The 72,089-nt window shown below is 36.8% G+C and overlaps 3 protein-coding genes across 6 annotated transcripts; all 3 read right to left on the bottom strand.

The window, feature by feature from the left end:
• Positions 1-29,501: 29,501 nt before the first annotated feature.
• On the bottom strand, positions 29,502-30,536 carry LOC110934572 (F-box/kelch-repeat protein SKIP11). Its single transcript, XM_022177524.1, has one exon. The coding sequence runs from the start codon at positions 30,534-30,536 to the stop codon at positions 29,502-29,504; it is 1,035 nt and encodes a 344-aa protein (XP_022033216.1).
• Positions 30,537-36,370: 5,834 nt separating this feature from the next.
• Positions 36,371-46,778, bottom strand: LOC110936216. Of its 3 annotated transcripts, none has more exons than XM_022178562.2 (5): positions 46,549-46,778; positions 46,326-46,485; positions 37,200-37,443; positions 36,787-37,113; positions 36,371-36,714 (listed from the first exon to the last, which is right to left on the bottom strand). In XM_022178562.2, exons 3-5 carry the CDS (start codon positions 37,281-37,283, stop codon positions 36,499-36,501), a joined length of 627 nt encoding a protein of 208 aa, XP_022034254.1. In that variant the 5' UTR covers positions 37,284-37,443; positions 46,326-46,485; positions 46,549-46,778; the 3' UTR covers positions 36,371-36,498. The 3 variants fall into 3 exon arrangements, with proteins under 3 accessions (XP_022034254.1, XP_022034253.1, XP_022034255.1); XM_022178561.2 differs by having other exon boundaries at positions 46,326-46,476; XM_022178563.2 differs by lacking the exons at positions 46,326-46,485; positions 46,549-46,778 and adding an exon at positions 37,529-37,603.
• Positions 46,779-56,042: 9,264 nt separating this feature from the next.
• On the bottom strand, positions 56,043-59,320 carry LOC110936215 (mediator of RNA polymerase II transcription subunit 18). 2 transcript variants are annotated; one of them, XM_022178559.2, is made up of 5 exons: positions 59,167-59,320; positions 58,604-58,680; positions 57,754-57,911; positions 57,281-57,646; positions 56,043-56,440 (listed from the first exon to the last, which is right to left on the bottom strand). In XM_022178559.2, exons 2-5 carry the CDS (start codon positions 58,637-58,639, stop codon positions 56,338-56,340), a joined length of 663 nt encoding a protein of 220 aa, XP_022034251.1. In that variant the 5' UTR covers positions 58,640-58,680; positions 59,167-59,320; the 3' UTR covers positions 56,043-56,337. The 2 variants fall into 2 exon arrangements, with proteins under 2 accessions (XP_022034251.1, XP_022034252.1); XM_022178560.2 differs by having other exon boundaries at positions 59,102-59,241.
• Positions 59,321-72,089: the final 12,769 nt, after the last annotated feature.

Genomic DNA, 72,089 nt, shown 5'->3' with positions numbered 1-72,089 from the left:
ATTTTTATTTACTCCCCCTAAAATCAACAAACTAAGATAAATTTAAAAGACACAAAGATATTTACAAAAAGGATTTCCCGATGCTGGTTAACTCATGTTTTACCTCAATGCCATTTACCAAAATTAATTTTAATCAGAAATGATTTATCAAATTTTGGAAAAATGAGTTAGCACGTCAATAATCGGTGCGGACCGTGACAACATTGACGAGTTTCATATTAAAACAATCACGTGTGAGGTGATATTCGAGATCAACGTGTCTGAAAAACGAGTGTTGCACGAGAGGATAATAATTCATAAAGCAGCTTAAATATCGACAAGTATCGGAGAGATTAGAAATTCAAAACCGTATCCTGCAACTTCTTCGTCCATTGCAAGGAATCTGAGTGCTCTCCCAAACTGGATATCCACCCGTTGTGGATTTCAAAGTCGATTTTTAGCTACTTCAATTTTCAGAAAAAATCTCTTCACAACAACAAGATTATAGACCTCTGGGTCCGGCTGGTCTTCCACATAGCACCAGCGAAGGTCTTTGTCTTTCTCTTTGAGAAGTAGTGTGCGGTTGTTCAATCCAAGCCGAGGCATCCGCACACCAGGTTGGTTTGTTCAACAAACACATTTTCTTCAATCATACCGCGAAGAAATGTACACTTCACGTTCATCTTGTTGATTTTGAACATCAGACATGCTGCAGGTGCGTACATTTTGGTTGAATCTATCCTGGGGACACGATTAAAGCCTTTAACAATCAAACTTTGAAATGATTTTCATTTTGTCGAAGGTTTTCAATTTATTTCGACAGACAATTCTGTCTTCTTTTCTTTTTCTCTCCATCAAAGGCAACAATTTCTTTATCGCCGATCTTGTGCATAGACACTCCACTATTAACAATCCGATGACTATCGATAGTTCCTCCTGGAACATCCTGCACACTCACTCAGAGATTAGTTTGAGAGGGGGACCCAAGCCTTCATAGACTCGGGTTGCCCCTGAGAATCAAGAAATGTAATTTCAATTTCTTGAAGGTCCTTAAATTGCAAGCCTCCCCCTGAATCCTCACCTGTCTTCGGTATCCAAGCCTGTTTCCTTTTACCAGTTTGTGTATTATTTACACTTTCTGGTTTTAATGGTTGTGACAAACTAGGTTTCCTACTAACAGATTTTACTTCCGTTTTTACAGCCTTTTCGATCACCTTCACATTTTTACGTCGTTGTTTTGTTTCTTGTTCTGTAACAGCGCGTTTGTCAGTTTTTGGTGACACAGGACGACGTTGTTGGTGACCTTGTTCAGAAGGGGCTCTTTCTACAAAATTTGGTTTCGGAGAGTTTGTGCATTTTCTGATAATGTGGCCAAACTCCCTGCATTTAAAGCATTATCTCCTTTCAACAAAATTAGGAGATTCTGTTTGAGGACCTGACGTTGAATTTGTAGACCCCGAGGTACTAGCTTCACACCTGTTTGTTTGTTGGGTGTAATTGTTATCCCTATTACGTTTCAAAATTTTGACCTTTTGAACAAAGTCAGTATTGGATTTATTTTCAAAAGTCTCAACTTTATCTGTACCCATGGTGGCCACAAATTTAATGTCTTTGTTTTTCTTCTTGTAACGAGCTTCTTTTGTTTCAGCCTTTAGCCTTTGGGTGTAAAGCCCTAGGCTTTTGAGCTCGTTGTTGTTGTTTACCCTTAAAGGCGACAGGTTGTTGCTTAGTTGGTAATTTCTGATTTCCATGTTGTTATCTAATTTCAGCTTTTGGAATAGGATCACATTGAGTTACAGAAACTCTCAGGATCGCTTTACCCAAAAACTTAGTTGTATTATCTTCAAACACTTTATCAATCAAGGATTGATTGACGTTTTTGATTGGAAAATATTTGTCTGGATAAATTTTACTATCACCGACCAAAGTATACAACACGTTGTCACTTTTAATGGTAGACACTGTCTCAATGATAGGATATATCTCTTGTTTAGCACCAGTTGATTGCACAGCAGGAGTAGGAGGATCACACAGAATGTGATTCTCAAAAGGCACTTCTACTCCTTTTCTATCGTCAAGAGATTTATCCTCGTTACTCACATCTGATTCATCATCCGAAGAATCATAGTCTTCAATGGTTGGAGGACTTTAATTTGAAGCACATGATGACTTTTCCTTGCTATTAGATGAGCCCTCCGATGAATTGTCCATTTTGAACCCTAAGCCAGTTGTAACTTCCTCATAATCAAGAGGTACAGTTGGCTCAAAACGCGGCATTTCCTCCTCATCGGGCATCTTGGTATAGTTGTGTCTCAAAGAAGGCGGACACGACTTATACCCAACGCCTTTAACATTACCCTTTAGTTGTTGAACGTCAATGATGTGATCAAGCACATATCGGGAGTTTGAGTAACTCTCCAATTTGAGCTTGATCGCTTCATGCTCACATTTCGTCTTGGCTAGCTCTTTCTTAGTTGCCTCAATGATATTAATGTAATTATTAATACCAGTTTGCTTATTAAAAACCATTTTTGATAACTCAGAAACACTTTTCTTGAGTGTTTCAATTACCGATTTAAAATCTTTTTCGTTGCAAGCTAAGGCCATGTTTGCCTCTTTGCACTTTGGCAGTTCAGTAACCAAACTCTGATTGTGACTGTGAATGTTTTCAGATTCTTGTTTCATATTAGCACATTCATGTTTCGTATCAGCACAATCACTACATATGCTAGGAGTTTCAGATTTTACCTGACTTGTAGAAGCTGAGACATTAGCCATAAAGGCAGTCTGAGAAGAGAAAGATCCATCTTGAGTGAGAATCTTCTCCATTTCTTCTAATGTAGCATCAGCTTTCTTAATCAATACATATTTCTGACACTTGACCTCCTCAGCATCATTCAACAAACTATCACCTTCAGAACGAGTTCTCTCATTCACATTCGATTCTTCATCCGAACTGCCACTGTATCCCGAACTATCATCATCTTCAGAGAATTCTTCTTTGTGCACATACTTGATGTGACTGATGATCTTCGCATAACATGCAGTTCCTCCTTGATTTCCATCTCCAAATTGTACGGACCAATCACACACTTCATCAGCTTGAGCTATCAATGCTCGGTTGGCGTTTGAAGGACCTGACTGGTTTGTGTTGTTGGTAGCTACTATCCCTCGTTCATTGTTAGCTTGATTTTGGAAGGGATTTTGGTTGCCTTGTTGGTTGCTAGGGCGTTTGCACTCACGCTTGAAATGACCCTTTTCACCGCAATTAAAGCATGTGACAGCACCCTTGTCATACCCGTACTTGGTATCCCTTTTGCTTTCCAAGCTGGTTCTCCCCGTTCTGCTCATATAATCCTTTGCCCTTCTCACAACGCTAGCAAACGCCCACTTAATTCAACTCCATCTCATCTATGTCTATCTGCTGATAATCTTCATTGGTCAAATTAATGTTTCCAATTTGACCTGCGACTAATCCGCTGTAGGAATTAACCATAGTGATAAGAATTTCCATGTGATCCCGTGCAGCTTCTACACTCACTTTGGAAAGATTTGAAGTATCCGGTTTGTTACCATAGAAGGCTTGTTGTGGTTGGGCTTGGGCTTTAGGTGGTTTAGGAAAATAGGCAGTTGGATCAAATTGGGGTTGAGGTGTGGCAACTTGAGGTTTCGGAAGATAGGCATTTATATCAAATTGGGGTTGAGGTTTGGCAACTTGAGGTTTCGGAAGATAGGCATTTATATCAAATTGGGGTTGAGGTGTGGAAACTTGAGGTTTCGAAAGATAGGCATTTATGTCAAATTGGGGTTGTGCAACTACTCCTCCAAAATAGGAATTTGGGTCGAAAGCATTTGACACAAAAGTTGTTTGTATCTTTGGTTGCTGGCTGGTACTAGCAGCAGGAGCAATCCCTCCAAAGTACATCTCTGGATTTTGAGGGACAGGAATTAGTTTAGCTTTTCTGATTTCTTTTGCATCCTTGTTCTCCAGCTTTTGAACAAACTCATAGATACTGACAGTATCTAATACACCTGTATGCTTTAACAGCTCAATGAAAGGGCTCCACTTTGGTGGTAGAGCATCAGCAAACCATGCGACTATTTCCTGCGAAGATACAACAACCTTGTAAGAAATCATTTCACTAATTAAATGATAAAAACGAGTTGTCATCTCATTCAGTGTTTCAGTCTGCACAAACATAAACCCTTCAAACTCCTTCTTTAGTAAATCATCACGCGTCTTCCGTGTGGCCGCATTTCCTTCTCCTCTGTTAACTAGGATGTCCCACAAGGCTTTGGTGCTGGTACAATGGGTGAATTGATGATAGATATCTTTGTGTAGTGCTTGCGTAAGAATAGCAAACGCTTTCTTTTCAAGGTTATACGCCTTCTTTTCATTTTCAGCCATGGTCGCCAAAGTCATAGTATTTGATCCGGCTTCCTCAAGAGCGACCTTATATGCTGTGGTGAAACACGTCCATAACTCGGTGTTTTGACCTAAAACATAATTCTGAAAACGACCTTTCCACGATGGATAGTCGTTCATGTGGTTGAGTTTTGGTGGACGGTTATTGCTACCCGTTTAATTTTCGCTTATGAGCAGATTTTGGATACTTTGATTTTGATTTGCCACGCACGCCCATTGACTAGCCGAAATTCTTTCTTGTGGCATCAAAGACTTAACCCATGACATATCAGGGACCGTGCTAATGCTCCAATCGAATGGATTTGTACTCATATTTGATATATGAACAAGTTTACCTGCTTAAAAACTTGAAATCAAATGGTTAAAACAGTTTTGCAAACCTTCTGTTCAAAAGTGACAAGTAAAAGCGACGAACTATGCTTGTGACGAACTTAATACTTCGTCAAGGACACTGGTGACGAAGTTAGTGACAGTTCGTCGAAGACCAGAATGACGAAGGTTGAGACTTCGTCCAAAACAACCTTGACGAAGGTATAGATCCTTCGTCTAAAGGAACCTTCGTTGACAAAAATTACACAGCCAGCCTGTTGAAAGATATTTTCTCAAATAACAAATCAAATCTTTTGATCTCTGACACAATAAGCCACAAAAATCAAACAGGCAATACTTTTGTCTTTTCGAAGCTTCCTATTTCAACAAGTCATCATCACATGAACACAATAGTCAAACACTTGTATTTTAATATTACTAACACTTTAATTCAAAACACAAAGCAGATCAAACAAGATAAATATACAAGAACAGTTTGAATATCACCAAGAACACTATGAATATCAGATGAACACTTGAAGATTCCGGCCAAATATTTTCACCGGCGAAATTTTCCGAACACAAATTTTGCATAAACATTCAACAAAAACCCACTAGTAACATGTAAACATTCAAACAAACAAGGTTTTTGAACAAACTTTTAGCAAAATAACAAGATTAATAATGATTTTTGAACCTTTTTCTAGAAAATATTTAAACTTTTCAAGAAAAAACAACAACAACAAAAAAAAACTAAAAATTAAAAATCCCAAGAACACATTTGTTTCAAACAACACTTGTTTGGTTTTAAACAAGGAAAAGAGCCAAAGCTCTAATACCACTTGTAGGTCCGTTTTTCTCGGAGGATCCGATACGAAAACCTATTCCCTGTTTATGATAAACACGATCGCGGGTGCGGAATCCCCGTGACGGTGCAAACCGAACAAAGTAGATAAATAACAACAGCAAGTAACTAAAGATTAACTTCGATTAAATGGATGAGAACATTCACAAAATATACACACAATGCTTGTATAATAAACTCTCACAAGTTTCTCAGCTCTCGTGGAGTCTCACAATAATCTCATGACTAAACTGATAAACAACTGGGCTATTTATATTGTCCCTTGACGAAGTCTACGAGGCGAAGTTTAAATGTGACGAAGACTCAAACATCGTCACATACACATCACGACGGAGGTTGGAACTTCGCCAAGCATGTTTCATTGAAGCTTTGTCATAAATATTTTCATCAAACTTCGTCATTCATGAAGGTTCATCATGTGCATGCATTCATATATATTCTACACACATGACATCATCATGTAAATGTAAAGTCTTCTCATGAGATCATCATGACATCATCATGATGTCATCATGGTGATGTCATGGATGATGTGTCTGCGGGACGGTTTGCGGCTCTTCTTGCTTCGCGTGTCGAACTCTGGGGCGCACGACGGAGGAATGTCGCGACGTCGGGCTTGAGCCGAACCTAACCGTGTTAACCGAATCGAGTCGAACCAAACCGAGTCGCGCCCACATAAAGTGTATCAACACTTGTTGATATAGCCTGTTTGTTTGATAGCTATCTCACCCCCTTCATGAATAACTTCTATTCCCAGATAAAATGCTAGCAATCCTAGATCGTGTATTTCAAACTTGTTTTCCATCTGAGACTTGAAAACATCTAACTCGTTCCTTGATGTTCCAGTGACTATCAAATTATCAACATAGACTCTGACTATTTGTGTAAAAGTCTTACTAGTCCTTGTATAGATTGCTTGCTCTAAAGTGCACTTCTTAAAGTTAAGTGACTTTAGGGTTTGATCTAACTTGTATTCCAAGCATGTGGTGCTTGTCTCAATCCATACAGAGCCTTTGATAGCTTGTAAACCTTTCCTTCATCTCCTGGCTTTACAAATCCTTCTGGTTGTGAGACATAGACCTCCTCCTTGAGATCTCCGTATAAGAATGCAGACTTCGCGTCTAAGTGATGTACCTCCCACCTTGATATGCTGCTAAAGCTAACATTAGTCGAATTTTCTCTATGCGTGCTACTGGTGTAAAGACTTCATCAAAGTCTATCCTGTGTTGCTGAACATATCCTTTTGCTAGCAGCCTTGCTTTGTGTCTGACCACGTTTCCGTTTGTATCTTTCTTAGTCTTGAATACCCACTTTAAACCTATTGCCTTGTGATTTCTTGGCAACTCAGTTAATCTCCAAGTGTTGCTCTTGTTTATCGTGTCCAACTCATCCTTCGTTGCTTCAATTCATTTTCATGCTTCCTTGTAATTCCTTGGTTCTTCTTCAGCAAGTAGTAATTCTTGAGGATCTACTTGAATTTCCTCTGTCTCTTCGTATATTTCTTCGAGACTTCTCAGTTTCACTTTCACTGGAGTGTCACTAATTCTCTTTGTTGTACTTTCAGATGTAGATGGACCTCTACTTGTTAATCTGCTTGAACTTCGTGATGAGTTTTGATTGTACGAATGTGTTGGCGGGGTGTTAGCGCACTTTGTCTATTGACTTCGTCTTGTATCGAGTCATGTAATAGGGTAGGATAACCAGTGCTCGAGTTGCTAGAAACTGAATTTAGTGGGATAGTTGGTAATTCCGCTTGAAACGGTCAAAGGCAAGTTCAAGCGAAATAAACAATGTTAATGCCGCTTGAAAGTGCCCTTGGTCATTTCAAGCGGAATCACATCACTATGTATATGGGCACTTGGGTTTGTCATTTGTAACTTTCGGATCTGAGTAGCGAAGCTCTGCCGAATCGTTTCCGGGTTGTAAATTAGTGTTAAATCAATAATAGAGACCTTGTAATTGAATCAAGCGTCCGTTTCATTGATTCCGACTTTGATTCGGATAAACAACTCTTCTGAACGACTCATTCAGGTCGCACAACGATCCTACAAATGGTATAAGAGCTTAGGAGGAAGAGTTTAGCTTGATATCATTAGTTTTCTGACTTCTACACCTTCTTTTTCAAAATTCACAAGATTTTACGGACAAAATGGATTGAATTTCACACATTACATTCGAAACATTGTTTTAACAAAGCCTTGAAAGAATCAGACCGAAATTCGGATTAAAAGTTACAAAAATGGGCCAAAATCCTAATTCCGTTTGAACGAACATCTTTATTCCGGTTGAAAGTTGCTGTTAATCCCGCTTGAAAAAGTTATTTCGCTTGAAAAATCCACCTGATTTCGCTTCAAATCATAATTCCGTTTAAAATCAGTGTTAATTCCGCTTGAATCCGGTATTCCGCTTAAAGATTTCGCTTGAAACAAGTGATTCCGTTTGAAAGTGCTGATTCCGTTTGAAGTTTTGATTTCACTTCAAGTTGTGATCTCGCTTGAAAGTGTCATCCAAGTGAGTTCGTTTGAAATCATTATTCCCCTTCAAAGTGATTTCCTTTAAAACTCACTATTCCGTTTGAAAGTGGATTTTTTTCGTGTCAAGATCATTTCACGTCAACCGAGTGTCAGTCTGGCTCAGGTTATTTGATATTATTGAAATTGATTGTGTTTGTTTGTCTCCAGGTTATAATTCAAGAAATTCACATCATGTCTCAAGAATTCTACAACACGTTGTTCAACGCGTTTACATCCGAGTCTTCCGAAATTTCAACAGTCACGCCAAAAACCATAACGAAAACGATAAATGAGAATATTAAGCATGACAACTTCTACGGCACACATTCAAAACCACCAACTCTGGAAAGTATTGAAGATTATACTTGGTGGAAAGAGCGGTTTATCAACTGGGCAAAAGCGTATGCACACGAAAGCTGGTTCTATCTGGAGTTTGGATATGAACGACCAAAAGATGATAAAGGCGAAGATCTTCCACTCAAGAGATTATCCAAAGATGACAAAGCAGAATTTGCAGCTAAACAAAGAATGATTGCTTTAATCCAATCTTCAATCAGAAATGATATGTTTGCTTTATTGCAACATGACGGGTCATCAAAATCTGTCTGGGAAGCCTTGAAGGTTAAGGCAGAGGGGGGTAAACAAATAAAGAAAAACAAAATTGCTTTACTAAAGAAAGAATTCGATTTGTTTGATAGTTTAAAAGATGAATCTGTTAGGCAAATGATTGAAAGATTTGGTCATTTGAAAATTGAGCTTGATCGTTTTGGCATTGTCAAAACAAGAGAGGAAATCATTGATAAGATCATAGAAGCGTTACCACGAGCTCATCAGTGGCAAACGTTTGTTTTTATTCTGAAAAATGATGTTTTGTATGATACAATTTCTCTTGATGTTTAGATAGAAAAGATTGAAAGTCATGAACTGGAGTTGCAGAAACAGAACAAGATGAGCAGTTCTTCACATCAACAGAATGTTGGCATGTACTACAAAGGAAGTTTACCTTCGGTGAAAGCTGATAGTTCACCAAAGACAGCATTCAGTGGTGAGAGGACAAAAGAGCCACAGAAGAGCTCATCATGTTATGATCCGGGTTATCATTCATCGGCTTCAAAAGCTAGTTCTGAAGAAGCAGAGGAGATACTGTGCAACATTGATCTCAAGTTGAAAAATTCTCCTGCAATGAGTATCAATGCTGCTAAACAACAAATGAGTTTTCTTGCATCAGTTCTAGAATCGTATGAAGGTCTTGTAGCGGGAAAAATTGGAAACTCAGAGTTAACCAAAGAAGACTACGATCAGATTAATCCGGAAGAGATGGAACTCATTGACATTCGCTGGTGTTTGGCAAGTTGCATTCGCAGAGCTCAAAGATACATGGAGATTACTGGGAAACAATCGTTAGGCGGTGCATCAACAAAACTTGGATTTGACAAATCCAAAGTGACCTGCTTCAAATGTAAGCAGAAAGGTCATTTCAAGAGAGAATGCACTAATTCTGCAGTTAGTGGAAATGAACATCCGTTCAATGATGATTACTACCGAAAGGCGATCTACCACCGAAGCAGAGAAGAGCCGAAAATGATCGAAGATAAACCCAGAGAAAAATCTAGACCTTGTGCAGTAATCTACGATGATGAAGGATATGATTGGAGTCAAGTTCTTCCAGAAGAGGATCGTTTGGAGAATATTCAAAAAACAACTCATGGCAGAGCTATAACAGAGAGCAAACATTATGTTTTTGTTGCTCAAATTAAAGAAGAAAAAGGCATAGCTGAAATTAAAGAGAAAACCAGAGAAGAAATTCTAAGTGAGAAAACTTACAGAGAAAGAAACATTGCTTTGAACAGAATGAATGAGATGCAGGAAGAATATGAGAGTGTTGTTATGAATAAGAGATGGGATAAAAAGATAGAGTGCTACTTCAACAGAGAAGGTGAACCAGTTGTTCCGAAGAAAGACATAATCTTTGAAGATGTTCTTCTCATAATTCCTTCATCGGCTGAATATTATAGAAATGTTCTAAAAGATGTCATGTATGCAAAAAGGCATGAAAAGGAAATCAAATATGCCATGATATCGTGTTTGAGAAAGAGAGATGAAGAGAGAATGAAGAAGAGTGTTGAAGAAATGTTGATCAACTTGAAGAAAGCTGTTGAAGAAATAAAAGCTGAAGCTGTTCAAGTTGAGGTTGAGAAGAAAGTTGAAGTTGTAAAAGAGGAAGATTTGAAAGTTGTTGAGACAGAAAAGATTGAAGAAAAAGTTGAGGTGAATGAAGAAGTTGAGAAAGATGTTACTGAAGAACAGCAGGTTGTAGAAGATGAGAAGAAAACTGAAAGTTTGACTGAGGTAAAGATTGAGAATTTTAAGTCTGCTAGTGATAAAGGTGTTGGTAATGAGAAGAAGGAAGAGCTGAAGCAGACAGAGGCAGCTGAAAACACTGAAGTGCCAATCACTGAGGTAAATTCTGATTCTGAAATCTTAAAACCGATTAAACAGTTCAAGAAATGCATGGAAACATGCAGAGCTTGTACTGAAAAAGATGAGAAGTTCAGAACAAGAGATCTTGAATTCACAAAAATCGAAAACATTTTCAAAGAAAAATGCAAAGAAATGCTAGAAAATGAAAAAGTTTTAAAAGAAAATGATGAAAAAATTTCAGAACAATATAAAAAATTAGAAAAAGAAAATGAGATTTTGAAAGAAAATGTTTTGAAAAAGACAGAAGAATGTGATCAAAAAGAAAATGTTTGTCAAGAAATGAAGAAAGAATATGACTCAATGAAATTGGCATATCACATTACAAAAGAGTCATATGAAAAGGTGAAGGGTGAAATGAAGTTTGTTCAATCAAGATTGAATTACTGTTCTGAAACATCAAAGGAACTAAAACGAATGTATGAAATTAAACAAGGTGTTGTAAATTCATATATTGAAGATGTTGCTAAGCTAAAACGGCAGATTGCTGATTTAGAACAGGATAACAACAAATTAAAAAGTTATCACGCGTCATCATATGTGCTTGAATGTATTTTCAACTTAAAACCGGATGGAAAAGATTCTGAGCAAAACAAGAAAGGTATTGGCTCAGAGTTTCATCAAGTTCCACCACCGGAAAAGTTTATCTTTTATGATGAAGAAAAGGTCGAAAAAGCTTTCAACCTGGTAGATCAATTGCTAGATAACATTGACATAACTTATTCCAAATCTGATGATTCTAGTGATTCAGATGTGGTAGGTAAGGTCGTTGAAAGTGTGTTGAAAGAAGAGTCGGTTGAATCAGGTAATTCTGAATCACAGGATGAAAATGAAGGTAATTTTCATGATGGATATCTGAAAAACACAAAATCCAAGAAAAATTTGAATGAAGATTCAAAAGGATTGGTTTATACCATGATTGGATCGGACAAATTATTCTTAGATGTTGTATTCCCGATTCAGAATGTGATTTCAGAAAAGATTGACAAAGTTTTCAAAATGGTTGAAATTGAAAAAATCTGATATTCCAAAGTTTGCTGGAAAAGGTCACAAAACTTTTTATAACAAACCTGGTTACAAGAAGAAAAACATGAAGGTTGGGTTAGGTTATAAGAAGAAACAAAGTCGAAATAAAAATGAAATGCCAAATTATCAGTCAAAAATGAATTTTGTTCAAGGAATAAGTTTAGCAGAAGAAAAAGAACTCAAATTTAAATACTCTAATGACGAGTTCTTAGCTCAAAAGAAAAAGCAACAACCACAGGTCAAAGATGTGTCCAAAAGAACATGTTTCAAATGTGATCAAATTGGACATCTTGCACGCAAGTGTACAAATCTGAAACCTGTTGATGTTGACAAAAAGAAGTCTGAAAATGTTGAGAAACAAAAATCTGAGAATGTGAAACAAAGGTCATCTAGATTTGATTCGAAACAAACTTGGAGGTATAATACAAACAAGTTTGCTTCAAATCAAAATTGGAAATCAAACCAGAATAGGTTTGATTCAAGACAGACCTGGAATTCTCACACACCCAGATTAAGAACAACACAAAGTTGCAAAACATCAGTTGATATGACAAAACCCCAACAGTTTTGGAAACCAAAAGTTGTTGTTCAAAATCAAAATGGTCAAAAAGACTCCATTTTTACCAAAAAGGTACTCCAAAAGGTCAAACATGGAGTGCTAAGAAACAAGTCGCTTCGGAAAAAGATGAAAAAGTTGAAATTAAAATTGAAAAAGTCTTTGTACGAAATGACAAAGATTTTTCGAAATTGAATGATGCATATTGTATTGAAATGCCTAAGGTCAAAAAGACCTAGGCAAAATTGTTCCAGTAATTGAGTTAGTTGAATGTGCAGGTGTGATGCGGGAATATCAAGTGTCGACTCAATCATGTAATGAAATAAATCCACATTTAGTGTTCATTAAGTTTTGTTTTAATTTATGTCCATTGAGTTGATCATAAAAACTCTATATAAATTCTCATGCAATTTGTATTGGGGGATAGTTTTTGAGTTTTATAAAATAATTGATTTTTCACTTCAAATTCCGTGCCTTTTGGGTGGAATCTTGGGGGTTGGGGAAGAACTACACGGGTATTCGCAGAATCAACGTGTTTGATCTTCGTTTCCGTATCACGTGCTACATCAATTGGTATTAGAGCTAAATTCCTGGCTCAAAATGGCTTGTGAGAGGGATTATCGCTTGTACCACACTCTACCATGCTTTGATGAATACGAAGATGAGCAATGGTATTCTTGGGCATGCGACGATGATTCGGGTGGTACCAGTAGTGTGCTCACCATTAGACATTCACTTCAAATTCCGTGCCTTTTGGGTGGAATCTTGGGGGTTGGGGAAGAACTACACGGGTATTCGCAGAATCAACGTGTTTGATCTTCGTTTCCGTATCACGCGCTACATCAGTTGGTATCAGAGTGGGAATATCAAGTGTCGACTCAATTATGTAATGAAATAAATCCACATTTAGTGTTCATTAAGTTTTGTTTTAATTTATGTCCATTGAATTGATCATAAAAACTCTATATAAGTTCTCATGTAATTTGTATTAGGGGATAGTTTTTTGAGTTTTATAAAATAATTGATTTTTCACTTCAAATTCCGTGCCTTTTGGGTGGAATCTTGGGGGTTGGGGAAGAACACACGGATATTCTTTGAATCAACGTGTTTGATCTTCGTTTCCTTATCACGCGCTACATCAGTTGGTATCAGAGCTAAATTCCTGGCTCAAAATGGCTTGTGAGAGGGATTATCGCTTGTACCACACTCTACCATGTTTTGATGAATACGAAGATGAGCAATGGTATTCTTGGGCATGCGACGATGATTCGGGTGGTACCAGTAGTGTGCTCACCATTAGACATGACCACAAAAAAGAGTCGACGATCATGGGAGCCGGTGATGACGAATCAAGTTTCAAAAGTCATAGCGTTAAGGGTGATGGTCCTACTATGGTAACGGGTGGTCCAGCGGCTACATTTGGAACTCAACCTGTTAGCATGGGGGGCTTGCAAAAAAATTTCATGAGCAAAGCAATGAAGTCGAAGGCGTAAAGAAACACAATAGATTTTGGTGCTTCTCAAATTTACTTTTGTACAATTTTAAAAGGTAAGTTTCCAACAAATAGTTTTGAGGAAATTATTTTGGATGATGAAAACCATGGTATACAAAATTCTCATGCTGTAAAAATCTGGTACGAGGTTCTATTTGAAAATTTGGTTGATGGCCAGATTGTGGAGGTTGGAGAAGCTATGTCGTCAAAAGATGCCCCTCATATTGATCAAAATGAAGAAAAGGTTGTTAAACTTGATGGGTATGTTGTAAAAAAATACAATGAGGTCTATGGTTTACGACTATATGGTTATTTAGTTGGAACTATATAAATTGAGAGGGTCAAGACAATAGTGAACAAGAAATGGTCCTATGCTCCGTTCGACCCAGGTGGTACAGGTTCAGAGTCAAATGGGATAACCCGTGAAGTAGAACTACTTGGGCGGGCCTTGATAATAATCGAAAAGAATCGGATTGATGTTCCTTTCGATCCAGGTGGCTTTAGCCTAGGACAAAACTCGAGGTCGAGTTTTTCCAAAGGTGGGGAGAATGATGCGGGAATATCAAGTGTCGACTCAATTATGTAATGAAATAAATCCACATTTAGTGTTCATTAAGTTTTGTTTTAATTTATGTCCATTGAGTTGATCATAAAAACTCTATATAAATTCTCATGTAATTTGTATTGGGGGATAGTTTTTGAGTTTTATAAAATAATTGATTTTTCACTTCAAATTCCGTGCCTTTTGGGTGGAATCTTGGGGGTTGGGGAAGAACTACACGGGTATTCGCAGAATCAACGTGTTTGATCTTCGTTTCTGTATCACGCGCTACATCAAGGTGCTCAAGAAAAATGAAGACTGTGAGGATGGAAACTGGAGTAGCCTGGCACATGGAAAGGAGGAAGAGGCTGCTGGACCCTGTGTTGGTTAAACAGGGAGTTTGTTTGTTTTCTGTATATAAATAAACAATATTTCAAAAACCCTAAAAATTTGAAAAAATAAAAACCAAAAATATGTTTGTTTTTAATTTTTCTCAAAAAAATAGAAAATTACAAAAATATGTGTTGATTGAATATGCCGAAACCCTAATGGCGGAACAAACATGATTACTTTCACAAGATTGAAAAACGGTTTTCAAACTGTCGAAAATTAATGGGTTGTAAATCATGGGGGTACTTTATGTTATATTTTCTGTAATTCAGTGCACAAAAGGCAGAAAATGGATGGCGAGACAAAGCTATCAGTATCGGTTTGTCAAATTTTTTTTTAATAATTTGGCATTTTAGGGGGAGAAAATTTGTCAGAAAATCCAAAAACATTAGAAAAATTGAAAAAGCCAAAAACATGATAAAATTCAAAATTTGAGTTTGAGTTTTGTGTAAAAAGAGGAAATGATAGTACATCAGTAGACAATCACAATATGCTAAAGAAATGGAATGTTTTAATGTGATAAACGGTCTCACTGATGATATCAGTAGGTTTTTGCACATTTAGTAGATTGTGTTCGAGATATAAACCTACCTAAATTTTAAACTTGCTTATATCGTGGGGAACATCTCTCGGATATATGGGTAACCCCTGAAATCTTGTTTGAAAGGTCCCTCTTTCTGAGATACTAGGTCTTTATACTCAGTGATATCTGGGGTATTATCCCGGGACTTCTGATTTTGCCGAAGCAATGGCCTAGTCCCCGTATAATACTTTATGCTTGCTTGAAATATAGCACCGCCCTCAGCATAAAAAAATGATGAAACATTGAAAAATGCTAATCATGTGCTGTTGAAGAAAAGATTCTCTAAAGAGAACATACCTAAAGTCGAACCGTCATCTCTCTGCTGAACTGAAGTTCTAACCTGAGCTCTCACGGTTTCGCATCTAATCCTTTACAGATATCATCTAGGTATACTCACCTGTAAGACTGAATATTGGGATCTGGATACGGAAGTATATTCTGTGGTGGGACACGCGAATAAGTTAAGTCCTTAATACACTAAATCCGTATCTCGAAACAATTGAACTTTGTGTGAAAATTTAAGTGGATCAGTAACAATTTAAGTGAATCGTTTAAAACTTAAAGTGTTTAAAGCTCAATGGTACTAGTGATTTGTCATAAACCGATATGATCCTCTGACGCGAACTCAAACAAAAATATTGTCTGTAAATATGTTTGTAAATATTTCTTTATTGCTTTATATTTTCAGAAAAATACAAAAAGATTTTGATTTCTGCTTTATTTTCGACAACCGATGTCCGAGGGCTGAGTTTCAAAATTTAAGTATGCTGATCATGTTTCTGAAAATAAAACAAGTTCATTAATTTGAAACTTGATTTTTAATCAAAAATCAAAAACAGTTTGTGGTATCTCCAAGGTCATTAAGTTGGACTTGGATGATTAACTGTGAGGGATTTGGATGCTTAGATTGTTAAAAAAATTTTAATAGAGCCGGAGTGTTTGATCTTGGTTGCTAAAACTGCCAAATCTATATAGTTTGTTGATAGGGGGAGTGGTTTGGAGAGTTTGTTTTGAAAACATTGTATTTATAAATGTTTGAGGATTGCAAATATTCCAGATTACGATCCCGACAGCTGAGTCTAAGGGGGAGTCTGAAGACGAGCTCAAAGCAAGGGGGAGCTTGTAATCAGAAAGCAAGGCGTCGATCCCTAAAGCATGGAAGCTTGACGAAAGGGGGAGCCTGAAGAAGCTGTTAATGATAGAGCCAGAGTCAGATGCTGGTACAACATTCAAAGATAGAAGCTGATCAATGAAGGAAGATTGATGGATACTTACAGTGTTAGATAATTTGGAAAGAGCATGAAGACTGATCAAGACTGAAGATGTGTCATGTTAAAGACTCGACACTGAAGACTTCGTCAACATCCAAGGGGGAGTCTGTTAGTGCACTATGTCTATTGACTTCGTCTTGTATCGAGTCATGTAATAGGGTAGGATAACCAGTGCTCGAGTTGCTAGAAACTGAATTTAGTGGGATAGTTGGTAATTCCGCTTGAAACGGTCAAAGGCAAGTTCAAGCGAAATTAACAATGTTAATTTCGCTTGAAAGTACCCTTGGTCATTTCAAGCGGAATCACATCACTATATATATGGGCACTTGGGTTTGTCATTTGTAACTTTCGGATCTGAGTAGCGAAGCTCTGCCAAATCATCTCCAGGTTGTAAATTAGTGTTAAATCAATAATAGAGACCTTATAATTGAATCGAGCGTCCGTTTCATTGATTCCGCCTTTGATTCGGATAAACAACTCTTCTGTACGACTCATTGAGGTCGCACAACGATCCTAGGTTACATAGGAGTCTGGTTCTTCTGTCTGATCTACTCTTGAATCTTCATGATGCGGCCCGCTACTATTAGGACTACTTGGTGCATTTTCTTCTAACTCTGGTGGGTTGTCATCTTCTTGAATGACAAAGTTTGTTCATTCGGGATTCCCTGAATCTACCGTTTCCATATAACTATTCCAGTTCCATGATTCCACACACACACGAGTGCGGAATCCAAGTGCGTATTCAAACCAAGCCAAAGAACACATAAACATGGAAAAGATTCAAAGTTTAAAGCTCAAGTGTATTGATCCAGAAGAGTAACAGTACAATGTTTAAACAAGACAACTCTCTTAAACTCTCTGGTGTGTTCTCTTGGTTCTGTTCTGTGTAGCAAGTTTGTATATATAGCCAACATGCCCAGCTGTAGGTCCGGCTAGGAGGATCTAGTCGTCCAATCCTTGTATACTAACCAATCCGGTTGTGCGGAATCCAACCGGAAAGGCAAACCGAGATGAAACAAGCAAATACAAGACACACAATATTCACCGATTAACACCACTTGTATTAATACGAATGAAAGGTTCGGTTACAAGCTCAATGTTTACAAATCTATTTTGCAAACTCTCTCTCAGTGTGTGTGTGTTCTCTGCTCTCTATTCTTGCTTGCTTGTCTCTGTGTCTCTCTCTCTAATGAAGTGAACACATAACATGGGTATATATACCCAACACAGATCGTCTGGTCGAAAGATCAGATAGACTGATCGAAGGATCATCTATCGATCTGAAACTTGTCAAAGGATCTACATATACCTCGAAGGATGATCTATCGAGGTCCATCAACATCCATCGAAGGTTCATCTTTCGAGCTCATCGAAGGATCTAAACAATCCTTCGATGACTCATCCTTCGACACAGACATATGACTATCATGCACTAACTGTTTGTCCAAGTCAAACCAGGAGGATGGTTGACTTGGTCAAACTTACAAGACTAACAAAGGACATCGTTTTATATCATGACAAAATACAGACAAAGTACAGACACAAGTGCACCAACAAACTCCCCCTTGGCTGTAGCTTTGTCTCGATTTTCGTGTCTTCAAGTCTCTGACGTCCTTTCAAGTCTTCAATGTCGGAGGATCTTCAAAGTCTTCACGTCTTGAAAGCAGAAAGTGTATCAACAAACTACCCATTTCATGTAGGAAGTGTGTTGACAAACTCCCCCTTAACATAAGCTCCCCCTTGAGTTATGCTCGTGAATGACTTGATCTTTACAGCTTGAGATCCTTGTGGTGTTGATGATGGTCAGCGGCAACTCGATCATCTTCATCACTTGAGTGCCTTCACGTCGTGTCTTCATTCCGAAGCTTGTCATCGACCATGTTCTCCTTGCCTTTAGAATCTGCACATGCAAGAAATCTAAACGCGTAATGAGAACAACTGCTTGGAATATAGTTAGCATAAACAAATGACACACGTATGACCATGTTTCAATCCAACACCGTCCGACAGTTTGAAAGTTTAATAGATTTGTCAGTTTTAGATTTTAACTTTCAAAACTTGCAAATTTCGACCGTTTATGAAGATTTAGTCAATTTGGTTTTCGTTCAGGTTTCAGATAACGAAGACTCGAGATCCAACATCGTACGATCGAAAATAAAATAGAAATAAAATCTTTTTGGCTTTTATAAAGTTTATATTAAAACACACCTAAAATCTTTTTGGTATTTTTGAATTTTTGAAATACAAAGACTGAAAGCAGTAAATAAATATATATACAGACATTCTTTTTGCGAGTTTCGAGAGTAAGAGAATCATATCAGTGTACGGTCATGCCAGAACACTCTTGTTGTTCAGTTAGTTAACATTTAGATAAGCATCCTATAACAATTATCGGTATTGTTGTCCACTTAAGCTCAAATTATCAGATGTAATCATGGCGAGGGGATACGTTAAGGTATGATTTATACTTACCGACCGGTGTTCATCCACATCACGACACATTCCCGTATCAAGGTATGCACGAGGGTTCATCTTACCGGTGAGTATACCGATTATCATCTGTTTGACCATATATGATGTGAGAAACTCACTTATTTTGATTTGAAAACAAGCCCTATGTGATAGAATCACTTATTGATGAGGAACTTGATTTTCAGATGCATGAGGGCACAGGAGCAAGTCCGTGAACAGGTCAGTACTTTCGTACAGTAGAGAGACGAACTTGACTCCCGGATAAATGTGATATTTTATCACTTATTTTGAGGGACATGTGATTGTTGATCACTTATTGAGGTCGTATGCAATATGTACACGTATGTATGGTATCATGGAAGATCTAGACTTGAGTCCCCGTTATTTTTCGGTAAAAGATACAACCATGATACCCAGATGATAAGCAGCATAAAGACCGAATATCTCAGAACCTCGGCAATCTATCAAACGAAATTTCGGTACTAAGACCATATGCCAATGAATGGTTCCCACCTGGTCTTCAGTCGGTTTAAGTTTATATCACCCTGCACACTTTAAAATGATTGTGAGCCTACCGATACATCTTATATAGAGCTGCTTATCGTTTTTCATTTAAGGTTTAAAGAGGTTTGGATAGACCACTGATGTACTATCATTTTCTCTTTTGCTCGCCAGGAAACTCATTTTTGTTTTTCTATTGTTTTTGTGTTTTTGAAATTTTTCGATGTTTTTGGATTTTCAGATTTTGGATTTACTCCCCCTAAAATCAATAAACTAAGATAAAATTTAAAAGACACAAAGATATATTTACAAAAATGATTTTCCGATGTTGGTTTTACTCTTGCTTGACCTTAATGTCGTTTACCAATAATAAAAAGTCAAATCTTGATTTGTCAAATGCTTTGGTGAAAAGGTCGGCACGTTGGTCATCGGTGTGGACCTTAACAACATCGATTAGCCTTTTCTCAAAGCAATCACGTATGAAGTGATATTTGATTTCGATGTGTTTGGTCTTTGAGTGCTGCACAGGATTTTTAGTGATCTGTAATGCAGCAGAATTATCAACGTAAATAGGAGTAGTTAGGAATTCAAAACCGTAGTCGCGTAATTGTTGTTGGATCCAAAGAACTTGGGAGCAACAACTTGAGGCAGCAATGTATTCAGCTTCGCATGTTGATGTAGCAACGCATGTCTGCTTCTTGCACTGCCATGTGACTAGGCGATTTCCTAAAAACTGACATCCAGCCGTTGTGGATTTGCCGTCGATTTTGCATCCGCCAAAATCAGAATCACTGAAAGCGATCAAGTCAAAGTTATTATCCCTAGGGTACCATAGACCGGTGTCAAGGTAACCCTTCAAATAACGAAAAATCCTTTTGACAGCTGCAAGATGTGAGGCCTTCGGGTTGACTTGATATCTGGCAAGCAGGCACGTTGGGTACATTATGTCTGGTCTTGATGCTGTGAGGTACATAAGAGATCCGATCATTGCGCGATAGTATGAGGGACTAACAGCTTCACCCTTCAAGTCTGGAGTAATTCCGTGATTTTGTGGCAATGGGGTACCAATGGGCGTTTCATCAGACATCTGGAACCGGCTCAAGATGTCACCAACATATTTAGTCTGATGGATGAATATCCCAGACTCAGTTTGTTGCACTTGTAGGCCCAAAAAGAAAGTCATTTCCCCCATAGCACTCATCTCGAATTTATCCTGCATAATGCGCTCGAAATTCCTACACAAAACATCATTAGTAGAACCAAAAATAATATCATCAACGTATACCTGTACCAGAAGAAGATCTCCATCTGTTCTTTGATGAAAAGAGTACAGTCAATAAGACCTCTTCGAAAACCGTTCTCCAGCAGATAGTTAGATAAGGTTGCATACCAAGCTCGCGGTGCTTGATGTAGACCATAGAGAGCTTTGTTGAGCAACCAAACCCGATCGGGATGGATAGGATCTTCAAAACCTGGAGGCTGTTCGACGTACACCTCTTCTTCAACCACACCATGTAAGAATGCACTTTTGACGTCCATCTGGTAAACCTTGAATCCTTTGAATGAGGCATAAGCCAGAAAGATCCGAATTGCTTCCAGACGTGCAACAGGTGCATAGACTTCATTGTAGTCGATTCCTTCTATCTGACGAAAACCTTGAACGACTAAACGTGCTTTGTTCCGGATAACAACTCCGCGGTCATCCTTTTTGCATTTGAGCACCCAACGGGTACCAATCTTCTTGTAACCAGCAGGTTTCTCTACGAGTTTCCAGACACCCAGCTTCTGGAATTGTTGCAATTCTTCCTGCATTGCTTCCACCCAAGAGTTATCTTTCATGGCTTCCTTCCAAGTTCTTGGCTCTTCCTGTGAAACATAACACGCGAAAGACCAATCGTTTTGTTGCCCGGATTCTCGAATAGCTGCATACAGGCCTGCATTGTTGTTGTTTCGCAACATGTTTCTTGTTTGAATGCCACTTTGCACATTTCCAATAATGTTTTGTTGAGGATGGGTATTATGAATCCTTGTTTCTGAATTATCTGGAACTGGAATATTTATACCCATATTGTTGAAATTGAGATCAACAACTAAATCAATGCCCGGAATTGACGAAGAGGATGATGCAGTAGCTTCAGCTGTTCTATGGGCATCCACTGGAGGAGTACCCTCTGAAGTACCATGAACTGCTGTTGTTGGAGCTTCTTGATCTGCATCTAGAAATTCATCATCCTCTGAAGATTCGTTCAATTCGGTTGCATCATGAAAATCCTCATTGTCGAGAGTATTATTGTTCACCGAAGATGGTTCTTGATTGACAAGAATTGGACGCACCACCGGTGAAACTGTTGCATTGTCACTCTCGAAAAACATCCTTGCCGCAGCACTTTCTTCAACGGCTTCAACATTGATCGAATTGAAAAAGTCATCGTACTCAAACATCCAACGCTGACCAGGACATTTGACAGGCAAAGTGTGCCTTTGTACTCTGACCTCAGACAATTCCTCGACCCTTTTAGTCTCTAGATTCCAGACTCGCAAGTTAGGGGTGGCATACCCAAGAAAGTATCCGTCAATCGCTTTAGCCCCAAACTTTCCATTAGGATCGATGATTGTACATGGAGCTCCAAACGGTTCAAGATAAGACAAATCTGGTTTTCGTTTTTGAAGAAGCTCAAAGCAGATCTTATTGTGCCTTTTTACTGTAAGGACTCGGTTCAATGTGTAACATGCAGAGGCCACAGCTTCAGTCCAGAATGGAATGGGCAACTGCGACTCTACCAACATTGTCCTAGCAGTCTCGATAAATGGGCGGTTCTTACGTTCAGCGACGCCATTCTGTTGAGGAGTATAAGCTGCACTAAACTCATGAAGAATACCCTTTGAAGTGCAAAACTCCGCCATGGCATGATTTTTAAATTCAGTGCCATTGTCGCTACGTATCCGCCTAACCTTCAACTTATACAAATTCTCAATCTGAATGATCAAATTTTTGATAATGCCAAAGGTTTCACTTTTGTGTGCCATGAACGCCACCCAAGAAAATCTTGAATAGTCATTAATAATCACGAGGCAGTATTGATCATTCCTGATACTTTTGTGCTTGACAGGACCGAACAAATCCATGTGCAAACGTTCAAGAGGAACTGCCACCGTGTTGATCTTCTTAGTAGGATGTCGTTTCTTCGTTTGTTTTCCTTTCTGGCACGAAACACAGACGTCTTGAAGATGAAAATTTTTAAGAGGAACACCATTCACCAATTCATTTGAAACCAAATGATTCATTTTGCATAAGTGAATGTGACCCATTCGTCTGTGCCAAGAGATAGAGTCTTTTTCTGTGGCTTTGGAAACGAAACAAGTTGCTTGTGCAGACGTAGTAATAGCTTGGCTCATATCAAGGACGTACAAATCATTTACCCTTAGAGCTGACAAGAGAATCCATTCTTTTGGAATTTTGAAACCGGGTTTCAGCACATAACATCCATTAGCATCAAAGTGTACTGAGAATTGCTTGTCACAAATTTGAGAAACACTAAGAAGATTGTGATCAAGTTGTTGCACAAAGTTGATCTTGTCAAAGCTGACAATCCCGTTGGATAGCATTCCTTCACCCGTAATATAACCACCCTTATCTCCAGCAAAAGCAACATAACCTCCTCTAATAGATTTGACGTCGTAGAGAAGCTTCATGTCGCCTGTCATGTGCCTGGATGCCCCACTATCAACAATCCAATGACTACTGATAGTTCCTCCTGGAACACCCTGCACATGAACTCAATCAATTAGTTGGAGATGGGGACCCAAGCCATCGTGGTCTTGGGTCTTCCATTTTCATCAATAACAATAACTTCTTGTCTTTGATGATTGGTAAATTGTGATGGTCCCCCTGATTCAGTAACCGTTTTTGGTTTCCAGGTCTGTTTTGTTTTACCAGTGTTATTCTTTAAAATTTTAACTTCATGGTTGTCTGAAGTTTTTGAATTTTCTGGTTTGACAGAAACAGATGTTTTGTTAACCACATCGGCTTTAATTGCCTTTTCAATTTTCTTGACCTGTTGGCGTCTCTGTTTCATTTCCCTTTCTTTTACAAGGCGGGGATCTTGTTTTACCGAAATAGTTTGCCTGCGGTCAGTTTGGTCACGGGGAACATCAACTTTTCCTTTTTGTTTATGAAGATATGGACAATTTCGAATTATATGTCCAATTGTTCCACACTCAAACATGATCTTCGTTCAACAAACCCCGAAGTATCATGTAATCGTCTTGCCGATGATGATGAACTTTGTGATCCCGAGGTACTAGGTTTTGAACTACTTGGTTCATTTCTTTTCTGTACATTTGCTTTCTTAACAAAATCTAAGTTAGATTTGTTTTCAAACGTTTCAATTTTGTCCATTCCCGTCGATTTCACAAAGTTTACATTTTTGTCCTTCTTTTGATTCGGCTTCTTTTGTGCTTGAGTCGGTGATTTTCCTTTTGGCTTGGTGTGATTTTGCTGTTTCTGCACTGTTGGTAATTTCTTATTGCCATATTGTTTTCGAATTTCGGCCTTTGGAATAGGAGGACACTGTGTAACTGTAACACGTGGTCCTGTCTTTCCTAAAAACTTACTTGTCGAATTTTCAAAAACTTTACTTATTAAAGATTGATTAACATTCTTAATAGGAAAATCTTTGTCAGAGTAGATTTTATCATCACCAACAAGAGTGTACAGCAAGTTCACACTCTCCGACTCTTTTGCAGACGAGGACTCGATTGCAGCAGTCTTAGCGGGTTTTGAAGGAGGATCACATAGAATATGATTCTCAAGAGGTATGTCCTCTTCTTTGATTTCCGCATCAGACTTTGCTGGTACAGTATCATTGGATTCATCATCAGAATAATCAGCATCCTCAATAATAACTGGAGGATCCTGATTCAGTTCAGCAGAAGACACACATGCATCTGCTGACACGTCTGAATCTGATGATGCTTCTTTCTTATATGCAAGTCCTGTTGCAAATTCTTTAACATCTAGAGGAACAGATGGTTCAAAGAACACTCTATCCTCCTCGTCAGGCATTGCATCATAATTGTGTCTCACTGGTAGTGGACATTTCTTGTAGCCAATGCATGTGACATCCCGTTTCTCTTTCTGAACGTCAATGATGTGATCCAACACATAGCTAGAGCTCAAATAACTGTCTAGCTTAAGTTGGATCGCCTCACTTTCGGTTTTCACACAAGCCATCTCTTTTTGTATAATCTCAAGGCGAGATATATACAAATTAATGTCAGTTTGTTTTCTGGAAACCATTTTAGTTAGTTTGGTTTTATCTTTCTTTAACTTTTCAATTACCGATTTAAACTCCTTTTCATGGTTTTCATAGAACATATTGGCTTCAGTGCATTTTGAAAGATCCACGGTCAGCTTTTGATTGTGGATGAATGTCACATCATACTTCTCTTGTAAAGCCTCGTGTTTGCTTTGCAAGTCACACCACTTGGCATTCAAAGAAACATGTTTGTCTTGCAAGTCAAACAAACTAGCTTGTAAAGCATCATGTTTGTCTTGCAACTCAGACATGTTTGCCTCTAAATCAGCACATTTAACATGCAAACTATCACAATTATCACAAATAATAGCAGTGGGTTCATCGACACATACCTGACTTGATGAACTGTCGACATTAGCCATAAAGGCTGAATGGAGAGAAGACGAAGAATAAGCAGCTTGATCCACCAAGATAGATCTTCTTTGAGTTCCTGCTGCAGCTTCCTCCAAAAGCTCATCAACATCTGCATCGACTGATGCATTTGATGTCTCACCCACATGATCATCGCCTGAACTTGAGGATTCTTCATCTGAACTCCTGCTATATCCCGAAGAGTCTTCATCCTCAGAAGATTCACCACCATTGGCGGAAGATTCTCCACCACTGGTGTGGACTAAATCCTTAACCACTTCAGCAAAACATGCTGTTCCATCTGGAGCATCGCCACTCAACTGGATTGACCTGTCACAACCTTCATCCACTTGAACCACAAGTGCCCGGTTGGCATTTGATGTTCCAGCTTGGCTCTGGTTGTTGACAGGTATTAATGTACGCTCATTGTTCCTGTTCTGGTTCTGCTGGTTGCCTTGGTTTCTGAAGGGATTCTGGTTCCCATGCTGCGCTGGCTTTGTACATTCCCTTTTAAAGTGACCCCGTTCACCACAATTGAAGCACTTTACTGCCTGTTTATCGAACCCATACTTGGTATCTTTCTTGCTTTCCAAGCTGGTTCTGCCAGTACTTTCCATGAAATCCTTTGCCCTTCTTACAGCACTAGCAAAGGCCCACTTGATATCCATCAAGTCCATCTCTTCCTTGTCAATCTGCCGATAGTCTTCTTGTGTCAGATTAATGTTGCCAATCTGACCTTCCACTAACCCACAGTACGCGCTCACTAAAGTGTTAGGCAGCTCCATGTGTTACCTTGCTACTTCTACACTGACCTTAGAGAAGCTTGAAGTGTCGAGCTGTACTGTATTTGGTTTTGATTGCTGACCAGCAGATGATGTCCCTCCATAACACGCTTGTTGTTGAGCAGGAGGAGATGGTTGTAGAGGATTTCCATATATGTCTGTGGTGGGAGCCGGCTTAACAGGAACTTGTACTGGATTGCCATACATATCCGTGCTTGTGACAAACGCCGTTTGAAGTGGAGCATGTGGACCGGTTCTTACAGACGAAGAACTGGAAGTTCCATAATACATTTCTGGATTTTGTGGCACTGGAACTCTTTTTGCCTTTAAGGTTTCCTCTTGATCCTTGTTTTCTAAAAGCTGCACGAAGTCGTTGATGTTTGTAGTCCTCAAAACTTCGTTATACTTCAAGATTTCCAAGAAACTATTCCATTGGGGAGGCAAGGCATCAGCAAACTTCTTCACCACCTCTGCTGTAGTTGTCACTACTCCATAATTATTCAACTCTATAAGCAAGTGATAAAACCGGCTTGTCATATCTCCCAAAGACTCCTTATCCATACACGTGAACCCGTCAAATTCTTTCTTGAGAAGATCATGACGCAATTGACGTGTTGCTTCATTCCCTACTCCTCTGGTTTTCAACGCGTCCCACAACTTCTTCGTTGTCTTGAAACTGACAAACTGGTGATAGATATCTTTGCTTAACGCCTGAGTGAGAATGGCGTATGCTTTCTTTTCCAGATCATACGTCTTCTTTTGATCTTCAGGAAGATCGGCAAACGTGCCGGCAGATGAAGCAGCAACCTCTATTGTTTGATCGAAATATGTGGTTAAACGTAACCACAATTCTGTATTTTGCCCTAGCACGTAAGTGTAGAACCTATCAACCCAACCCGGATACTCGTTTAAGTGCATCAACTTTGGAGGTCGATTCAAACTTCCGGTTTCGCTTTCGCTCAATAAAATACTTTGAATGCTCGGAGTTTGATTTGATACTAATGCCCATTGACCTGTCGATATGGCATTTGCTTGCAAAGATGTCGACACCGGAGATTCGGCCCATGAGGGAGATAGACTTGTATTTGTGTACTTTCCACTATCTGGAGCCGGTGTACCCCACCATGAGGGAGTTGAACCTGTATTTGTGTATTTTCCACTGTCTGGAGCCGGAGTTCCCCACCAACTTGGGTTCATGTTTGATAATAAAAATGAATTCTATGTTAATATCTCGAAAGATAACACCAGCCGAAAGATCCCTGATCGAAAGACAAGAAAAACACAAACTTGTTAAACTCAAACAGACTAGGATCGAAAGATCAATACTTGTTCGAAGGATCAACAGTGTTCGAAAGATCACTGTTGAATTTCGAACAATGATTTCGAAAGATTCTCCAAAACAAAGGATCCTTATCTTTCGAATAAAAACTGTAGATCGAACAATATATCCTTTGAAAAGATTCCTTGGATCGAAAGATAAGTCACAGAATTCGAAGGATGTTCGAAGGATGATTATCTGTCGAACCTCCTTTGATCGAAAGATAATCTTTCGACTTCGAAGGATATCCTTCGATCTCTACTGACACAGTTGACAAAAAGGTGACAGGTTGGTGAAAAGGTGATTGGTTGGTAGAAACTTTCGGCAGAAAGGTATGTTCAGACCATACTTTCTACCAAATCAGATTTGACAAATAAAATATTACCAAACAAGGAGGGTTCTTATCCAGAAACCGGTCACCGGAGTAAGCCGGAATTTGGCCGGAAATCACCAAGTTTCTTAAAAACAAGTTTTTAAGTTACCCAACCCGTCCTTTAACACACCCGGTTAGTTTAGAACACGTTTTTACGTCAAGAATATGCGAGAAAAACACTAAAAACGGGTGCTAAACCATGTGAGTTTTGTCCAAACACTCTCGGTTTTTAACAAGGAAAAGAGCCACGGCTCTGATACCACTTGTAGGTCCGGCTAGGAGGATCTAGTCGTCCAATCCTTGTATACTAACCAATCCGGTTGTGCGGAATCCAACCGGAAAGGCAAACCGAGATGAAACAAGCAAATACAAGACACACAATATTCACCGATTAACACCACTTGTATTAATACGAATGAAAGGTTCGGTTACAAGCTCAATGTTTACAAATCTATTTTGCAAACTCTCTCTCAGTGTGTGTGTGTTCTCTGCTCTCTATTCTTGCTTGCTTGTCTCTGTGTCTCTCTCTCTCTAATGAAGTGAACACATAACATGGGTATATATACCCAACACAGATCGTCTGGTCGAAGGATCAGATAGACTGATCGAAGGATCATCTATCGATCTGAAACCTGTTGAAGGATCTACATATACCTCGAAGGATGATCTATCGAGGTCCATCAACATCCATCGAAGGTTCATCTTTCGAGCTCATCGAAGGATCTAAACAATCCTTCGATGACTCATCCTTCGACACAGACATATGACTATCATGCACTAACTGTTTGTCCAAGTCAAACCAGGAGGATGGTTGACTTGGTCAAACTTACAAGACTAACAAAGGACATCGTTTTATATCATGACAAAATACAGACAAAGTACAGACACAAGTGCACCAACACCAGCAACCTACGAAAGATGTACTGGTCCCATGAATTGGCCCACGAAAGACCTAAGCCCACGAAACATAGATCCTTCGTCTATGAGATTCACGAAAGATATAAACCCACGAAACATGAAGGTTCTTCATGGGAATCATTCAGTGAACAACTAAAGGGACGAAGAAGGTTCTTCGTAAAGATGTTCTTTGTGAACATTGTCATTTGTTGGTTCCATCATTCCAGAATGACCAGGCCTTTCGTTACATGCATGTTGGTTCCATCATTTCAACACTGTAGAAGCCATAAGGGTCTTGAGTTCAGTGTAGTTAGTCTCCGAACATTGTTTACACATTTATATACCAACTAAGGGACAAGAACGTTGGCATTTCTAAGCAGTGAAGATTACGAGTGCATACAGTTTTTATGTTTGTTTAAGTGATCCAATAGATCTGAGTAAAAACCAGTCACAACAATTAAAAAGACTCACCATAAGATTATCCAGCCAGAAATACACAATCACAAGACTGGGTGGTTGTCATGATCATGAGATTTCCGATTCTGGTAGGTCAATTGAAAGATTAATGTGCCACATTTACACGATTTATTGTGGAAAGAGGGGTATTAAACATAAGCTAATCCATTGTTTAAGTAAGTAATGAGGTGTTGATATTGCAACAGTTATTGTTGATGAATATTTCTTCAGATCATCATAAGTTACCTAAATAGACACATATCCTTATGCCTGGCTTGCAAAGAGAAGAACTATCAAAATAATAATCTTGACTTCATTGGTTGTTTATGTAAATATCAGTCTTCACAACCAAAAAAATTAGCAAGCATATATTGCAACCAATAATTAACAAGGCAAGATTAAAAAGACTGATTAAAAGTACTCATAACTAGGAGAACTCCCATAAGTTTCCCACAAACGATAATTCCCACAAGTTTCTGACAAGACAACAAACAAACAAAAAACAACCCTAGATTTTCTCACAATCATTCGACAAAATAGCCACATCAGTTCACTTAGCTTTTTGAAAGATTAAGAAGATTTTTTGACCAGATTTCTTCTCAGCTTAACAGCCCATTATAGCACAATTGAAGACAAAGTTATTACTACTTTTCCAGCCAATCCTCATCCACTGTGGTGGCCCTTCGCTAGGGACCCATGAATATATCTCTATATATCTATTCTGGGTATCTCTAGGACCACAAATGATGACGACACGATTCCCACATCCTCTAAATGCAATACCCCAACCATCCCTACTGTGTGCTATTTCAGGCAACCTTCCAATAGCAACCCATTCTTTGTTCTTCTTGCTATACATCTTCAGTTCCATTGCTGCACAATCAGCAGCATATAACTCATTGCTTGCCACTGCAAGCAGCGGCGGAGCCATTCCAGGTCCGCCACCTCCAGGTGACATGTTGGGAATTTCAGTCCACTTTTGGGTATCCAGATCATACTCTTCTCCACATGTCAATGGATTTGAATCATTACTGCTAATCCCTCCTATTACATAAAACTTACCATCCATAAAGACCCCAGAACTCAATTTCCGCGGCTTAATCATACTAGGAAGTGTCTTCCAAGTCCCTGTCTCACTGTCGTAACTTTCTACCGCATCCATGATCTTTCCCTTTCGATCCACACCACCTGCAAAGATTGCAATATTCTTAAAACTGGCCGACCCAAGCAACCATCTGGGTTCATTCATTGGCAGCCCTTGTGACCATGAATTTGTTAATAAACTGTACTTGTAGATACCCGGACCAAGCATATCATTTCCTATAACCAGCAGGTCTGTGCCAACTGCCATGGACTCTTTATCCGAGAACTGGAAGCCTAAGTCAGTATCCATCATGGGTAGATTCATCCATTTCTCGTTGACAGGATCAAAAGCTTCCCACTTCAATGGGTCACAAGAAAAATAGACCCAATGTTCAATTACTTGATGAACGCTTCTTAGCCTATAAAGTTCACCACTTCTAATGAGCTCACGAAAACTCCGGTTTAGTGACGCGATGCGAGCATAGTTGTATCTTGGCAGGGACATGAGACTTTTCATTGTGAGGTCACGACCGATGACATGGATCAACGAACTCATATCCAAACCTTGTTCCGTATCCTTGATCACCTACAAGATTACAGTCATATTAAGCACCTTGAGCATGCATATTATGATAACCGACAACGAAACAAATAACGGACTTGTATAGTTACATAATAATAATAATCTACATCTATTCTGTTTTAAAATTTAAGGTAACTATTAGCGTGCTTGTTTGTTGAACTCTAAAAAATAATAGTTTATAAAACAGAAAAAAAGACCAATGTACTTGCAAAAATTACATGGATAACAATTCTAAACCTTATAAATGATAAAATTCCCTTTTCTACGATACAGAATGTGATTTGGTATATTGCTTGTAATTAATTCAACGGGAATGACCCAAACAGTGAGTTGCAAAAGAAAAACCATATCTTGCTAATTAGAAATGGAACGAGTTAAGTTACCAAAATTAGGTTAGGACAAATTAGTGCAAATAAGAATGCCTCAAAGTATATAACTTTAATCAAAATCCGCCATTTCCATTAAAGAATTAATTTTTAACAACAAAATACAATCTTAACTGATGCTAGATTATTGAATAAAAATAAAGGTTGGTATCGACGAAGAAGTTTCAATGCAGGTGAGTTACTCAATAATAAAATTCATGTTCGGTGTTGATGTTTAAGTTTTAATGCGGATAAAGAGTTCACTACCTAGGTACAATTGTCACTGAAAAACAAATGTTCACTAGTAAAGATTTGTGTCAGTTCCAAGTAGTGCGCACACCATGTTCCAGTACAAGACAAGATTTTGAAGACAGATGCGGATACGATCACAAGAACTTGTACTATGTTTTCCTTGTAACTAAAGAGAATAGTTTTTCATGACTCATTATGTTCGTTCTTATTGCTTCTAAAACCTTAGAATTAACAATTTAGATTGATTTTAGTTGTACAACCAAATTGAATGTTGGTGGAGAGCCCCCTAAGTATTGTAATAATCTCTAATGGGATGTGTGCTTGTAGTTATACCTTGAGGCTTGAGGTGAAATGTTTTTATTATTGTGCTAATGATTAGTGTTCTTACTTTTCTTTGTATGTTTAGGTGTATATTAATAAATGTGATTTCACATTTATTAGCAATCATGGTGTCCATGTTGGTTCTTGAGTAAGCAAATCAGAAGACACGTATGTACTTGCAAAAGTTAAATGGTAAAAAAAATCTAAACCATACATAATGATATTGTAAATTATAAAATTCCTTTTTCTACCATACAAATTGTGATTTAGCATATTGCTTGTAATTAATTTAATGAGCATGCTACAAGAATGCTTTCCAAGGAAATTTAAATCTAACTAATTAGAACTAGAACGGGCTAAGTTACCAAAATTAAGTGAGGACAAAATAGAGTAAATAAGATACAATCACAAAAACTTATACTTTGTTTTCCTGATAACTAAATAGAATAGTTTTTCATGACACAATATGTTCTTAGGAACAATGGTTCTTATTGGTTTAAAACCTTAGAATTAACAGTTTAGATTGATTCTAGTTGTACAACCAACTTGCATGTTGGTGTAGAGCCCCCTAAGTATTGTAATAATCTTTAATGAGATGTGTGCTTGTAGTTATGCAATTCCTATCGAGAGAGATATACTTTGAGGCATAAAGTGAATTGTTTTTTTTCTTTTATTGTGTTATTAATTAGTTTTTTATAGTTCTTTGTAAGTTTGAGTATATATTATAATGTGATTTCGCGGTTCATAGCAATCACGGTGACCTTGTCTGTTCTTTTGTAAGTAAATCATAAAGAAAGCACTCATGTACTTGCAAAAGTTAATGGTAACAAATCCATACAAAATTAGATTATAAAGTAAGAAATTCCTTTTTCTGTGATACAAAGTGTTATTTAGTGTATGGCATGTAGATAATTTACTGACCATGGCACAAAACAATGTGTTGCAAGGCAATTTATATCTATCTAATTGGAAATGAATTGCGCTAAGTTACATATAGGGTATGTTTGGCATGGAGCTTTTAGGAGTTTCTAGCTTTAAGCTTTTAAGAAAAAAGCTCCTACTCAATAAAAAGTCTTGTTTGATTGAAGGGGTTTTAAGCTTTTAGGTTAGGAGCTTGAAGTTTTTGGTTGAACGCTACTACTAGTAGCGTTTAGAAGGAGCTACAAGCTTTTAGGGAAAATGACTATTTTAACCTCTAAAAAATAAGAAACTTTTTAATGCACCAACTTTTTAAATTTTTAGTTATGTCTATTTTGGTCATTTTATGCATTTTATTAAAAGCTCCAGCTACTCTACCAAACACCAAATATATCTAAAAAGCTACAGCTAACAGCTTTCAGCTACCAGCCACCGGCTACTTTTGCCAAACATACCCATAGTGAGGACAAGATAGAGTAAATAAGAATGCCTCATTAAATAGAATTAACTCAAAATCCGCCATTTTCATTATGAAATTTTCCACAATAAAATATAAATTTTAGTTGATGCTAGATTATCGAATAATATGGGTTGAATTTGAATATAAGAAACTTTTTTCTCAAAATATTTTAATATAACTATTCTCTTTTTTCTTTATTAATGACATAGGATACAGAGAGAATGTGGAAAGTGTTGACCATTGTTTGTGTAAAGTTGTCACTCCTCTACTTTGTTACGTGTATTTCAATTTAACTTCATTTAACTTCTATATGTGCTTTTTGAATATTATATTTTCGCATATGCATTAATGTATATGTTTTCCCCAAACCAAAAAAAAACACACAAAAAACGATATAAGTTTTTTTTCAAATTCTGTTCGTTATTACTTTTTTTTCCGTTCAATACCTCACATTTTGTAAAAAGAAAAAAAATATAGGCACAAGAAAATATTTTAATTATATAACTAAATGTGATATGTATAAATAAGTTTTATAGTCTTTGAACCAAGAGTTTTATTTTTTTCTAAATCAGCAATTAGGAACTAGTTGAATATATAAAGCATAATAACACCTTTATAGGTAAAGGTAAGGACATAACAGAAGCACATTTTTCTTTTTATAATTTACTGGAACTATTGATATGCTTGTTGATCTATAACAGAAGCTAAAAATCTGAAAAATGTTCTTCTAAACATTATTGGAAAAGACAAATTTAAAGCGTAATAATGTAAATTAACTAGTTTATTCACACTACAAAAAGTAATTCATTCGATGGAAATTATATAGAATTTGATTGTTAATCAAAACTAGTTTATTTTATGGAAATGGACTAAAACAATGAGCCGACATTTACTTAATAACTTTGTAAAGCAACAAACAATACTAAAACACATTGTTTTCAATACTAAATCTTCTTTTTTAGTGGAATTTGAAAGATGTAACTTACCGAATTGGATGGTTTAAAATAGATTGAATAGCGAACCCGCCTTATAGAACTTCTCTGCCAAGCTCCGACAATGACTTTTGAGAATAAAGAAAGGATTGAACTTAAATTTGAGAACTTTGATAGTTTAATAAATTTATTTGAGATTATATAGGACTTAGAGAGAGAAATCAATTTGGAGAGAGAAAAAATACATTTAATTTTAGAGAGAGAAAAGATATATAATATTTAGAGAGAGAAAAAGTATATAATAATTTAAAGAGAGAAACAGAAAAATGTAACTTTTGTTTTAAATTTAACAATCTCTTATTTATCATGTGTTATTTATTTTTATTTTGAATATTAACTATGTAATATATATACACACCTGGTACACGCTAATAATCAACTCACTTTTTTTTCTCTCTTGGTCCTCAACTTTGGTAATGATATGTTTAGCCCTTAACTTTATTATTGTTTTCCTTTCTTATTTTTTATTATTTACTCTATTTTTTTCTTTTTCTAGCCTCTCACATTAATAAGGCTTTTTTTTAATTTTCATTATACCCTTAAATATAATTTTCTTTCTTTATTTTTCAACAATGGTTAATATAATTTTAATATTTACACATGGTACGCTCCAAGTTAAAATTGAAAAGGCAGATTTTTTTCTTTTATTCTTTTAGTCGACTTTCTGGTTTCAGTAGATTTTTTAAGAATAAGAAAGGATTGAATTTGGATATGAAAATATGATAGTTTAATATAATTATTTATTGTGGAAATAACATATGAAAATAGACAAAAACAAATATAGAATTTAGAGAGAGAAAATGCGAACTTAATTTTAAAGAGAAAAAGGCATATAATGTTTAAAGAGAGAAAAAATATATACGATTTAAAGAGATATATAAAAGTGTAACAGTTACCTTAAATTTAGCATTCTCATATTTATCATGTGTCCATTATTTTATTTTTTATTTTATACATCGACTTTTTTCAAGGAATAAATTAGTTAATAGTAACCAAGTTTTTTCAAAAGTTCAAGCACGGTCATTCAAAGTTTTTTTTTTTTATTACTCTAAATTCACTCAACTTCACAATGCTATATATTTTTTATAAATGTTTGTTTGTTTCTATATTAAGTAAAATACTAATGAAATATATATAAATCTCGGTTACTAATATGTGAAAATGTCTTTTTTCAACTTGAAGTAGGAGATAATAGCCAAGAGAAAAAGGATTCTCTCAAAAAAATTTAACAGCAAAGGGGCATAAATAGATACAAGACCCAACAAGAAAATCCTAGCCTAGGTCGAGAAACAAGAAACTACATCCATATAAAATTGGATTTTTAAGCCACTCAAACCAACTAGTGTCAACCTTATGGTTCCCATCCATGAACCACCAAAAAAAAAAAACAAGAAACTAACAATAGAATAAAAATGCAATCTTTGTTGTTCTGCGTTCTCCAAAAAACCAACCTAAGTCACCTATAAAATTGTCCTTCAATACAACTACAACGAGTCCACAAAATTTGAAAAATGCCCTTATCAAACAGAAGAGGGGAGAGCATATCCAACTACCTAGAAATCAATCTCCAAGTATTCACTACATTAGCACAATCAGTTAAAAATATGATCCAAAGTCTCCACATGATTAGAAAAACGAAGCCATGAAAAGATGGAATATCCAAAATGTTGTTGCTTAAATTAACTTTTGTAGGTATCACTCCACTAGGATCCGCCATGCCATAATGTTAACTCCTCTAGGAACAAATCTATACAGACCTAGACCTATCGAATAATCCCCCATAAGAAGAAGAATCGGGTCAATCAATAAACTGGAACTCATCTTAAAAATCAAGGCACCAAACCCATTAATTTGTCGCCGATTCTATACCACCTTCCAAAGTCCTACACCAGTTCCATTTCCATCCAAACAATTTATTCCCTTTGATCTCCGGCCCATGTGTTACGCTTGAGATGTAAAAGGTAAAATACATTATATACACATTGGTATACCAAAAATGACAAAAATAAATAAATAAATAAAGCATTTCTAAGCTGGTGGAGACTATGAATGTGCATGGACGGAACCAGGGGCCAAGAGGGTTCTTTGACCGCAACCACAGGAATCCATTGGCTTTTTATATATAAAATCTTAGATATTTTTTCTAGTAAAAATACGATTCCGAGGCTCTACTTCACTACAAGAAATTTCAGCTTTAGTGGCGACAAAAATCGTCGCTAAAACTAGAAAAAGTCGTCGCTAAAGCTAGAAATAGGCAATAGCGGCGACCTGTCGTCGCTAAAACTGTCGCCGCTACTGCTTCGTCGCTATTGCTTGATTTTCGTCGCTAAATCATGTCTCCGCTATTGCTGATTTCGTCGCTAAAACCTGTTAATCAATAGCGACGATGGGCGTCGCCACTAGAACGTTTTTTTTTTTTTTGGATTTTTCAGTTTTTTTTATGTTTTTTCCAGTTTTTTCATATTAAAACCTGTACATTTCTAGTTCACGAGCCACAAAAAACCAGCCAAACATAAACTACATAAGCATAAACTACACAAGCGTAAACTACATAAACGTCACAATCCGAATTCGTTTTAAGTCACTAATACGTCATAAAACTACTTAACATCTAAAATGTCATAATTTTAAATCATCTCCATGTCATCATCGCTGCCATCATCCGCTTCTTCACCATCAACATCTTCGCTTCCAAACTTTGTCGGGTAACTCGAACTCAAAAAGTTTTGAAGTTCATTACACTTTAAATAAATGCTTACATAATCCTCTTCGGCTACCGAGCTGGAAAAATTCCCATCTTTATCGGTATGGGTTTTGTGGAACACTTCGAGTCGTTGCAAACTCTGTTTAACATTAATAATTTAATTAGATATTAAATGAACACTATACGTATACACATATATATAAAGCATAACCTCTTTGAAAGAAGTACTAGCATAAGATCTTGATCCCCCTCGGTTTGCGTATCTCTGTTTCCCGCGGCATGCTGCGTTAGCTAACGACCGTTTGATATGTTCAGGCGTTAAGAAATGACGAATTGCTTTATGCCAGTTTTCTTTAGTCATATCTTCGGGGACTTTGTTCCTTGCTCCCTCTATGTCGGCATACCCTCCACCATTCAGAAATTCAACTTTAGCATAGTGTTTACGGTCGCTGAACCGCTTTTGGATCACCTGTTGTATGCCACCCTTAATCTTAGAGGCGTGGATATCCTTTTCAACCTGAGCAAGATCGAATTTTGCCTACGATTTAAATAAAAAAAGTTAGTTAAGCAAAAAAGGAATCAACATAGAACATATACAATCAACTTAAATAAACGTTAATTTACCTTTAGATGCACATCCAAGGAAGTCTTCTCAAACTGATCAACATTCTTCCAACCTGATCTATCTAATGGAATGTTACGCCACATGTATATACCCACCTCGCGGGTAAAATAGTCACATGGCTTACCAACCGGATGAAACGTACACTCTGTATCAATTGGAAGGGTTAAAGGTCGCCCCGTTCTCCTCAACTCTGCATCGAGTTTAAGTTTTTGGCCTTCCCCCTTGTCTTTTTCGGAGGAACAACTACAATTATAATTAAAAATTATTAGTCACAATATTTATAATAAATGAAGTAAAAATAGTACAAACTAATTTTAATAAGACTTACGGTCCTGTTGATGGTTACCGGGACAAAAACCGCCACCACCAGGTGGTTGATCCCCGGCTCCGTCCCCCCCCGTGTGAAACCAAGTTAATCTCTTAACACCATGATTAGTTAGATAGATAGTTAGTTAATTAGCGGTTACAAAGTATAGGGACCGAAATTGACAAGATGGAACTTCATAACCACCCTCACTTAGCGAAGAGGTGTGTCTCCACAACACATCCTTTCGGATCGACGCAAGGCAAAAGAAGGAAGGGACACGACGGTTCGGTTGGATGGCTGAGAATCGACATACCCTTTCAAGATCAATCTCAACCACACAATCCAAGAGACATACCCTTTCACGAAGAGTCACGTCTATTCATTCGTACCCGTAGAAAACTATAAATAGGGATAGTTAGATTCAATTGTATTCGTTCATTACATTCGATTTGTATACATTACATTCATTCGATTATTATAAAGTTGTTGTTATTCAAGTTATTCACGCTCGTTAGAGATCAAGATCCAAGTTCGGGCCAACAAAGTGGTATCAGAGCATCAGGCTCTAGGCGTGGGAATCGCAAGGCATCGCAGGGAATTCGCGATCAGGTTTCAATTTCGTTTTAAATTCGCAAAGTTTCATTTCAGAATTTATTTTCGGTTCTAGGAAGTCGGTTGAACCGAACGGTTAGGAATCTAGGGTTCGTTTGCTTTGATTCCGGGGTTATAGTGCGAATTAGTTTGATTTGGTTGTTTTGGTTATTACACGATTCGGGGAATCGGGGTTGTTAAGAATATATTGAAACCAAAAGAAAGTTTATTAGAAAGTGAAGATTATTCGGCAGGAAGATATGTCAGGAGCGACCGGGCAAAATCAGATAAATGGAAATTCTCTTTCCCAGTTTCAGTGTCCGATTCTGAAACCAACAAACTATACGGTTTGGGCTATTCGTATCAAGACGATTCTTGAAGCGAATGGTTTGTGGGAAACGATTGAACCGGCAGAAAATGCAACGGTAGACACGAAGAAAGATAAGTCTGCCATTGCATATTTGTTTCAAGCAATACCAGAGGACGTTGTATTGCAAGTTGCAAGTTGTAAGACTGCAAAGGAGATTTGGGAAAATCTAAGGATTAGACACGTTGGCGTAGATCGGGTACAAAAGGCGCGTATGCACACGCTAATGTCAGAATTTGAGATGTTGCAAATGAAAGATGACGACACTATTGATTCATTCACCGCAAAGATCAATAGTATCGTTACCCGAGCAACAGAAGTAGGATCAACTATGAGTCAATCGACTCTAGTACGCAAACTCCTAAATGGCGTACCGGATAGGTTTACTCAAATCGTTGCCTCTATGGAACAATACTCCGATATAGAAACCATGACGCTACAAGAAGCAATCGGAAGGTTAAAGACATATGAAGAACGTCTCAAGTTAAAGAAAGGAAATCAAGGGGAAAGCCAAGATAGGCTTATGTTTACACATCAGGATAACAACAGAGGAAGGCAATTTGGAAACCGCGGTCGTGGTAGGTTTAACCAGACGCGTGGAAATTGGCGAAACAACGGAAATAGGCAAAGTCCCAGAAACGAAGGATCTACATCAAGGCCTAGAAATGGAAATTCAAGAAACTGGAGGAAGTTTGCAAGAACCGACTTAAGTAAGATCCAATGTTTTAAGTGTCAAAAGTTTGGACACTACAGGAAGGATTGTTCTGAGAAAGACGAAGTGCAAGAGCATTCAAACCTCGTCGAGGAAGACGAAGCACCCGTATTGTTAATGACAATACAAGAAGAAAATGTTCAAGAAAGGGCTCTGCTAAACGAGGAACAGATAAAACCAGCAAGTTATGCCTCAGGAGATGAAAATCTATGGTACTTAGACAACGGGGCCAGCAACCATATGACAGGAGTGCGAAGTCACTTCAAGGAATTAGATGAAACGGTGACAGGGCAAGTACGTTTTGGTGATGGGTCACACGTAGAAATTAAAGGCAAAGGTTCAATACTACTGGAATGTATGAATCAAGAACAAAAGATTGTTTCACAAGTATACTACATTCCAAGTCTGAAGACCAATATATTGAGCCTCGGACAACTTACAGAAACTGGTTGCAAAGTGGTTATGGACGGAGACTTACTGACTATCCGAGATCGAAACAGAAAGCTACTAATGCGAGTCAAAAGATTGAAGAACAGGCTGTACAAGGTCAAACTGAAGACAGGAAAACCAATCTGCTTACTATCAAAGACGGAAGACATAGCATGGTTATGGCACGCGAGGTTAGGCCATTTACACTTCGACGCTATTAAAGAAATGACTCGTAAGAACTTGGTACATGGAGTTCCCCAAATAAGTCATGCTAGTCAAGTCTGTGACGCATGCTTATTAGGAAAGCATAGTAGGGCACCATTTCCAAATCAGGCAAAGTTCAGATCCTTAAAACCTCTGGACTTAGTCTATGGAGATTTGTGTGGTCCTATAACTCCACCAACACATGCTGGGAAGAAGTATATATTCTTACTTGTAGACGACTGTACTCGCTACATGTGGGCATATTTACTAACTTCCAAGGATCAAGCATTCGAAACATTCAAGGAGTTCAAAGAAAAGGTGGAAAAGGAAGCGCAGACCAAGTTAAAAATGCTAAGGACGGATAGAGGAGGTGAATTCACATCGGCTGAATTCAACAAGTATTGCAAAACAAATGGCATAGCAAGACAGCTTACAGCACCATACTCCCCACAGCAAAATGGAGTAGTAGAAAGAAGAAACAGGACGATGTTGTCAACTACTCGCAGTATGTTAAAGGCAATGAACATGCCACAGAATTTTTGGGGTGAAGCAGTACGACACGCGATATACGTACTAAACAGGGTTCCGACAAAAGCCCTGGTGAACAAGACACCATATGAAGCACTGAAAGGAAGGAAGCCAAATCTAGAACATTTGAAAGTCTTTGGCTGCACTGCTTACGCTAAGGTACTACCACTTCAACAAAAGAAGTTAGATGATAGAAGCGCACCTATGGTTTATCTTGGAATAGAAGAAGGATCAAAGGCGTATAGATTATATGATCCAGCAAAGAACAAGATATGTGTCAGTAGAGATGTAAAGTTCATGGAAGGTCAACCATGGAACTGGGATAGTTATATGGAAACGGTAGATTCAGGGAATCCCGAATGGACGAACTTTGTCATTCATGAAGATGACATACCACCAGAGTTAGAAGAAAATGAGCCAAGTAGTCCAGGCAGTAGCGGACCAGGCAGTAGCGGGCCACATCATGACGATTCAGGAGTAGATCAGACAGAAGAACAAGACTCCTATGTAACCCCGCCAGGATATTCATACAATCAGAACTCAGCAGGAAATTCAAGTAACATACAAAATGGAGGTCCATCCACTTCTGAAAGTACAACAGGAAATATCAGCAATACTCCAGTAAGACTAAGAAGTCTCGAAGAACTGTATGACGAAACAGAAGAAATTCAGTTAGATCCACATGAATTATTACTCGCTGAAGAAGAACCAAGGAATTACAAGGAAGCATCTAGTGACAGAAAGTGGATTGAAGCAATGAAGGCTGAGTTAGACTCGATAAACAAGAATAACACTTGGAGCTTGACGGAATTGCCAAGAGATCACAAGGCAATAGGCTTAAAGTGGGTATTCAAGACTAAGAAAGATGCAAATGGAAATATTGTCAGACACAAAGCAAGGCTAGTTGCAAAGGGATATGTTCAGCAACATGGAATAGACTTTGACGAAGTCTTTGCACCAGTAGCACGTATGGAGACAGTACGACTAATATTGGCCTTAGCAGCATATCAAGGTTGGGAGGTACATCATCTAGATGTGAAATCAGCATTCTTACACGGAGACCTCAAGGAGGAAGTTTATGTATCACAACCAGAAGGATTTATAAAGCCAGGAAATGAAGGAAAGGTTTACAGACTATCGAAAGCACTGTATGGATTAAGACAAGCACCAAGAGCTTGGAATACGAAGTTAGATCAAACCCTAAAGTCACTTAACTTCAAGAAGTGTACTTTAGAAAGCGCAATCTATACAAGAACAAGTGAAGCCTCTACACTAATAGTTGGAGTCTACGTTGATGACTTGATAGTCACTGGAACATCAAAGAAGGAGATAGACATTTTCAAGTCTCAGATGAAGAACAAGTTTGATATGAGCGATCTAGGATTGCTAGCATACTATCTGGGAATCGAAGTAATTCAAGCAGGGGGTGAGATAGGCATCAAGCAGACAGGATACATCAACAAGATACTCAAAGACGCAGATATGTTATCCTGCAATGACACAAAGACACCCATGACTCCAGGAACTCAATTAACAAAGACTGAAGAAGGAGATCTAGTAGATGCAACACACTACAGAAGCCTGATAGGATCTCTCAGGTACTTATTGCATACAAGACCAGATCTATGTTACCCAGTCAGTCTACTTAGTAGATTCATGCAAGAACCAAAGGAGCAACACCTGAAAGCAGTAAAGCAAATACTACGTTACATCAAAGGAACTAAAGAGCATGGAATCATTTACAAAAGACAAGGAGGATGTAAGATCACAGGTTATAGCGATAGTAGTTTTGGAGTTAATACAGACAAAGGAAAAGGAACAACTGGTCTGGTATTCTACTTTGGAGAATCACCTATAACCTGGTGTACACAAAAGCAACAAACAGTGGCACTATCATCATGCGAATCAGAATTCATGGCAGCCACTGCAGCAGCATGTCAAGCACTATGGCTTAAAAGACTGTTAAGTGAAATCACAGGCTGGAAGGAAGAAAAGATAACACTCAGAGTAGACAACGTTTCAGCAATAGCACTCATGAGAAATCCAGTCTTTCACGGAAGAAGCAAGCACATTGACACACGCTATCACTTCATAAGAGAATGCGTGGAAAACGAAGATATCACTGTGGAGCACATAAGTGGAGAACTACAACGGGCAGATATACTAACAAAGGCACTAGCAAGGATCAAGTTTGCTACAATGAGGGAACTGCTCGGAATTCAAGATTTAAAGCAACTCATGGATGTTCGAGATTAAGGGGGTGAATGAAACCAAGTTAATCTCTTAACACCATGATTAGTTAGATAGATAGTTAGTTAATTAGCGGTTACAAAGTATAGGGACCGAAATTGACAAGATGGAACTTCATAACCACCCTCACTTAGCGAAGAGGTGTGTCTCCACAACACATCCTTTCGGATCGACGCAAGGCAAAAGAAGGAAGGGACACGACGGTTCGGTTGGATGGCTGAGAATCGACATACCCTTTCAAGATCAATCTCAACCACACAATCCAAGAGACATACCCTTTCACGAAGAGTCACGTCTATTCATTCGTACCCGTAGAAAACTATAAATAGGGATAGTTAGATTCAATTGTATTCGTTCATTACATTCGATTTGTATACATTACATTCATTCGATTATTATAAAGTTGTTGTTATTCAAGTTATTCACGCTCGTTAGAGATCAAGATCCAAGTTCGGGCCAACACCGTGACCCATGCCCATCACATCAGCCATCAGATACACAAGCAAAACCCAAAAAGAAATCTTGTCCTGAAAAGTTACAAATATAAATAACATGCATATCTCATATACGAATAAAAATTAGAACAACTGCACATTCTTAAACCGATTTATCTTTTGATGACGTTGTCAGATTGAACAAGCCGAGGTCACTACGGAGACAAAGCAATTCACATACAAGGAGGGTAGGAACTTTAGTGTAAATCTTATCAAACATGTAAACTGAAACGAATCAACTTAGTTTTGACAGTTTAGTGTGGCGGCTGGAGGTAGGAACTTAAGTGCAAATTAGACCTTTATGTGTTATTATTTATTTTTTCTCGCTTTTTTAAATATGTGGTTATTTAAATATGTTGTTATGTATATGTATTATATATCATAATATTATTTGATAAAAAAGGGTGAGCACAATCGCTTCGTCGAAATAAACTTACCATACTCGTACTCGCTATAATAGCTATAATATCCGGTATAAAAAAATCTATTTGTAATATAGTTAGTCTAGCTCAAAATGATAAATAATAATAGTTACTCTACTTAAATAACATTAAATAACACCAACAAAAGAATTTCTTGTTTATGCAGTTGCATTGCGTATTTACTTTCTATAAAAACGAAATTTTAATCCAAAAGAAATTACAGAAATAAAAAAATAAACTTATTTGGGTATAAAGGCAGAAAGCCCAAAAGCATACTCTAGTAAATGTGAACAAAGTAGAATTAGTAGTCTGCCATTAATTAAAAGCATGACAAAAAAACCAAACAAAGTAAGAAATAAAAAAAATAAAAGAACTTCTATCAGGTATAAAATATTATGTACTATTTTTAGTAAGCACTATGTTGTCAAAGACGCAAGGCGCAGGCGAGGCGCATCGGCCTCGCCCGGAGCCTAGGCGCAAGGCGCAAAAAAAGCGTGGGCTTTTTTAAGAAAAGCGCACATAGAGAAAAAAAATATAAAATATACGTTATGCTTTGAAAATAAATAAGATTCCACATATAAAATTAAAAAAACTATTATATATGTCATTTAAGATCATGTAGCTAATAGTCGGTTTCATTTTTTTTGAGTTTTCCTGCTTATCCACTGCGCCTCAGCACCGTTTTTGCGCCTAGGCGCGCGCCTTTTTGCGCCTCAGCAGCGTTTTTTTCAAAAAAAACCCATTTTTGCGCCTAGGCTACCACCAGGCGCTATAGGTGCGCCTCGCTGCGCCCGGGCGCCTAGGCGCGCGCTTTTTGCGCTTTTGACAACATAGGTTAAGCATACAGAGATTTTATGAAAATTGTATACTTCATCATTTTCAGACCTTAAGACTGAAAGATCGATGACGAATACCGTGAGGTTGTTGAAAGAAGAGTCATTACAGGTTTGATTTTACACTATAGTCAACATTTGACATTTTAGAGTCAAACATTTGACTTTTTAGTCTCAAACTAGGAGTGTAAGCTAACACGAAATTCGTGGGTTTGGGCTCTAAATTTGTAGTTTGGTATAAAAGGTTAAACGTTATGGTTTTCTATAAGTTTAAATTCTTGCTCATTTTGTGTTTGAGCGATCAACCCGTGAACAAGACCCATTTAACACCAGTCTAGCATTTAGGTTTTTACGACTTAGTCTAATTAAATTTGAATAATTTTGCAGTTACTGGAACCCGGCCCGATGAAGAGGTAAGTCCGAATTCATATCCAAAATTTATGATATAAAATGCATTTTTCTTTGTTAGCTTTATGGTTCAGTTTATGTGGTGCAGACTATCAACAACCTTATAGAAACCGGAAACAGTGAGCAAATCTTCCAGAATGCAATGAAAGAAATGGGTCGAGGACAGGTAAGCCCAACCCAAACTGGCCCGTTAACTTTAAATTAACCCATTTGACTTCAATAACCTCCCATTACCAAGTAAATGGGTAGAAATTGCCACTCGCATATATGAGTGGATTAAGTAGTTTTCTGTAAACTTTTATTAAACTTGGTTTTCATTAAAGGTTCTAAACACATTGGAAGAAATTCAAGAAAGACATGATGCTGTTAGGGAAATCGAAAAAAAACTTCTCGACCTACATCAGGTATGTAACTTATTCAACATAGGCCGCTAGTTTGTATAAAAAATGAACTGATCTGTTGGTTTTCATTTTCTGATAATAGCATTTTTATGCTAGAAATCTATCGAGTGGACCTTTTTTCAACATGAATACCTGGTCCGTGTGACCCCTACAAATTACAATAGCCTACAAACTATGACTACAAATTACACAGCAACATGAATACCTGCTGAGGCGTGCGTGCGGTGCAGTCGCCGCTGCTGCATGTGGCGTTGTTGCTGCAGCGTGCGTGCAGTCGCCGCTGCGGCGTGTGGGCAGTCGCCGCTGCGGCGTGCGGGCAGTCGCCGCTGCGGCATGCGTGCAGTCGCCTTTTATTGGTGTTTTTGAACAATTTTAATTATGTTTATTTTGATGTTTGGTGTTGTGGCTTGCATTACTGTACTCTAGCGTCACCTTGTGAGGATGTGTGGAGGTATTGAGCAACTTGTTGCTTGATGATGGTGGTGCAAGTTTACAGAAAGCCTTGTAAATGTGGACTTTGGAAACTCTCAATAGCTCTAAATTATATATATTTACCTGCCAAATTCTATGCACACAGAGTCTAAATCTTGTATTTTAATTGATATTCGTTAAATTTAGGAATCTCTTTTTAATGATTTAACAAGTCAGAGCATTCACATCCAGCTCCCTATAAATATACATACATTCCACTAAAAAACAACTCATATATCAATATATTTCCACTAAAAACAAATACCTTTTCTCTCTCCTTTTCAATTAAATAATTTTTTATACATTTATCATTACATTTTTCTCTCTCCTTCACTCACAACCACTATCAATATATATTAAAAATTATAGTGGGTGAACAGTGTCCCCCCAAATATACAGATGAACAGTAACATTTTCTCTCTCCTCCACTCACAACCACTTTTTATACTCTTTATACTTTAAAAACCTCACACACAGATTTTGATTATTAGGATGTGAATGCTCTCAAGTATCAAATAATGCAGTTTCTATTCCATTCCTTCAAAGCTTCTATTCCACTAATTTGTCAGAATTATATGAATATCTTAAGGGCCATATGCACAGCTGAAGCTTCTATATATCACACCATACACCACTCAACTTATATTAAAGATTCATTCTGTACTACACAAAATTAAGAAATTAAAAGAGATATTGAAAAGAACTAACCAGAGGTGACCGGATTTCAGTGGAGATGGCCGGATTTCAGTGGAGATGGCCGGGTTTCAGTAGAGGTGACCGGATTTCAGTGGAGATGGCCGGATTTCAGTAAAGGTGACCGGATTTCAGCTCGAAGTGGTTGCATTTTAGTGGAGGTCACCTACAAACACTATACAAAATCAAGAAATATAACTATATAACTAAAATAAACAACAATATAAAGAACCCTAACCGTGTATGTCACCGGAGATGGTTGGATTTCAGTGGATGTTACCGGAGGTGGTAGAAATTGAATGGAGGCGGCCGGAATCTTCAGTGTTTTGAGTGAGGTGACAGAGCACAGCTTGGAACGGGGCTCACAGACACCAGAAACCCTAATTTGGAACCATATTAGGGCTCTGGAGATGGTGAGTGGAGATGTGCAGGGTAGAATGGAGGGAAAGGGAATGGATAAGGACTTTATCCCGCTTAAAACTCTTTGGTGGCGACTCAAATGAGATATTTCCCTGATCGTTGGATCAGGTCTTCATCCAACGGCCAATAAGCGATTAATGGTCCCATGACACGGATCCACCTTTAGCGGCGACATATTAGCAGTCGCCACTAATAATGTCGCCACCAAAGCTCAAAATTCTTGTAGTGTTGTAGCGGGTAGAGAAAATAGCCTTTGGATGACCCACATAAATAAGTATAGTTCTGCCACTAGAGTGTGTACAATTTTTATATTTGTTTAAGTGAACCAACAGATCCGAGTATAAACCAATAATTTGAATATGCAGTCAAACCACTACAAAAGCTGATCATGATCTGCAAACAATTACGATGAGCTGAGCAAGAGAATTTATACCGCAATTCAATTATAAGATCTAATGTGTATTTGCCAATTGCATGATATAGTCTAGAAAGTGAGTAAAACAGTCGTGTTAAATCTACAACAGTTATTGTTGATGGATATTTCTTCAAATCACCATGAGTCTTTACAACCAAAAATTACCAAGCATTTATTGCAACAAATCAAAAAAGTAATAACAAGGCAAGATAAAGAACCTGGATTCATAGTACTCATAAAACTAAGACAAATTACTTAGATTTTTGAATCATTATATAACAATACAAAACTAACTTGGGGTATCACCAACTTATTTAACCGACGTGTCCATACAAAGGCACCGTTTAAGACATAATCGGAAACAATCAGAATTTACATTTATAATGAATACTTTACCAATTGATAACCAACCTTACTTAAAAAAAAATCAAAATTCATTACAGTAACTCCGAAAAGGCGCATCTTCTTATCCCAAATCATCTTCAACAACCCCCAAATCCATTCTCAATCCCACAAACTCCATACGAAAAAATAAAAAGTAACATCAGTTACGTAAAGGTAAACTTTGTTCAATAGATTCAAGCCTTCTTCCATGTTTATCTTCTTTTTCCTTCTGCAAAAACCATTTTAAAGTGATTGATTCGTAAAAACCTTAATAAAATTGAAACACCCTAAATCCCCTAAGTGATGTTGTGGGGTGGATATTCTTCGTTAAAAATATCTTGAACATCGATTCGTTTGCGTTTTGAAAAGAAAAAACGTTGTGTAAAACGATTCGTGAGCGTCACCTCTTCGACTCTAGCGATTCGTAACCGCCGCTACTTCATCTCCGACTATTCGTAACCAACGCCCCTTCGTCTCCGGTGATTTGTATGGATTTTGTTTCGTCAAACGCCGTCGCCATCGCCGTTCTCAACGATCGGCACATCTATTCGATAAAATTTCTGTTCAGCAACCATCCAACACCGTCATCTTTTCTGACAAACTTTTTCGGTTGTTAACGGCAATTACGACTGCGACGCTGGTAGGGATTATTTAGTTATCGCATTGTTTTTCCCGAATTTCCCATACAAAGTGATATTACAAATTATAACGTATTTTTTACCATTGACCTATAGCGAGATAAACATCCCTACTTTTACAAGGCATTTTTGCATGTGAGACACAACAAGACCGACGGAGGAAGACGACAGCCGTTGCCGTTGATCTTGGTGCAAAGGTATGGTTTTCTTCACTTTTTAATTCAGTTGTTTGAATTTGGATATCATTATTTTCGATACCTACTGTTTCTTCTAAGAAAATTTGATTGATTCATGCTCTTAATTTCTTATGTGATTCTAGCGGAAATATTAGACCCGATTATTTGGGTTACGAAGTTACGATGATTTTTTCTATTTTTTTTCTTTTGTGTAAACATTTTAGATGTAATTTAACATCCTGTAAAAAAAAAGCATATAATTGAATACAGTGATATATTCCACAAAATGCAATTACATTACTTTGGGTATTAATCCATGTGTAAAAAAATCAAATGATATCCTATTGCTGGAATGCTGAACATGATTCAGAGGCATAGGTCTTCAAGTTGCATGGACTCCCTCATTTGTATTTAAAACACATGTTTGTTTACATTAAAAGTATAACCAATGTTTGCTTATAAATGTGCTGATGATTTTCCTTTTTTAAAGATTTCACTCTATTTTGGTAACTTAATACAAGGTCTAGGTCTGGATCTCATTGATAAAAAATCTACAAATTTTATGATCATTTATGTATATTTGTTTTAATTTTGCGTAGTTGGTTTACCTCCATCGGGTTCACAGCTGTGCATTGGCATTTGCAGCCGATTGATGGTCAAGGTTGAACCGCAGCCGAGATTACACGGTTGTGGAAAAGGTGATCACCAATGGTGTTGCGTGACGGAATAGCACAGTCAGAACAGAGGAGATGCTAGTGGTGTAGCTTCAATAGGCGAACAAATTAGAAGCCGATGGAGAAGTAAAAATGCGAGGTCACAAAGGCTTAGGAAGAGTTGATGATCGCGAATGTCATCGCTTTTATTTAGAGTAAATAGCAATTCAAACTTTAAACGTGAAACGACTTTGACGACTGTAATCATACAGGAATTGAAGCAACTTTTATACATGTTTCATCATTTATTTATTTTTCTTAAACAAGACATGGATTTAATCTATTTTTTCATTGGTAAAAATAATCCACAAAAAGGACTTCAAAATATACCCTGCATTCTTTTTAATCTTTGAAAATCATGTTTTTTTGTATAATAACTACAGTAAAAAAAACCTAACAAAAGACAAATGAAAATAATCAAATTCCCGCCGCAACGCGCGGGTTAGCATCAACTGGTTTAGAACAATTTTATACCAGTTTTCTTCTAGTGTTGCCCGGAATGATCTTTGATCTCTAGATCGCAAATGATAATCTAAATTGAATTTGTATATAACTTGAAATCGAAATACATGAGTGTGATACAATGGAATGGAATGAATTCTACAAATGAAATCTAAACCCTATTTATTGTTTCTAATGGGTGCGAGTGAATAGACGCGTCTCCTCGCGAATAGTCGTCTCTAGAATCTTGTGGATGAGATTCGATGTGAAGAGGTGTGTTGATTTGTAGCCACAAGTTCGAATCGTCGCATCTCCTTGTTCTTCTTGATGCCTGATCGCGAACAGACATGTCCTCAGGGACATACCTTTTCGATTTGGAGAAGTAGTTTCCAACTTCTGATTTGTCAGGTTTGGTCCCTGAATTCTATAACTACCTTCTAACTACTTTAAACTAACATATAATAAACCCTTATGGGTGTGCATGATTAGCGACTTCATTCACCCCCTAATTATGAACATCCGTAAGTTGTTGTAGATCTTGAACTCCGAGCAGTTCTCGCATTGTAGCAAACTTGACTCTTGCTAGTGCCTTCGTTAGTATGTATGCCCATTGTAGTTCTCCACTAATGTGTTCCACATTGATGTGTTCATTCTCCACGCATTCTCTTATGAAATGATAGCGTGTATCAATGTGTTTGCTTCTTCCATGAAAGACTGGATTTCTCATGAGTGCTATTGCAGAAACATTATCCACTTTAAGTGTTATCTTTTCTTCCTTCCAGCCTGTAATTTCACTTAACAATCTTTGAAGCCATAGTGCTTGGCATGTTACTGTGGTGGCTGCCATGAATTCTGAATCACATGATGATAATGCCACTGTATGTTGCTTCCGTGTGCACCAGGTTATAGGTGATTCTCCAAGGTAGAATACCAGACCAGTTGTTCCTTTTCCTTTGTCTGTATTAACACCATAATTGCTATCACTATAACCTATGATTTTACATCATCCTTGCTTCTTGTAGATGATCCCATGCTCTTTAGTTCCTTTGATATAACGTAGTACTTGCTTTACTGCTTTCAAGTGTTGCTCCTTTGGTTCTTGCATGAATCTACTAAGCAGACTAACTAGACTGACTGAGTAACATAGATCTGGCCTTGTATGCAATAAGTACCTGAGAGAACCTATCAGGCTTCTGTAATGTGTTGCATCTACTAGATCTCCTTCTTCAGTCTTTGTTAACTGTGTTCCTGGATTCATAGGAATCTTTGTGTCATTGCAGGTTAACATATCAGCGTCTTTGAGTATCTTGTTGATATAGCCTGTTTGTTTGATGGCTATCTCACCCCCTTCATGAATAACTTCTATTCCCAGATAAAATGCTAGCAATCCTAGATCGCGTATTTCAAACTTGTTTTCCATCTGAGACTTGAAAACATCTAACTCCTTCCTTGATGTTCCAGTGACTATCAAATCATCAACATAGACTACGACTATTAGTGTAAAAGTCTTACTCGTCCTTGTATAGATTGCTTGCTCTAAAGTGCACTTCTTAAAGTTAAGTGACTTTAGGGTTTGATCTAACTTCGTATTCCAAGCATGTGGTGCTTGTCTCAATCCATACAGAGCCTTTGATAGCTTGTAAACCTTTCCTTCATCTGGCTTTACAAATCCTTCTGGTTGTGAGACATAGACCTCCTCCTTGAGATCTCCGTGTAAGAATGCAGACTTCACGTCTAAGTGATGTACCTCCCACCTTGATATGCTGCTAAAGCTAACATTAGTCGACTTGTCTCTATGCGTGCTACTGGTGTAAAGACTTCATCAAAGTCTATCCTGTGTTGTGTTGCTGAACATATCCTTTTGCTACCAGCCTTGCTTTGTGTCTGACCACGTTTCCGTTTGCATCTTTCTTAGTCTTGAATACCCACTTTAAACCTATTGCCTTGTGATTTCTTGGCAACTCTGTTAATCTCCAAGTGTTGTTCTTGTTTATCGAGCCTAACTCATCCTTCATTGCTTCAATTCATTTTCATGCTTCCTTGTAATTCCTTGGTTCTTCTTCAGCAAGTAGTAATTCTTGAGGATCTACTTGAATTTCCTCTATCTCTTCGTATAGTTCTTCGAGACTTCTCAGTTTCACTGGAGTGTCACTAATACTCTTTGTTGTACTTTTAGATGTAGATGACCTCTACTTGTTAATCTGCTTGAACTTCTTGATGAGTTTTGATTGTATGAATGTGTTGGCGGGGTTACATAGGAGTCTGGTTCTTCTGTCTGATCTACTCTTGAATCTTCATGATGCGGCCCGCTACTATCAGGACTACTTGGTGCATTTTCTACTAACTCTGGTGGGTTGTCATCTTCTTGAATGACAAAGTTTGTTCATTCGGGATTCCCTGAATCTACCATTTCCATATAACTATTCCAGTTCCATGGTTAACCTTCCATGAACTTTGCATCTCTACTAACACATATCTTGTTTTTTGCTGGATCATATAATCTGTATGCCTTTGATCCTTCTTCTATTCCAAGATATACCATGGGTGCACTTCTATCATCTAACTTATTTTGTTGAAGTGGTAATACCTTAGCGTATGCTGTGTCGCCAAAAACCTTGAGGTGCTCCAAATTCGGCTTTCTTACTTTCAATACTTCATACGGGGTCTTGTTCATCAAAGCCTTTGTTGGAATCCGGTTTAATACGTATTATGTCTTATTGCTTCACCCCAAAAATCATGTGGCATGTTCATTGCCTTGAGCATACTACAAGTAGGAACATCGTCCTGTTCCTTCTTTCCACTACTCCATTTTGTTGTGGGGAATATGGCGTTGTAAGCTGTCTCGCTATGTCGTTGTCTTTGCAATACTTGTTGAATTCAGCTGACGTGAATTCTCCTCCTCTGGCTGTCCTTAGCATCTTTAACTTGGTTTGAGTTTCTGTCTCCACCTTTTCTTTAAACTGCTTGAAAGTTTCGAATGCTTGATCCTTGGAAGTTAGTAGATATGCCCACATGTAGCGAGTACAATCGTCTACAAGTAGAAATATGTACTTCCTCCCAGTATGTGTTGGTGGGGATATAGGACCACACAAATCTACATAGACTAAATCCAGAGGTCTTAAAGATTTGAATTTGGCCTGATTTGGGAATGGTGTCCTACTATGTTTTCCTAATAAGCATGCGTCACATACTTGATTGGCATGACTTATTTGAGGAACTCCATGTACCAAGTTCTTTCGAGTAATTTCTTTAATAGCATCGAAGTGTAAATGGCCTAACCTCGCGTGCCATAACCATGCTAAATCTTCTGTGTTTGGGAGCAGGCAAATTGGTCTTCCAATCTTCAATTTTACTTTATACAACCTGTTCCTCATTCTCCTGACTCGCATTAGTAACTTTCTATTTCTTTCGCGGACTGTTAGTAAGTCTCCGTCCATAACTACTTTGCAACCAATCTCTATAAGTTGTCCGAGGCTCAATATGTTGCTTTTCAGACTTGGAATGTAGTATAATTGAGAAACAATCTTCTGTTCTTGGTTTAGACATTCCAGCAGTATTGAACCTATCCCTTTAATCTCTACATGCGACCCGTCACCGAAACGTACTTGCCCCGTCACCTTTTCATCTAATTTTCTGAAGTGACTTCGCACTCCTGTCATGTGGTTGCTTGCCCCGTTGTCTAAGTATCATAGACTTTCATCTTCTGTTGCGTAACTTGCTTGTTCTATGCGTTCTTCGTTTACCTGCAAATTGTACTTTGTATTAGCCATATATTATATTTTTATAGATTATTTGCCACATAGTATATATAGTATATGGATAACGCTTTGATTATCATATGATCCCACTGTGGTTTAATTATTAATAATTCATTTCATAATTATATACAGAATCATGCAATAATCAGCTGTAAATGCAGTCCATAAATAACACAAATTTAATTCAGGAACTGGATAAGCTTCTTGAGAGACTACGTATACCTTATACCCCTTCGAGGGTATGTAATGGGCAACGATTCAAAACGAGTTAGGGTCAAATGGGTAAGTCATGTTAACATGACACTTTTGTCCATGATGTGTGTCCGGTATCACTGTGAAAGTCATATTATTTCAGTAATGATCTACTTGTTTATGATAATACGATTTAGGGGGTTTTATGTATTAAAAATACATTATGGGAGAGTTTTGGACTTAGCGGACTAATTTGACCCGTTTCCTTTTGGGTTAATACCATAAATAAACCAACATACTTATATTACCCAACAAAGTCCGTCCGTCAACTTAATTTTGATATATTGAAGTCTCTAATCTTGTCAAAAATACACAAAAAGGTGCCTCAAGCTATTTTTGGTGTGTTAAATCCATAAACTTGTCTTGTGTCCTCCTAAACTAGTTTGTGCAAAAATGTTGAATGTCACTTTATGAACATTATATTATTTTTCTCTAACAATATGATTTAGGAGATTTTATGAGTTTTGGACTTCATCAAATCATTTGAACCGTTCCCGTTTTAGCTAGTAATTTAAATTTGCGTGTTCAACTGGTCAGAGATAAAACATAACCTGAATTAACCCTTTCATTGTGTGAATGGGTTGAAATTTCCACTTTTGGAAATCATTTAATTAACAGTCTAGGAATGTTATCTTTGTTCCGGTATGCAGCATGTCTAACATGCTCCAAAATATTGAAGCTTGTGAATGATTAACTGGTGCCTATACATGGCCTTGCATGATTAACAAATACTGATGTTGATCTTACAAATGGGCATAATCGGGTATTATTAAAACCCGGAACCGGTTTCTACCCGTACCCAGGTACTGATACTAGTTAAGGGAACCGGGTTCTCTGAAGAACCAGGTCCGGGTTGAACCCGGGTAGTCGTCAATAAAACTAGAACCGATGTAACCGGTTACGGGTACTGTGGACCCGGTTCCGGGTACTGTTTGGAACCGGTTCTTCATCAATAATCTTGTGCTCTAACTCTACTTCGTCTTCTAGACTCGATGTATGTTGAACACGGTTAACGGCATCCAAATTATCCTTTAGGCAAATTGCCATGCAAATGTTGCTTAACAAGGAGCCACAATGTTTGCATTGGGCCTTTTGCGAACCGTCACTAATTTCGACCAAGTCCCAATTGCACCATACTTCCATATTTCGACTATGTGATAATGTTCCAACAACATATGGAGCGGTTTGAGCTTGAGGAACATTATTGACGGATGGGGAATTTGTGGTTTTAGAGTTCTTTGAAACTATTGTAGAAAAGCATGTCAAGAAGTAGAAGAAAATGATACAAGAAGAAGATGAGGAATGGTGAGTTAAACAAATGAAAATTGAAAACAATTTATAGTAACCGGTTCCAACGGCTAGTAACCGGATCCAACGGACCGGTTCCAACGGTCACATTTGGCATTTAATGCTTTTTGCAACCTCAAAGAATCGATCCTAACGGCTAGTAACCGGTTCTAATGGTAACTTATTACCGGGTACAGTGGGACCGGTACTGGAAGAACCGGGTACGGGTATTAACCAGGTACGGGTTAGGAACTTATTATCAAGAAATATGGAACCGGGTAAGAACCGCCGGGTATTTTGAACCCGGAACCGGTTCTTCTATACATCGGGTTGGAACTGGAACCGGGTACGGGTCGGTTCTACCGGTTCGGGTTTGAAACCGGTTATTATGCCCATCTCTAGTTGATCTCTATATATTTAAAATCTTGTAGGCATATCAGAGCTTGGAGGACTAAACGAGTCACTTCGTGAATTACTCGATGGACTACAAGTAGTTGATCATCTTCCTATTGATTTAGTCTAAATTCACAAAGCGCGTGACATGCTTGATGGGTGAGTCAGGTTGGTACGGGTCATTTTTTGTATGGACCAAGTTGGAGTGGGTTAGGTTGACCTACAAACACTTTTATCCATTTTATTTTTTTCATAATTAATTGAAGTGTTAATTATGATTAGATAAAAAATATTATTACAATAATAATCAGAATAATTGAATAAAACACGATTTAAGAGGTCGTATACAATCAAAAATAGCCTTTCGGTGACTTTCAACTTGTATGACCCGTTTGCTTCATTTATAGAAAACACCCAACCCAACCCAACCCAAGCCGACCCATTTATACGTAAATAGTTTGACATTGCCACTAGTTAGTTATGATTAGAAAAACATTATGTTGACTTTCAGGAGGATTTTTATGCAGTTGTTGATCGGGCATACAAGACTGACCCTTTACGGCGCATATCAATGCACGGATAGCAGAAGGATATAGTTCTGGTCAGAAAGAAGATGCAACCGGATATGTGCGCTTTTTACTTGAGGCGCTGGAAGAAAGAATTGCTGCACGGTTTAACCGTGTAAATTGAGTTTTTTGTTGAGCAGTGAAACTTTTTGAACTACCTCTAGCTTCTCCCTAGAAATGTAGTTTGTAGATGAAGAATGTCACCAGATAGAACAAAATGAGCGACGTGTTTGACAAATGGGTTTATTCTTAATTAAGTGAATCCTTCATGAATAGCATGTTCTCACTGTGATTATCAACATCTTTATTAAATTGCTTTGAGCGGCGGCAGACTCATGTCATCATGTTTCGATCTTCAAATGTCCGCTAAATATTCTAGCGGATTACAATTCATAATCAAGAAATACATATAACGATATCACATAATGTTCTAGGATCCAACTCATGCGAAAAAAAAAAAAAAAAAAAAAAAAAAAAAAAAAAAAAAAAAAGCCAAAAAGTATAAAACAACTTCAAACCTACAGCCTGCATTTAGAAATATCAATAAAGACATGAAAGACATAGTTTTGGTTGGTAATTGTTAGCTACATGTTGGTAGATCCACTGAATGACATGAGAGAAGCTGCGGCTGCTGCAGCAGTTGGAACAACTCCGGTTGAAACACCAGGTTTCGACAAATGCAGCAGTCTGACATAAACAAACAAATATACAAGTGTCAAAGGCATTAATCATAACCAAACAAGTTGACGGGTTGTAAATGAGTTGTAATCAAGTTGTAAACAAATTAAATGGGTCATAAACAGGTTGTCAGGTTGACCTTATAGAAAAAAAAATATTTTTCTATTCAAATTTTAAACGGTTCAACCTAGGGCTGCAAACGAACCGAATGAACACAAATAAGACCTTGTTCGTGTTCGTTTGTTAAGAAATATATGTGTTCATGAACACGTACCGAACGAGATTTACGTTCGTGTCCGTCTGTTAATTTTAGGCAACGACGTTCATGAACACAAATGGAAACAAAAGAACACAAACAAGCGTTCATGAACAAAATATATAATACATTGACGCTTATTAGATATTTTCTTTGTTCGAATTTTGAAGTATTTTAATAAAATATAAAAACTAAAAACACTAATGAACTATCGAACACAATTGAACATAAACGAGCACGTTACCGAACGTTCACGTACATAAATGAACGAACGCGGCCTCTGTTCATGTTTGTTCGTTTAACTAAACCATTGAAATTTCTTGTTCGTGTTCGTTTGTCTAATAAACGAACGAACCCAATTACCCAAACAAACTTCCTACCGAACGATTCACGAACTATTTGCTGAACGTTTGATTCGTTTGCAGCCCTAGACTTCAACCTGTTTATCTAAATGGGTCAACCTGAACACGACTTGCTAATTAAACAGGTTACAATTGACAACCCAAAACGTGTTTCAGGTCGTGTCAGGAATTACCACACTTGCTAGAACCGAGGGTGAGGCGTAAAAAAATTACATAATAACGGGAACTTACGGTGCAAGATATTCACAAAACGAAGAAACTGCTGCAGCAACTTCGGTGTAATTTTCAGCTGACGCAGGTGCAGTCACTTCAACCATTTGAATGCCAGGTGTCACAGGTACGTTGTCATCAATGGATTCAGTGGCATGTAACTTTAGCAACTTACTATAAGAAGAAACCGTTACAGTTATTTGAGCGCCCCTTTGAAAATGAAAAGCGAACCCGACTCTCAGCAGCTCATGATCTAACTTGTACCCAAGCAAATAAAATAACCGAAGCACGTGTTTGCTTGCTTTGCTTTCTACCATAGGCCGAACTAAAACAGATATTTGATCAGCACCCGCACCCCTCATTGAGCCCCCCACATGCCGAACCGTCCTGATTGTTATAATAATTTTGTGAGGAAAAAAAAAACAAAACGAAAAGTAGTGCTTTGGGCTCCTGACCCGACCCGACCCGACCCGTTAGCCGACTGTTGTGCTTACCAAGCAGGCTCCGGCTGCATGAGATCACACAGAATTCGAATCTCTGATGCTTCAGTACCTAGGTTGGGCCCACTTTTAAGGCATAATTCATGAACCCTTATGTTTTCCTTAGGAACACCACATAGGCCTAGAAGAAGAATATCAAGGGCTTCAACATGCTGCAAAAGAAAAACCCGATGAGTGAAAACATGCACTTTTTTTCTTAGTTTGTTTTGTGTAAAAAGAAAATGTTATTTTTGAATTACTAGAAACAGTTACAAATATACTGATGGATATACAGTTATTAGTTATACACCTCTCTCACGCTTTAATAAAAATGGAATATTGATTCAAATCATGAAGTAATGAAAATGATATGTGTTTAAGGGATTGGATGGTTGATTAACTCAACAGAAAAGCCTAGAATCAGGCGCTATGCAGTTATAGCGGTCCAAAATCAAATAGCGGTCAAGGGCAGATATTTGAGATATAGGTTATCGCGGTGGGATATCAGTGATTTTATATCATGCAAAACTTACATATATGCATTTATAAGACGTAAAACATATATAAGATTAATAGTAATATCAAAGGTCAAAACTCAAAAGTGCCAATATTTGAAACATGATCTTATCGTGAGCCATAAAATCTTCCTCCGAGTCCACATCAACCAAAGCATTCAAAATAACGGTCAATACCAGTCAAACATCGGTCAATAACCGTCAAGAGCACCGGTAATAGCGGGTCTGCTATTCTGGACCGCTATTTGACACCGCTATTTTGGAAGAGCCTGATAACCGCTATTGACTGCTTAGATAAGGCATTTGCATAAATGCGATAAATTTAACAAGTACCGCGTGCATCTAGTTACCTGTGTTTCTATAATTCCTTGTACCACACACTCCATTAGTATTTTTCTTCAAGTCTAGTTACAACACTTCTCTTTGCCTGTAAAATCAATAAGAACAAAATTTACACCCACAGTAGGAAACAAGTTTCTTCATAGGGGTGTTCATCACTTCATCGGTTCTGTTTTGGTTTATTCGAATTTGGATTTATTCAATCGTAAGCAAAACCAAATCGAATCGGATTCATTGATGTCCAAAGCGAACCGAATCACCGAATAAGAATTCAGTTCGGTTTTAACCGAATAAACCGATTTACAACCAAGAATGAAATCTAGGGCTATTGACAATGGGGATATGGAGGGTATGGTATAGAACTAAAGACCCATAAAGATTCAGATTTCAAAATATATATTCTTAAAAATAAAATTGATACAGCAACAGTTTTGAGATTTTGACATTCAAATTCAACTAAATTTCTACCTTACATCAAAAAAAAAGTCCTAATTTAACTAAATCTATACCTTGCTTGTAAGTTGTAACTGAGATCAATAACTTGGAGAGCAGAAAAAAAGAGTAATAGACTTACGAGAACAGAAAGTATGATCTACTTTCCTCTTGATTCGTTGTCTTCAGATGGAATTAGGGTTTCCTCTTGAAGTTCAAGTCTACTAAACACAAATGGAGTATTATTTTTTGTTAAAATTTATAAGTGATGTGGGTTACTGGGCTGCCATAGTGGGCTAAGCTAAATGAATCTTGATTTGTGAAATCAAATTTATATATGATTATATGAGTCGTTCACTTGAACCGAAAACTGAATAACAATTTGGTTCGCTTTTAAACGATTTCGGTCAGGTTCGGTTCATTTAGTTTAAAATCGAATAATGAGCACCCCTATTTATTTAGGGTCAGACTATTTGGACACCTTATCTGCCTATTTAGACACCCTTTGCCTCGTATAGGCCTCGTATAGGCCTATACGAGGCGTATAGGGTTACATCAAAATCAGTGTCTGACTCATGTCACTTCTGGTTTGACCCCTTCAAGACGCCTCGTATAGGCCTATACTGGGCGTATAGGACCCTTCGTATAGGCCTCATATGTGACCCTTTGCCCCTTATATGCCTCGTATAGGCCTATACTGGGCGTCTTGAAGGGTTTTTTTTTTTTTTTTTTTTTTAACAAACATTTTATACAATATTAATCGTTTTATCAAATTTTATACAAAAACAAGTTTTTTTTTATTTTAAATAATTAATATTAGGACCCCTCGTTGGTTTTTTTTAGTTGAAAAATAGATGTTTTGGTAGGGTAATTTGATTGTTTTTTAAGGGTGATGTTTTTTGAGTAAAAAAATGGTGTATGGTATAAGTCTAGTATAGGTCCCATATAGGTCTTGTATAAGCCTATAGGCCTAAACGGGACTTAAACCACACCTATAGTCCTATACGAGTGTTGTATCTTATCCAATAGTCTAATATCGTATTGTATTGTATCGTATCATATCGTATCGTATAGTATAGTATAGTATAGTGTAGTATAAGTCTCGTATAGGTCTTGTATAAGCCTATCGTGTTGTATCGTATCGTATAGTATAGTATAAGTCTCGTATAGCTCTCGTATAGACCTATATGGGACCTATACGAGACTTATACTATACACTATACGATACAATACGATACGATACAATACAATACGATACTATCGTATCATATAGTGTAGTATAGGTCCCTTATAGGTCTTGTATAGGCCTATCGACGTATACGGGCGTTGTATCGTATCGTATAGTGTATAGTATAAGTCTAGTATATGGCCCCTATAGGTCTTGTATAAGCCTATAGGCCTAAACGGGACCTAAACCACACCTATAGTCCTATACGAGTGTTGTATCTTATCCAATATAGGCCTAATTCAAGGGTATAATAGTCTTTTGGTCCTCATAGACGCCCAGTATAGCCCTATACTGGGCGTCTATTTTTATTTTTTTTTGTTTTCTCTAATAACACTAATATTAATTATAATAACTCATATTAATTATAATAACATTAATATTAATTATAAAAAACTCATTTTAGTATCAATAACACTAATATTAATTATAAAAAACTCATATTAATTATAGTAACACTCTTATTAATTATAATAACTCATATTAATTATAATAACACTAATATTAATATCACCTAGAGAATTAAACTGCAATTGCCTCGCCTCGCCTAAAAAATGGGCCTAGGCTCAAGAGGCGATGGCTTTTAACAACTATGAGTATAACAGATAAGTTTTAAATGATATTTAAGCTATACATTACATGATACTAGAGGGGGCAATCTTGACCCAAAGCCTTCCATGTGGGTCAGTTTGGGTTGGTTTTAAAATTATATGGGTTGGTTTGGGTAAGATATTTTACCTAATTGGGTCACAATGGGTCACTTGAAATTCCATCTTGTTATTTTCGGGTCAAAGCGGGTCGACAACATTAAAGGAATGGGTCGATGTGGGTTAGTGTCTTAAAGAAACGGGTCAGGTTTCGGATCGGAATGGGTTTCGAGCCGGCACAAGTATCCGTACCGTTTCGATCGGTACTGTTTCGACCAGTACCGTTTTGAATCGAACCGTTTCGATGCGAACCGTTTCGACCCGTACCGTTTCGACCAGTACCGTTTCGACCAGTACCGTTTCGAATAGAACCGTTTCGACGCGAACCGTTTCGACCCGTACCGGCGGTTACCGGTCGTCTGATCGGAGACAGTGGTTCAGATTCCGACGAACACTTTTGCCGGAAAATCAAAAAAAAAATCGAGTGGAGCTTGACTGCTTTTAAGTTTCAACTGTTGGGCTGTGGGCCTTGTTTTTAAAGGTTTTTCAAATAACTTATCAAATGATGGGTTGGCCGTTGGTTGTTAGAAGTTTGAGCCCGAATGCTACATGAATTCGAAAAAAAAAAAAAAAATTTTGAACGGCAACAAATGAAATTATATTAATTAAAATACATCGAATTGGCGCCATTGGTCCCAAGTCATAGACGTCTCCTTTGAGCGATGTTTTATCCATAAGAAGCTCTTGGCCTTAATATCCTCCACTGTGCTAGTGACGGATTTACCCCTACCCGAAAACATTAAGTCATCTCGGATACTCCATATATAGTTACCAAACACATTGCATAAAAAGCTTTTTTTTTTTCTTTTTTGAACCAACGTACTGCTCATGGGAATTAAGGATGTCTTTGATGCTGAAAGCTATAAAAGGTTGTGCCTTGCACCACTGGTACACAATATGCCAAATGATTTGGGCGAAACAACATGAACTGAACTTTGGATACGATATACGAACTAGGGCTGCAAACGAACTACACTTTCAGCGAACAGTTCATGAACCGTTTGGCGGAAAGTTCGTTTGTGTTTGTTCGCTTAATAAATAAACAAACATGAACAAAGGCCGCGTTCGTTCATTTATGTTCGTGAACGTTAGGTAACGTGTTCGTTTATGTTCGTTTGTGTTCAGTAGGGATGAGATTTTTTACCAAAATATCGGTACCGTACCGACCATAAATGGTACCGGTAACGGTATTAGGTTTTTTGAATTTCGGTATCGGTAAAAAACGGTATTGGTACCGATATTTTTCGGTAAAAACCGGTATTAGTACCGAATTTTACTAACGAATTTTATGGGGGGGGGGGGGTTGGCAACTATGTAATTAATTTATCCTTAAATTTATATTTTAAATAATGGTAGATGGGTTAACTTAGGTGATGTATTTTTTTCTCATAAACCAGTTGAATTTTTGTTTACAATCATTTTAGTTATTTATTGTTTTTGTAAACCAAACATATAACTGTTTGAATAGTTTGTGAAACAAAGAATAGATGGATATTGGATATAGTTGCATGATTGAGTCGATTAATTGAAAAAAAGTTATGCCAGATTATGTTTTACTCATACATTATTAATTTTTCATTATATTTGCTTTTCCATTTAGATATGAATTTAAACCCATATCCCATCTTCACGATTGTTCTTCTAAGTTGTTCATGGTATCTTCATCAATAGTAAAAAGCATGACCCAAGTGTACTTATTCATGTCATCTTCTAGTATGATAATTTAAACTTATTTGTAATACAATGGTTCGTATCCATTAGTTATGGATATTATGTAAAACATTCGAAAACACTAAAGCGGTACCAATCAGAGTGTCGCACCCCAGTCAAAGATAATATTTGTAATGCCCAAATTACCCTTAGCAATGTGTTAGTGGTAGTAAGGGGTCGAACCACGAAGAGTTTGTGGTTTGTGTATGGACGAGATTGATTGTCAATGTTGTCACAATTATGAAGCTTGCTAATTTGGTTTAATTGTTTCTTTGATTGAATAGGATGCCGGATTAAACCGACGAGTTTGATGCTAAAGTGATTAACTACTAAAACTTGAATGCTTATGATTGCACGAAAACTTAATTAATGGATTTAAACAATAATTGAGAACAAGGTTGAGAACAAGGTTCACACCCGGTTCGACAATTGCAAGGCCTAGGGTTGCTACACGTTTTTAACTTGATTTAGTTGAATTTGTCATTAACTGTTTTGATATCACGAGGCTTAGGTACCAATTGCTATCAACGCTCACAACGGACCGCAATGCACTTCATTACCTCGGACAAGTAAATCCTTTTGAAAGATAAGGCATAAATACGCTAACTTATTTTGCAAAGTCAAATTTTATAATCACTCGACAATTCACAAATCTAGTTCAAATGTAAGACAATTATCAATTAATTCAAATACAACTCAACTTGTCACAAATCAACTAATAAACATAAAACAAACCCTAAATCCTTACAAAAGTCTACACCAGGGTGAACCCCGAAAGGAATAGCTGCTCCTGGATGATAGAACTCGATCACCGGATGAATTAAGCTTGATCACGAACATCTTGAAGCCTTGAAGATAAGTATGATGAAGGTTAGGTTTTTTGGTGAATAATGATGGAGAATGGATTGGTGAGATGATGGTGAGAATGGTGAATTAGGTTTAGGATGATGATTTCGGATGATTCGGATTGATTGATGTGATTGGGATTGATGGAAGATGAAGATGATGTGTTCTTGGCTCCAATCTGAGGTTTAAAAGCTCAAAAATGCGTGACTCCCTGAAAATACCCCAAAACTAACCCGTCCCCAAACATTCAAAATTGTTTGCCAGAATTCCTTTGACGCTCTAAAAACCTATCTACGAATGAATATGCCTGACGGGGTTCTTTGAGGAGCATCGCCGACGGCCCAGGAGGGTGTAGGGGTGGCAAAAAAGCCCAAGCCCGACGGGTATACCCGAAACCCAAAACATACGGGCCGGGTATACCCGAGGCCCAGTGGGTATGGGCCGGGTACGAGCTTAAAAAAAGAAAAAAAATCTGGTACGGGTATGGGATTTAGTGATACCCGGCCCATTTACCCGAATAATACCCGAAAGTATCATATTATAGATTTCCATACGTATAAACTTAGTACATGTACTTATTACCTTCTCTATAGTCATATGTGGATATGTATTTGGCAGATGCTTAGTGAACAATAACTTATTTTTGAGCATGTATATTAGATATGGAAGCTATCACCCTGTATTATGTGGATGTTTATACAATTACGTGGTCCTAACACAATTACTTAATTAAGTAATCGTTTTGATTTAGTATGGTAAGTAATCGTTTTGATTTAGTTTGGTATATATGGTCTGAACGTGATATGTAAGTTATTAATCATATTTTCATTTGTTATAGTTATTAAAGTAGTAAACTATATGAACATCGAAGTAAAAATTTCACATTTTTCCCAACGGGTATACCCGATACCCGTGGGTATGCCCGATACCCAACGGGTAATTACCCAACAAATACCCGACGGGTAACGGGCCGGGTATGGGACAAAGAACTATAACCGGGTATGGACCTGGGATTACCAATACCCGGCCCAAGCCCGACCCATTGCCATTCCTAGGTGTCGGCGACAACATGTGCATTTCTCACTTTCTGATTTCTTTGTTTCGTGCCCCCGGTTGATCTCGTTCGCTCTCCAATGCTCCGTAAAGCTCCCGAATTGCTCTTTAAACTCCGTTAGACCTGTAAAACACAATTCTAATCAAAAGTAGGCCATTAGAAACCAAAAGACACGTAAAAACATAAACTTAATTACGAAGAACCATCGGTTTTTGACCACACATCAGGTACCAATGCAGTAAAGTACCAAAAAAAACGGTACCGAGCTGATATATTTGGTATGGTATTCGGTATCCACTTTCCTCAGTTTCGGTATCGGTATTTTTGGAATCGGTACCGGTATAGTACCTGTATGATACCGATCTCATCCCTAGTATTCCGTACCTAAAATTAGCTTATGTTCATTTGTTTTCTAAGACACTATTTTATCTTAATAATGTTTGTCAAGATTATGTTAAGTACTTAAGTATGTTTGAATAATTAGGTTAGTATATTTTGAGTGGATCTACTTAATGTCTGTTATGAAAGATGTTGATTTAATAGAAATCTAATATATGTTTGTGTTCGTTTCGGTTCATGAACACTTGCTTGTGTTCGTATGTGTTCATGAACATTCGTTTGTGTTCGTTTTTTATTGATAAACGCTTGTTTGTGTTCGTTTGTTTTCATTTATGTTCTTGAATGTTCGTTTGTGTTTGGTACCTAAAATTAACGAATGAACACACACGAACACGAACATGAACACGAACACATCCATTTCCTTAATGAACGAACACGAACAAAAAATCTCGTTCGGTAAGTGTTCATGAACTGGTCGTGAACACATTATTTTCTTACCAAACAAAAATGAAAAGGCCTTGTCCGTATTCGTTCGGCTCATTAGCAGCCCTATTTGTACTCTAGGGTTGATAGAAATAGTGATTTGCTTATCCTAACAATAATATATTTTTTTGTATATAAATAATGTAAAAATCAATTTTGTAACGGAAAAACCAAATGTTTATAAAGCTATTGAGCTTAATAAAGTTAAATTTTTTGCGTACAATACTCAATGAGTTAAAGGTGTAGTATAGTACACTAGGTTATATTCTGTGTGTTACATGGGTTGAACAATTTAAATAATATAAGTAATAAGTGTTTAAATAAAGAAAATATAAATGAAACCACATATTACAATAAGTAACGAAAAAAATACAATTATAATTCACAAACCTATAAAACATTCATTAATCTCTAAATAATTACTTGTATACAACATTTGATGTTTTATATATATTTTTAAAACCGAAATTACAAACTACATTGCATAACATAATCGCAAATACATAAACATGTAAAATAGTTCGAAACCGTCTATTATACCAGTTAAATAAATGAACTATTATAAACAGATTGGGAGAAAGAGCCCACATTGCCGCATTGTGGGGCACCCTTGATAATATGACACGCGTGTCGCTGCATGAGAATGTAAATGACGGTCTTTGATCAGAAAAGGATCCCATAAACTAAAGATTGATAAATCAATTTATGTACCATGAGAAACACACCATTATCAAGTCAGTGATTCTAATCAAGTGGAATTTGAGTTGCTCTAGTAAAAGCATGAATTTCAAGGTTTTTTTTTTCAATTTGCACAGTTAATAGCTAATTTCTAAGACTTGTCCACAGTATGAGCTAATCCAATTCATTATTTAAAATTATAAATCCACAATATCATTCAGCAATAGCTAAGAAATAAATATGAAACCCAAATCCTTAATACCATTTAAAAGATAATTCTAACTGGGGAAACAGGTAAATGTTGGGGTACTAGTGGGATGGTTCTAACCGAGGGTGAGTGAACCCGCAATATCGCGTATACAACAATAAACAAAATTTGTATCGCAATTCCTTCATTAGAAACTGGCTCGTTTTGAACCCAAAAACCCTTTATAATCTTTAAATAAAGCTATAAAAAAAACTTTTATAAAACAAAAGCCAAATATATAAAAGTGATAAAAAGTGAATTATTTTGTAAAAAACTTTTAAAATAAATAAAGGTAAAAATGATTACTATTTTTTAATAATTTTTGAATAAAACTAATAGATTAAAATATATCTAAAACTAGGTTATAACCCGTGAATACTCACGGGTTGTTAATCTATCTTTCAAAACAAATAAATATATACATATATATTAATAAACGAAAAATTGTATGATGAATAAGGTGGATGAATAAATGATAAAACCGTCTGTGGCTGATTATATGAATGATTATCATAACAAAAACTGCATTGGAAGTCGAAACAATTATCGATAAAGTTTGCACAGTGAATAATGTCAAAATTGTGTTATCCATTAAAACAAACACTAATAGTAAACTAACATATGATAAGATGTAATAACTTAAAATTCAAAACCATTAAACATTGTTAAAAAGTAATAACCATAACAAAGTAAATGTATATCATATGAAAACCAAATATCCAAAACCTAAATGTAAAACAACTAATCAGTACTCCTTTTATGAGGTACAACCAATTCAACATTCAAGACTTGATGAGTTTCATCAAAAGAAAAATGAACCGTATCACCCTCCTTAATGCAAGCACGTTTCATGAATCTTGACCATTTGCATAATGTATAACGAAAACCTTCTCCTTTCTTTTCACGTCAGGTACGGTTGGTAAACTCCTATCGCTGAGTCAGATGCAGAAGTCTGACGGTCATAGGTTTTAAATCAGAATCAAGTTTAGCCATTCTTGAAACATTATCAGACAGTCGTTGTATTGTTTTTAAAATAAAATTAATAAGAAGAAGAATATAAAAAGAATAATGTATTTTTATGTGAATAAAAAAATGTAATATTTAATATATAGTAGTTCCTAAAATAATATTAAAACTTACGAAATCTTTAGAAGCCATACGAACAAACTTATAAACACGACCATCTTGTTGTTCCTCAATAGCTGGCTCTTCAACTACATCAATAGGTGCAACTACAGGCTGAAAATCACATATAACATTTATTAGAATAACAATATAGTAATTAAATATATAAAGAAGCAAGCAAATGTATAGTTACCTCATCAACTTCTACATCAGCAAAATTTATTTCAACACCATTTTTTCCAAGAATTGTTAAATGGAAATAATTCCCAAAACCTCTTGTGAATATTAAATAACAACCGGCCTCCAATTGAAACAGATTACCAATTACATCAATACCAATGGAGAAACCGACTTTACCATCAAGCGTTTCAATCTTGACGTGAAAGATTTTGTTGCCTATATCTATAATGGAAATTATATCATTTGATGTATAATCATAGTAGTTGGGCAGGATGGACTCGGGAATAAGTCAACATAAAAATTCAAACATCAACTTATTTCCTAATTTGACTGTTATGTTTTATCGTGTATAAGATATATTCGATTGTTGTATTTTTTACTAAAAATATATGAAACTAACATTCATAAGGAAAAAAATATATATTCGTATTAAAATAATATATTTAGAGGTCCGGATGTTTGCGTTGGATGCATGGATATTAAAAAAGTAATATGATTGGTTGTGCAAAGATAATAATAAAATTGGCAAAAAGAGTAGTACCAAAATTATCTTCTAAATTAAAACAAAAAAGAACTTGTAAACTTTCTTACAAAAGAGGGCGTGTTTAAGTACTAATTGTCCAGACAGAAAACATAACAGACATCCAACTTGAGCCATACGAAGATCAAGTAGAAACTATGAAAACAACTGTCAACCCACCATCAACTAATAACTACCAGTTCACCAAAACATATACAAAACCAACTAACAACCACAAATGCAAACATTCACGAACGGCCTCTTTTCTTTGTCGTCTTATGTACAACTTTGGTCAAAATCAAAAGCTGAGAAGACTTGACATATTTAAAGAAAAGAGTAGCGCCGATGTGGATTTGATTTGATTTAAAGAAAGCCGACCACTTGGAAAAACCATACCTGTAACCATCTCCATTCTTTTCCGCTATTGTCTTTATGTTTGTTACCTCACATCTAAGGTTTTGGATTGAAACATCACGGAGGTTGTGAACAGAAAGAGACAACTCATCGGAAATAGCAGACGGTAAACGCTGAAAGTCACAAAAGAAAAAATTGTCAAAGTAATCTATAACATATGCTTATTACTTAAATAAAATATATAAAATTTAATAATATGAAAACACATACCATTCTGTTTTCGGCGAATTTGGTGAACTCAATGATTGAAACTGTTTTCGACCTTCTCAATGTAGAACGTTTACGGCTAACAGATGCGGTTTCAGCAGCCGTGATCTTATCAACAACCACAGATTCATCTTTGTTTCTAAACTTTGAACGTGTACGATGAGCGATAAGAGACTCATCGGACAGCAACATAACTGTTTTACATTTCTTGAAAAAAGGTAAACGTATAAATAAAAAAATGTAAAGAAATCAACTTAAATTCATAAAAATATAATTAAGTAACTGAACAAAAACTTTTAAACTTAGATTTTCATCAACAACAACATTTGTTTTCTCCTTCGGATCATCCTAGTAAAACATAAAACATTAACCTTTGAAAATGAAAAAAAATATAGGTAAAACAATTCAGTTAATTACAAACTCCTATAAATGAACACAAACCTTTAAACTTTGATTTTCATCACAAACAACACTTGCTTTGCCTATCGGTTCGGTTTTTTTATCCCAATCATCTTTGAACTACATATAAGGGAAAAAGTGTTTAACAATATAATAAGAATAATAATTAAATTTAATAAAATATGAAAAAAAAAAACAATGACAAAAAAATTACCTTCTTCTTAAGGTCTTCCATTTCAAGTAGAGATGAGAAAAGGTTATCAAACTTGGAATCATCAATATCCTACACAATTAAAAATAAACAAATAAACAAATAAAATGTATAAATACAAAACAAATATATTTATGATAACTTTTAATAAATTAGATTAAAATATAGGGATTTACATTGAACACAGACGCAAAACTTGCCAAATGAAATTTTTCGTCTTCACATTCCACAACAACACCTTCCTGAAAGTCAGTTCCAGCAGTACTACACTCCTCCTTATGTTCGGACTACAAAAAAAATCAAAAATAGCAATGTGTTAAATTCAAGATCTACTTGTAAGCTCGCGTTAATAACTAAATAATAGTGTAGATGTATAATTCTAACCGCAATAACCAAATCATCACCATCATCACCATAGATCGAGTCATCCAAAACAACTAACTCAACCCTGTTGTTCTGAATTTGAGTACCGGTTTGATGATTAAAGACTGAAAGCTCGAAAATTTTATTTCCAGCCATTGAAAAGACAAAGGTAGATCGCCTGTCTAAGGCAAGATCATTTACCATCTCAGAACATCCATGAGTAAAAACACAGCTGTCAGTTAATCCGTCCATCTTAACGTTCCAAAATCAATCTCCTAAATAAAGAGTTGATTGACCACCTTTGAAATTTTTCTCATAAAATTGCCTCTAAAATTCATCAGCCATGACCTACATAGGCAGTGATAATTAAAAATAAAAATTAATTTAAAAACAAATATACAGAAAGAAACATTATTCATCATAATGATTGTATAATATACTACTTACAATAACGTCTTTGTGAGGTGTGATTTTGGATATAAAGCAGTTTTGATGAACAAATGATTTAAACACCATTAGAAAGAATGATGATGGTCCATATGACTGAAACACAAGGTAGTCATTTTTTCTTATACAACTATCCCGAACAACTTTGGTGAAGCCATCAGCAAGAACATGGCCCACATCAGTTTTTTTTCAGTCTTACAAACCATAACTTGTTGCCATCAACAATCTTAACTTAATCTTTGTAAGGTGGTTGGTCTCCCCAAATAATTGAAGTAAAGTCATTAGGTATTTGAAAGTCATTAGGTATTTGCTATGAGTTTAAAACAAAATAAAAAAAAAAAGACAAAGATCAGTTTACTTAAAATATGATTAGTAATTAGAATACAAATAAACGTACCAAAAATATCGTGTCATCTTCCTCAATAAGCTTTAAAAATAAAGGACTGTTGTTCATGGGATCCATATCTGAAAATTAAATATGAAAGTTTTTTAAAAAATTAAACGGTAAAGTATTTATAGAAAAACAATCAATATTCCTCAATAAGCTTTAAAACTTAATGTAGTCACGGAAGAAACTTCAAAAACCAAAAATAAAAAGGAACGGTTTCAAAAAAATTTAAAAACAATTTATTTTTAGAAACACAATCAATATTCCGAAAACAAAACATTATACCAGGTGAAAAATTATCAGAACACTGTAAATCATCATCAACAACAAACTAAAAGACTGTAAATAAAAATATGAGTAACATGCGAACACAATCAAAACATCAACAAAATATCATTTCATATGATTGGAATCGGATAATGCAAAATCATGGTTTCAAAAAACGTAAAACAATTTATTTATAGAAACACAATCAATATTCCGGAAAAACACATCGGACACTAAAAATATGCATAATCTTTAATGGATTAATACTTAATACAAAACAAAATTTATTACTAACAAAAAAAGACACTGAAAAATAACAGAGCATAAACGATGAAACATAACATTATAAGGGATAAAAAATTAGGAAAAAATCAATCAAAATACCAAATTACCTGTAAGATGTTCGACCAAGATTGATAGTCCGGCAGTGGCATAAAATTTAGGGTTATTCATGAAAAAAGAAAAACCAAAACAAAAGAATCAGTAACAACATCACTCAATAAATACATCAGCAACAAATAATCCACTAATAAGATTCAAGTAGGATAATGTAAATTATAAACAACAACACAAAAAATACAGGAGCATATTAAAAAATTGCGATTAAACACTTACAACACATAACAATCTAATATAGTTTACATACCTTCTCTATATTTGTAATGATCTACAAAAACAGTAGCAAAACAACAAACATAAGCATCTGCGGAGACGGTGATCAACAACAAAAATTAAATTTTTGGTGATTCAAATGATGATCGAACAACTTAAATAAACAGTATTTAACCTTGATCATGTAGTTTTACCTTAGATTTTTTTGAAAGATTCTTGATTCAATATGAAGATCGAAGTTGGTAGGTAGAGAGAGAGAATAGAGAGAAAGAAGGTGTAGGTTTGATTTTTTGGGGGTACAATAATTGAGAGAAACCTTATATAAGATCCATATTGTTAATAGGTTATATCAAAACCAAAATGTCCGACCCAAGATCTACCGGATCCCGCGTCCAAGCATATATGTTGGTTTGTGTATTGTGAAATCTCGTTTGTGTATAATTAATTAGACAAATTCCCTCCCAAAATCAACCTCCATTAAACCAATGGACGCCACATCATCAAAATGGCTTCACCATTCAAGGACACATAGACCAAATCATCTCATTTATTAATATATATAGATATTGATAATATTATAATTTATATCTAATACTTTTTCAGAATTAACTTGGTTGTTTTAAAACACTGAGGCATTTGTTAT

The sequence above is a fragment of the Helianthus annuus genome, chromosome 4 (assembly GCF_002127325.2).
Source record: "Helianthus annuus cultivar XRQ/B chromosome 4, HanXRQr2.0-SUNRISE, whole genome shotgun sequence".
NCBI lineage: Eukaryota > Viridiplantae > Streptophyta > Magnoliopsida > Asterales > Asteraceae > Helianthus > Helianthus annuus.
Note: the sequence above shows the minus strand (reverse complement) of the source record. Positions and strands in the feature narration are given on the sequence as shown.

Bases quoted from the DNA above. Each gene is read 5' to 3' on its own strand.
- LOC110934572 (XM_022177524.1), bottom strand. From the start codon at position 30,536: ATGAGTTCGTTGATCCATGTCATCGGTCGTGACCTCACAATGAAAAGT.
- LOC110936216 (XM_022178562.2), bottom strand. From the start codon at position 37,283: ATGTGGCGTAACATTCCATTAGATAGATCAGGTTGGAAGAATGTTGAT. The intron at 37,114-37,199 runs GTAAATTAACGT...TTTAAATCGTAG, and splicing joins CCTTGGATGTGCATCTAAAG to GCAAAATTCGATCTTGCTCA. The intron at 36,715-36,786 runs GTTATGCTTTAT...AATGTTAAACAG, and splicing joins CTAGTACTTCTTTCAAAGAG to AGTTTGCAACGACTCGAAGT.
- LOC110936215 (XM_022178559.2), bottom strand. From the start codon at position 58,639: ATGGAGTGTGTGGTACAAGGAATTATAGAAACACAG. The intron at 57,647-57,753 runs GTAAGCACAACA...TATAACAATCAG, and splicing joins ATGCAGCCGGAGCCTGCTTG to GACGGTTCGGCATGTGGGGG. The intron at 56,441-57,280 runs GTAAGTTCCCGT...TGTTTATGTCAG, and splicing joins TTTTGTGAATATCTTGCACC to ACTGCTGCATTTGTCGAAAC.